Below are 60,948 nucleotides of genomic sequence, written 5' to 3'. Positions count from 1 at the left end.
TTAAATCAGGCAAGGCCCATATTACAAATACCTTGCTAACATACATATGCATTTTATTAGCTTAAAACTAAAATCTATTTATGCGACAAAATGGTGTGGCTCCATTGAATGGGCTGCTCCTGTGTCACATTCCCTTTGGCCTGGAACCTCCGAAACACCACACCCTTCGGGCTGCAACTTTGCGCAGGGGTTTATGTGATACACCAGTGTGACCAGTATCTGTTGGACATTTTTAGTAAACTAGTGAACTTCTCAACAGCTCAGTAAAGATGGAGCAGGTGCTGTATAATGTGGCGCAGACCGTCGAGAAACAGCTGGACAGCGAGCTGGAGAGGTATCTATATCTATTAAGCCCTTTTATTCTGAGTTAGAGTATGTCTCTGAACTCAGTGTGCCGCTTGGCAAAGGCCTTCTCTAGCTCTTGGGGTCATTGGGGTCTGTTGTGGGCCACTCTTCTCCAGTTCGGGCCCACTGTGAGTTTGAGTTCATCCTCCCATCTTGTTCGAGGAGGAGAGGTATACTATTACAATATTTCTGTTGTATATTCCAAACACTAAAATAATGGATTTCTGACTTTTAGTGTTTGGAATCTACAACAGATTTTTTTTATATTAATATGTGTGTGAATCTTGTTTAATCATTTGTAAGTTGTATTGTTATGTATAAGTTTTTTTGTTCCTCCTTTTTATTTACTATCTGTATTTTTGCCACGAATAAACTATTTCTATTTCTATATTAAACCAAAGCCGAGGCTCCACACAAAGCAAGCGGCGTGTATTTGTCTCTACTCATTCTGTGTACAAATGCCCAATAAATTAGGGAAAACAAATCTGTCATTTAAGAATGAATGAAGAAGAATGAATTTGTATTTGTATTTTTGAATGAAATTTAATTACAGATTTTTTTTTTAATTAATTAATCTGAAAATATCTACTTACACTATTTGTTAAAACTTTGCTGTTATACCCTTAAGCTTGAATGTCATTACTGTCATTAGAAAAGATGACCAAAAATGTTACGCTTCAAAATACAATTAAAGCTTTTGTGTCTTTTCTTCTTCACTGATATTGTAGCAATGTAGAATTAATTGTGTATGTGTGTGTGTGTGTGCAGGCTAGATGCCCTGGACAACAGTGACCTGGAGGCGATCAGGCAGCAGCGCCTCGCCGAGATGAAGCAGAGAGCCCAGAAGAAGCAGGAGTGGCTCGCCAATGTGAGACTTTTTTAACTTACTCTGTTACTAAGACTATGCTGTCCGTCTATCTGTCACCAAGCTTTATCTCATGAACCATGATAGCTAGGCAGTTGAAATTTTCACAGATGATGAATTTTTGTTGCCACTATAACAACAAATACTAAAAACAGAATAAAATAAATATTTAAGCGGGGCTCCCATACAACAAACGTGATTGTTTTGCCGTTTTTTGCGTAATGGTACGGAACCCTTCGTGTGCGAGTCCGACTCCGTGTCCGAAATGCCGTGGAAATGGCTTGTAACTACCAAAAAATGGGTGTTTGATAAATTTAAATAAAATCAGGATTTTAAGAGTTATTGTACACTAGAACAACTAACCGTAACTATGGCAACGTATACACTAATAAGTCACCCATGTAGCTCTTGATTGTGTGTGTTGTGCTATAGTAGTTTATGCAACAGTGATATAATAAGGGTTCTTAAAATTCAAGGGTCGAAGTTACAAAACGAGACGTAGTCGAGTTTTGTAAAAAAAGACCCGAGAATTTTAAGAACCAATTATGAGCTGTTGCATACATTACTTTTTCTATGACAGCTGCAGCAAAAAAAAAAAAAAAAAAGAGTTATTATTTAAAAAAAATTGAGTTATTATTTAAAAAAAAAAGAGTTCTTATTGTAAATGAAAACATACCTCTTTCAATCAAGATGATCGGAACTTGTATCTTTAAAAAAAATAAAGCAGTTGTATTATACTCATAAGATGACTGCTAGCAGTCATCTTATGAGCCTATAGACAAATCATTCAAATGACATTGCTTTAGATATCACTGTCAGTCATTTAATTGACACATTTAAGTGCTGGAGTAGAAAAAATATATTTTAAACTTCCAGGGCCACGGCGAATACACGGAGCTGGACGGCGAGAAGGAGTTCTTCGGCGTGTGCAACAAGTCCGAGAACGTCGTGTGCCACTTCTACAAGTCGGACTCGCCGCGCTGTCGCATCGTGGACATGCACCTCAAGATACTGGCGAAGAAACATGTCGAGACGCGGTTTGTGAAGCTGGACGCTGAGCGGGCTCCCTTCCTTGCGGGTGAGCCACTGTGTACAGTCGACGTCAAAGAGATCTTTACGACAAACGTTACAAAAAATTATTTACATGACTTTATTGTCATAGCATTTAGGTCGTGTAAACATTTTTTTGTTACTTTGGCTGTAAATTTCTCTTTGACGTCGACTGTACCATGGTCCACTGTGTCACATCGTCCACTGTGTCACATCGTCGAGATGTAACTCAAGATCTTAGCGAAGAAGCATGTTGAGACGCGGTTCGTGAAGCTGGACGCCGAGCGGGCTCCCTTCCTTGCGGGTGAGTCACTGTGTACCATGGTCCACTGTGTACCATGGTCCACTGTGTACCATGGTCCACTGTGTCACATCGTCCACTGTGTCACATCGTCCACTGTGTCACATCGTCGAGATGTAACTCAAGATCTTAGCGAAGACGCGGTTCGTGAAGCTGGACGCCGAGCGGGCTCCCGTCCTTGCGGGTGAGTCACTGTGTACCATGGTCCACTGTGTCGCATCGTCGACATGTACCTTAATATACTGGTTCAGAAACATGTTGAGACGCGGTTTGTGAAGCTGGACGCTGAGCGGGCTCCCTTCCTTGCGGGTGAGTCACTGTGTACCATGCTCGACATTGTTGTTTCTACTCAAAATACACAGGCTCTTAATTTTTAACAAAGTATATTAATTAAATTAAGGGCTCAAATAGGAGCCGTAAATAAATTTTCCAAATTTCCCACGAATTTCAAAACCTCCCACTTCAACTCCCACGGCTCAAATGTGAGCCATACTGGGAGACAACGACAAAATTAGTTTTCGGGTCGCGGGATCGGACAGGTTAATATTTATTAATATTTTCCAAATTAAAGTATGATAAGGGGGGCTTTATGTAAAATGTTGACCTATACACTTGACTAATTCTGCTTTCGTCTCGCTCTAGGCCGTCTGAAGATCCGCGTGATCCCGACCATCGCGCTGGTTAAGAGCAACAAGACCAAGGACTTCATCGTGGGGTTCACCGACCTCGGCAACCGGGACGACTTCTCCACGGAGACCCTAGAGTGGAGGATAGCCAGGTATGTGTAGTCTGCCCACTGACAATCCAACCTCTAGACTGAGCTTAGGCCAATTCTTTCATGAAACCGATGCTGCCAAAAATACGGGGGTGCGGGGGGACGAGGTGAGCGAATCCCGTGCCGTGATTGGTCCGTTCAAAGACACGGACCAATCACGGCACGGGATTGACTCGAAGATGGAGTAACGCTACCGTATGTGTGGCAGAGGGGGTAGCGCGACTATGCTATGTCTAGAGGTTGGATTGTCTGTGAGTCTGCCAAACCAATTTGGCAGTAGAAGTTGAAATGGACGCGAAATTCGAATTTTGTATGTAATGGACGATCGAATCCTCACGCCTACAATTTTTAAATCTGTTGCCTGTTTCTACTGGCAAAACTGGATTGTCTGATCATATCAAAAATCTATCGCCCTCTCTTTTCGACGGGCTCTAGTCTTCGAGATATTTTTGTGAAATCACCTTTCCCAGCTCAATATTAAATATCATAAACACTTTTCTACAAAGTACGGAAAATTAATTAGTTGTAAACTTTAATCCAGCGGTCGGCAACCTGCGGCCCGTGAACCTGTCACTTGCGGCCCGCGAGCCTCCCTGGCTATTTTGTATGTAATATTGACAAACGACAATGTCTGATAAAGTCATAAATATTAACAAAGTGCGGCCCGCGACAACTTCGTTAACTACTATGTGGCCCTTGGCTGCTAAAAGGTTGCCGACCGCTGGTTTAAACTGTTGGAAGCATTTTTCCGTAAAGGCTAGTGCTTGCTACCCTTCTAAAATTAAACAAATGGAACAACATTTGACTAATGTAACTTCGTACAAAATGATAAACTTTACCTTAGCGCCATGTTGTATACAACAATGACTTCTAGCCTAGCGAGGTTATTTATTTATTTATAACAACAGCACAGCTATCATAACAGTTACCCAATGCGATAGTGTAGCAAATATTAACCTATAGATATATATGTATGTAAAATAAAATATTTCTTAAGCCTTACTTTCTTCTTTACTAGCCCGCATAAGTTAATTTTAGTACAATCACCTGCAATAATATGTTACAGGACGAAGGCCGCAAAAATATCTGACACGTTCTTATTTGTAGAGCCATAAGAGCGTGTCACATATTTTTGCGGCCTTCGAAGTGTAACATATTATTGCAGGTGACTGTACTTAAAAGAAAGGCCTGCTATACACCGTGGTTTTTTTTATTTCCGTTAATTTCAAGGGTGCATTTCTGAGCTTAAATCAAGTAACTTTCTCAAAGACACCGATATTCTAATTAACTCCATTTCGGAGATAACCAATTATTTATTTTTTTCCTATAAGGCTTCCACAAGCGTGTACACTTGCCTTAGGGCCGGTTTACATATTGATTAGTGTTTAGAATGAGTTCATACATTTGCTACTAAACTTAAGTACAATCTCGGTCGATCGATGTTCGAAATGAACTTGATATTGTCACAGATTTCAATTGCTTGGTTGAGTTAAATGTAATGCCCGTGTTAATACAACGCTATATGCTACATTTAATTACTATTTAAACTTTTTTCTTCTAAAATGCGAAAAAAAAATTTTTTTTTTTTAATTAACTACGCCATTTACTTCTCTTAAACTTACTTAACCATACCCCGAATTAACGGAATTCAATAAAAACACGGTGTATATCAGGGATGTTGCGAATATCCGCATCCGCATCCGCAACCGCGGAACTTCCGCATTGTTTTCAACATCCGCATTTGCATCCGCATCCGCATAAAATCGATGCGGATTTAATGCGGATGCGGATGTGGAACAGGTCAGTACAGGAACGTCTTAGCAACGGCGTAAGTGCTAGGCTGCTAGGTAATTTAGTCATTAGCCAAAAAACCTATTAGAAATTAGCAGTCAAGCGTGAGTGGGACTTAATGTACGGAACCCTTGGAACGCGAGTCCGACTCGCACTTGGCCGGTTTTTTGAAATAAAAATTACTAAAGTGTAATATTTGACGTTTTTTATGTACCTATCTTGACATCCGCATCCGCATCCGCATCCGCGGATGTGAGCCTTTAAAAATCCGCATCCGTATCTGCATCCGCGGATGTCAAAAAATCGGCATCCGCAACATCCCTGGTGTATATGACAATATTTTAATGAAAAAATGTGTACATTTCAGGTCAGACCTGATCGAGTACTCTGGTGAGCTGGCGGTGCCGCCGGAGCAGGCGCGGGCGCAGCGCCGGCTGCTCGCGCAGGCCAACAGGACCGTCCGAGGCCGCCAGGACCAGGACTCCGATGACGGACTTAGCGACTGATACACCACAACAACACAATACCTGTAAAGTGTCATTCAATAGAACTTGCTAACTATGTAAACAAATCGCCATACTAAAATTGACACTGAATGTCAATTTACTAGTAACTTTTGTTTACATAGTTAGCAAGTTCTATTGAATGACATTTTAGGAGTCTCTTCTGAGGTGGGGGGTCGAGGCGGAGACGTAGTCAGTGAAACATCCAGTCAGTTCGACGTTGCGTTTAATACTAATCCTAAACTAACACACTACAGCACGCCACACCACACCACCGGGGTTGGCAAAAAAAAGAAAAATAATACACTTTTTTTTTCTTTTAACATAAACAATGTCATAAACACAATTGTAATATGCCACACAATATAGATGTTTCAATTACTAATTTGTTGTTTTTCATTTTAACAAGTATTACTTAAGAACACTTACAATGTGTATGGCATTTTAATAGTTTTACATAATAAAAATATAAGTATGACAGTTAAGACACGTTAAGTGTCCGAAACGAACAACTTAGTTCTATTAATATGTACAGTATCCTCTTTTCCGTTGACAGAAATTACAACATTAGGGTTTTCTAATCTAATCACTTTGTATGGTCCTTTGTATAACGTATCGAGTTTGTTACCGGTTTCACTTTTCACTAAGACGAGATCGTCCTTTTTATAACTCACTGTGTTCACTTTTGTATCGTAAGTACACTTTCTAAGTTGTTTACACTTTATCAAGTTTTCACGCGCGTCTTTGTGTGCCGTTTGTAATCGATACCTTAATTCTAAACTATAATCACTAGGGTTATACAATGGTTCAATTGTACTTCTTACTCTACAAGGTAATTCACATGATTTACCAAAAACAAGTTCAAACGGGGTGTACTTTGTTACTGTATGTACTGAGTTATTATATGTGAAACACCAATATGGAAGCCAATAACTCCACGTTTCTGGATATTTATTACACTGTATTCTTAGATAAGAACCTAAATTTTTGTGACTATTTTCGAGGGAACCTATTGTTTCATGGTGATATGCTGTTGATTGGAGTTTATCTATTTTTAACAGTTTACATACCTCACTCATTGTAGAGGAAATGAACTCGGTGCCCCTGTCCGTAACTATGGCTTTGGGTGGTCCATATCTTAATATAAAATTATTAACTAAACTACGTGCCACACTTACCGTATCTTTACTTCTAAGTGGGTAAGCTTCTACAAATTTGCTCAGCTCGCACTGAATAGTAAGTATATACTTATAATTTTCGTCGTCTTGATCGATCGGTCCCATTAAATCTAGAAATACCTTATCAAATGCCGACGAGGCTGTAGTCGTCACTACCATCGGCTCTACTGTATGTCGAGAGTGTTTGTGCTTTTGACAAGACTCACACCTTCGCACGAATTCCCTGACATCATTTTCTATTGATGGCCAGTAGAATCGTCTCTTAATATTGTTAATCATTTTACGTACCCCCGCGTGGCCACTTGTGGGCAGTAAATGGTAGTCACTGATTATGAATTTTTTTTCGTCATCATCGTATATTCTTTTTACTCCTCTTAATGATTTACGATTATTTATCTCTTGTATTATCCGTTTGATAAAAAGCTCGTTTTCATCATTTTTAATAATACATATCTGTTTGACGTCAATTTCTTTACAGTAATCACTCAATTTAGTTACAAATTCGACTCGCGTAAAGTGTAATCTAAAATCGAGATTTACATATATTATTTTTTTATTTTTATCATAACTGAAACATTCATTCTTTTTTATTATTAATTGTCCTTTCTTTTCTAATTTGTTTACTTCCTCGCCTTTTACTAACATCATTTCTACTGCATTTTCTGGTATTCTTAATATCTCTACAACACGCGGTTGATCAGGCCGCTTGTTTGTGTCGATACTAGGAACATCATTTTGCACACTTTCCGATTGTATTCTTCTAGCCTGTGCTCTCGTCATCACTGTCATAATTTGATTACTCATCTCTTTTAACTCGTTAGAAGTAATTACTATACGTGATAACGCGTCCGCGACTACATTATCTTTTCCTTTCACATAACAGACGTTAAAATCATACTCTTCTAATAGTAGTCGAAATTTTAATAACCTACTTGATGGATCTTTCATTCCGAAAAGGTAAATAAGTGGTTTATGGTCTGTCATAATAGTGAATTTCCTCCCGAATAAATATGGTCTGAAATATTTTATACTCCATACTACGGCTAGTAACTCTTTTTGTATCGTCGGGTAATTTTTCTCAGCTTTATTTAATGGCCGACTGGCGTAAGCCACCGGTCTCAAATCGTAATTACATAATACCGATCCTATCGCTGTACCTGACGCATCTGTTTGCAAAATAAATTGTTTATCTTCGCTAAAATCCGGATATTGTAGTATAGGTGGGGAAATAAGTTTATTTTTTAAATGTTCAAAATTTTCATAACATTCTTGGGTGAAATTGAACGGTACATCCTTTTTACACAGATTAGTTAATGGCAAAGTAATATCAGCAAAGTGTCTTATAAACTTTCTATAATAATTACAAAATGCTACGAATCGTCTAACTTCATCGGCATTTGTTGGTATCGGATAATTTTTTACGATTTTAATTTTTTCGGGATCCGGTAAAACACCTTTTGCTGAAACTACGTGACCCAAGTAAAGAAGTTCAGTTTTTAAGAATTGGCACTTAGTCGGATTTAATTTTAGATTTACTTGTCTTAACCGTTCAAAAACATCCAAAAGGTTTTTATTATGAATCTCTAAATTTCGTCCAAAAATTACAAGGTCGTCAAGGTACACGAAACATTTTTCATAATTTAGTCCAGACATAGCTACTGTCATTACTCTAGAAAAAGTACTAGCACTAGTGCGCAAACCCATTGGTAATCTTTTCATGGAATATTGGCCTGTATTTGTGGTGAAACTTGTGTATTTACGACAATCTGGGGTAAGCTTGACTTGATAATAAGATTGGCTGAGGTCTAAATGCGAAAAGTATATGGCACCAGAAAGTGAATCCAATATTTCCGTAATATTTGGTAACGGGAATTTATCGTCTTCTAATTTCTCATTTAATTTACGGTAATCAATTACTAATCTCCACTCTTTTTTATCTTTATTTATTCCTTTTTTAGGTACTAATAGAATAGGACTAGACCATTCGCTTCGCGTTTCCTCAATTATGTCATCATCGATCATTCGTTTAATTTGTTTTTGTATTTCCTGTTGTTGACTCTTAGGTACCCTATAAGGTTTTACATATACCGGACTACCATTCTCTTTAACCTTAATCGTATGTTCGCATACAGAAGTACTTGTAAGTTTATCACCCGGTAAATGAAATATGTCAGCATACTTAGAACAAATAGCTTCAATGTTTCCACGCTCATTATGTTGCAAGTGGTCAAGTTTCAATAACGATAACAACTCTTTAGCCCGAACGGAACTTGAGTCGCACTTGCTGAATTGACACATGTTGTATTCGCTTAATGCATACAATGTAGGTTGAAATGTAGGTATTGTTATGTTGTTATGGCTAGTGTTAAGAATTTTAATAGGGATTACATTGTTACGTGGTTTTACTATTAATCCTGCTAGAAGCACGTTTTCCTGTAATTCTTGTGGGCATACAACACAATCCTCTAGTATTGTTTCATTTAATCTAATATAATGAATAGATTCGCTGCGAGCGGGAATCGATAAATGATCACGGCTAACTTTTGTTGAACCGTAAATCGGCACAGTCGTCGATAGGTCTTGGTTTCTTAATGTTAATTGAAAGATTTCTAAGTCAATATGAGCTTTATTTATCTTTAAAAAGTCGAACCCGATAATTCCGTCTGATTTTACAGGTAAATTGTCAAAAATATGAAATTTATGTTCGATTGAATAACCATTCGGAGTAAGTAACGAAATGTACGTATATGCGCGGGAATGTAAAGTACCTCCTAAACCGCGTACCGGTATGTCCTGTTTGTATACAATAGCATGTTCCGATAACGCTTTGGATTTAATAGCTGATAACGAAGCTCCAGTGTCGACTAACCATGAACACTCTTTATGTGTTGTGTTTAAAAATACATATCCGATATTATCGTCAAAGGTTAATACATGTTCTTTAGGCACGAAAAAACTCACTGGTATTCGGCTGTGTAAGTTCGTTGTTTACATGAGTCGTAGTAAGTACTTGTCCCCTACCACGAGAAACTCGACCGCGATTCGAACGCGATCTTACATAGCTGCCGCGAGACTGGTATCTGTTATACGTAGGTATGTTATAGTTACCTCTACTTTGGTAATAACCTCGGGTCGATGCATTGTAATTACCTCTATACTGTCCTCGAGTTGGTGTAATAGGGTGACCTCTATAAGGTCTGTACCCGCGATACCCGTAGCCGTAGTGGCTCCTGTTGGACGACTTACCTCTGAAATTTAGTATGGTCTCTGGCTGCGCGGACTCCTCGTCCTGCGCAGCACGTACCGCGTCCTTAAAGTCCGTGTAGTCTCGAGCCGCTATAATGGTACTGAGACGTCTATTCCGTAATCCGTCGGCAAACTTTTTTATTGCTAGTTGCTCGTTTATTGGCTTAAGTACCTCACAAGCCTTTTCGTTCGTGTTGGCTTGTGAGATAGTTAAGTTAACGAAGATATCTTCTATTTCGTTAGCGTATTGCGAAATAGACCTCTCACCCTGTGAAACACTGTTTAGTTTAATGAGCAAAGCGTTAGCTGATTTTTTGGTCAGCAAGTACTTTTTCATATCCGCAATTAAATTTTCGCAAGTGTCATACTCAGATTTAAGTTTTAATTTTGCAGACTTTGTTAACCTTGTGGCTAGAACAAATTTTATTAGTAGTTGTTTGCAACTACTTTCCTTGAGGCATCCCTCATACATACTGACTGCATCAATTAAATTATTTGTTACATCTTCAGAACCATCCATTACAGGCAACAAAGTCGCCGCCGTTTTTAATTCGAACTTGTCCATGGTAGTGGTTATCGTACAGCTATTTTTAGAACAAGCAGGTTGCGTTATGTTACACTGGTATGACAAAATCTTTTTATAAACGGACTCTATGTTATCTATTAAGTTTTCTAGTGTATATTCAGCATATTCTATCGCAAAATCACTCTTATTTAAGTTAACAAGAATCAGATTATATTTTTCATACAGACTAGTGGCATTTTTTATTTTGTTACTCACATTTAATGGATACAATTGCCTTTTCTGACCTAGTTTTCTTAATGCGACTTGAATATCCTTTAAACTTTGAAATACAACATCAAGTTCTTCCATAAAAATAAAGATAAGAGTTTACTATTAGTTTCAAGGCGATGAAGACAATTAAAAAAAACTTACATAACTATAGGGACCGCATAGTTACGCGCACACATTTATGTCGCCGGTATCGGTACCTCCTGGTCCTGGACGTCGCCGCTGGAACGATCACCGCGCCCCGACATCCTTAAGCGAAGTCTCCGGAATGCGTTGTCCCGTAGTTCATGTCTCACCAGCTTTCTATGACAATTGTTATATTGTCTGTAGACGATATATAATACGCCAGCTCCACACAGGGCCAGCACCACCGACAGCAAGATATTGTTCACGCTTGTGTGAGCCCTTATTTCGGCTCCGGCATCGTTTAAGTCGCCGTGCTGGTTCACGATGACCTCCTTATTGTCACACACGCACTTAGAGCATTCTTTGCCCATTTTTATTAAAGTTTTCTCTGAGTGAACGGAACACTGCATACAACACAAGCGCACGAGTCGCGAGTCGCGATTGCGTCATTATTCTCGAGTATTCAAAAAGTCCTTCGTTAGCGAAACGCGCTGGCTAGGATCGCCATCTGAGGTGGGGGGTCGAGGCGGAGACGTAGTCAGTGAAACATCCAGTCAGTTCGACGTTGCGTTTAATACTAATCCTAAACTAACACACTACAGCACGCCACACCACACTCTATTGTTTCACAAAAAGTTTTAAGACTTTTAAGTAATAGGGCGTTTTTAGGGTTCCGTACCCGAAGGGTAAAAACGGGACCCTGTTACTAAGACTCCGCTGTCCGTCCGTCTGTCACCAGGCTGTATCTCACGAACCGTGATACCTAGACAGTTGAAATTTTCACAGATGATGTATGTCTGTTGCCGCTATAACAGCAAATACTAAAAATAAAATAAATATTTACTCCCGCTCCCATACAACAAACACGATTTTTTTGCTCTATTTTGTGTTGATGGTGCGGAACCCTCCGTGCGCGAGTCCGACTCGCACTTGACCGTTTTTTTTTTTAAGTTGTCCCCTACACTTTTTTTTCAAATTTGGGATTGTTTATGTTACTTCTAATCAGAATCACGAGCTCTTTCGATCCTAATAGGAGAAAAAAAGTGTCCCAAAAATTCCATACATTTTTCGATCTTTCCATTCCGCGACCGCCATACATAGTATGAAAAATGGTGACGGAATGGAAATAAAAACTTTAGGACACTTTTTTTCTCCTATTAGGATAGAAAGAGCTCGTGATTCTGAGTAGAAATAACATAAAAAATCCCAAATTTGAAAAAAAGTGTAGGGGACAACATAAAAAAAAAGCGGCCAAGTGCGAGTCGGACTCGCCCATGAAGGGTTCCGTATTTAGGCGATTTATGACGTATAAAAAAAAACTACTTACTAGATCTCGTTCAAACCAATTTTCGGTGGAAGTTTACATGGTAATGTACATCATATATTTTTTTTAGTTTTATCATTCTCTTATTTTAGAAGTTACAGGGGGGGGGGACACATTTTACCACTTTGGAAGTGTCTCTCGCGCAAACTATTCAGTTTAGAAAAAAATGATATTAGAAACCTCAATATCATTTTTGAAGACCTATCCATAGATACCCCACACGTATGGTCTAATAAAACATGGTCTTCTCTTCCCAGAGTGTCACTTGCCTACGTCACAATAACATTGCCACTTTATTTTAACATAACATGTTACATGGGTACATTATATCTATGGTTAATAAGTTAATTTATTTCTTTATAATTTAATAATTTTCATTGATATGTATTTTATCTTAAATTTTACAATAACACGTCATTTTTAATTATTCGTTAGCAATATCTTCCGATTCACGAAAGAAATTTCAGACGTTCGGGTAATTCTGTTTACACTACTGGCAACACAGGATAGCGCTGTCACATATGAGTCATATGACAATCCGCCATTTTGTCCCTAACCGTCATCCTTGTCGAACGCGTGTTAATTGTTATTTCCTTCTCGCTCAGTGTCAGCAGTCGCAGTGTTTTCCAAACTTTTCACGTCGTAAGCTTCGTAATTAATGTTTTGTTACGAAAATGGTTGGCTGCTCTATTCGGAACTGTAAGAGTAGGAGTGAAAAGTGCAGTATAGATTTGTTTTATTTTACTATGTTTCTACATGAATAACTTAAAATTAATGCCGTTAAAATAATTTTCACCGTTGGTTAAAATTCTCCCACATTTTAAAGTTTGAGAACCTGTAAACAGCATGATGACGTAGGCAAGTGACAGTTAGGTCATTCGCAAATCTCGGAAGAGAGTACCAGGCGGAGTATATTATTATACCATGCCCCACACGTATGGGTTTGATGAAAAAAAAAATTTTGAGTTTCAGTTCGAAGTATGGGGAACCCCAAAAATTTATTGTTTTTTTTCTATTTTTGTGTGAAAATCTTAATGCGGTTCACAGAATACATCTACTTACCAAGTTTCAACAGTATAGTTCTTATAGTTTCGGAGAAAAGTGGCTGTGACATACGGACGGACAGACAGACAGACATGACGAATCTATAAGGGTTCCGTTTTTTGCCATTTGGCTACGGAACCCTAAAAACGCCCAATAATGTATTGTTTGCCCGCATTTTCGTTAGTCATAATTCATTTAGTTCAGAAATACTAACAACTCTTCTGGTGTTGCGGGTGTCCATGGGCGGCGGTAATCGCTTACCATCAGGTGATCCGTCTGCTCGTTTGCCTCCAATATCATAAAGAAAAAAAATGCGTCGCTTTTGAGGATTGCCATAAAACAAACCTAACCTAACCCAACGACAATCCTGAAAAGTTAACGGTTTCGGTTTTATGACTAATGATAATATGACAAACAATACATTATTATTACGCTGCACAAACTTCTTCAATGATAATATAACTTGTAGTAGGCGCATCATGCCGCCTTCGGCCATGCTATTTAGAGAGAGAAAGTTTTTCTCAAATTCAGACTTCCGAACGCACGTCACGCAACCCACGCGTGACGCTTCTGTCAAACGTCATTGTCGTTTTCATGCAGCCGACGGCCATTACGTGTCCTAAAATAAAAAGTCTTTTTGTTTATAAAAGGACAAGAAATTCCTTAAAATACGTGGAAAATAGGATAAAAAGTGACCCAATTGTAAATTGGAAGAATAAGAAGATTGGAGAAGAAGATACAAGAACGTACGCGATCAAGGCTGAATGCGACCTCTCGTCGCCATGGGCCGCTATGCGCGGACGCGGTACATATCGAGATCACGATCTTGGGCCTATTCTAGGTCTGTAATTCTATATCATCAAGATTCCTATCTCCGCCAGCGGCGTCGAGAACTAGATCTCGCTCGGTATCCACAGTAAGCCTCGCTCTCTGAATTAGCATCGAATGCCAGCATTCGAATAGTTACTTTTTTAAAACATGTAACATTCCAAAAAGAACATAAATGGTAAGTAATAGAGTGGTAGTACCAAATGCTAATTTGTTATTTCTATTTAGTGTTGGTGATGTGGTTTTGGAGTTTTATAACTAGCCAACTCTGGTTGCTGACTGTACTTGGTGGTTGTGCTGTACACATGCATTCTGGAACGCTATTCTAGGCGTATCTGTTTCTAAATGCATAAAATGGCTGTGCTAATCATTTTGGAGTGTTAATTTAGACATCTCTGTTTGATATTCGCACTTGGCAACCTTGGCGTACTACACTAGGTGCGTTCACTGCCAGTAGCCATGGGATATTGTCACATATTCCTTGCCAACAGCACTGAGACATTGCTCATGTCCTACCTGCAAATAGGTAGTGGACCATAAGCCACCTACAAGTCTTGTTATATAAACTTACCTACTAGGTTTTGTGGCGTGTTACACTCTAGACACAGCTCTTAACCAAATGAGTTAATCATGTGGTATGCCAATACTAGGCCGTCTCTTGATATATACTCATTTTCAAGTAGCTGAATTTAAGTAGGTACTTATTCTAATTCAAGCAAGCGAAGTACTAAGCGAGCGAGCAAATCTTGACCTTGTGGATAAAGGCACCTGAAATTCGAATATTATGGGATTAACCCTTCTAGGACTTTGCTGTTGTTTGTTCGCAGATATATAATTAAGGACATTACAAAATACTCCGCGCTGTAAATAATTATTGGTGCTCCGAGGTGAACCCAGAGAATTACGCTGCGGCTGGCGAGATGCTTGTCAGTAGGGAACAAGGCTAAGTATTGAAATTAAACAAAATCAACCTGTTCTCTAACTGTGATGATTTAGCTCTCAATACAATTGTGCACTGTAACAGAACCATAAGTGACTGCTCATTTTTGTGCGATTGTCATCATTAACAATCTTAGCTAAGGTAGCTGTTCAATAATGAATCCCAATAAATGGCATAAGATGTTTTAAAAAATCTTTTAAACATGCTGTTGACAAGTGATGTATGTGATAAGGTGTGCTAGCAAGAATAACTAATGACTTATAAATTATTGTAAGTCCTAAGAAATTTAATCTTACAGGGCTCAACTACCAATCATATTTTTACAATGTATGTTTTTGATGTTACTTATCTTTGTTTCATACAATAAAGTATTTACTACTTACTAGCAACATACAAAATAGCCTGGTCAAAAGCAGCAATAAGGAAGCGGAGCAACACTATCCTCTCTGCAGGCACAAGGTCGCTCCTAGTCCCAGCGACAGCACGGCCTGGATAAAAGCAGCAATAAGGAAGCGGAGCAACACTATCCTCTCTGCAGGCACAAGGTCGCACCTAGTCCCAGCGACAGCACCAACACAACAGCCTGTGTTCACTTAGAACAATTTTTTATAAAAGCCCTGGTTTAATTAAATTATATACCTTTTTTCATAGCAATGTCATCATACTTGCAAGGATTCTGTCCAGGACATCTCATACAAAACTCCTATCTTATCTGTGCCAGTATTTACAGGTATTCCGAAAAATGGATATTTCTGTAAAATTAACAGTCAAGTACTGGAAAAATATGTGACTTTGATATATGCTGTGTGTACAAAATAATATATGCCTATGATGTTCTTAATGTAGGTACCTACATTTCATACAGCTCAATATTTCGTTAAAATATTTTCTGTACAAAACCCTATGGGAAATAAATACAGATATATTGCTAAGACAAGTAAAATTATTGCATCTAAGCAGTTTTAATACAACAAGAAATTGGAACTGCCATAAAACTAATAACACAAATTGTTACATGGCACTAGCTCCAAGTTGTTTTTACCTGATTCTTGAATTTGGGAAACATCTGTGTTTCATATGGAAATATGAAATTTCAATTTTAATTCCTGTCATTAGACTATTATGTGATTATATATAGATATCTCTCTAGCTATATGTATCGGACCTTTCATGAAGTGTATAAGGTCTAGAGGTCACACTATATCCATTGTTGAAACTCCTTACAATAAATGTTTCTTATACTATGTATGTACCTATACAAGATATATGGAGTCATAATCAAATGGAACTAGCACCTAAATACCTCAGAAAGCTGGCTAATATCTAGATTAATTATTTACCCAATATTTTATAAACTGGTTACATTTTTATAAGTTTATAACTTTGTTCATATAAATGGGTTGTTTGTATAGCTATAAGTTTGGCTAAATGAATATGGCATACACATGTATGTTTAAAGAGCTAAATACTGAATTTAATATATTTTAAAGAAATATAATGCCAATAAATATCACCTAGTGTAATATAAATTGATGGCTAAATATTACGCATTTGAATTTGAAGAATGCAAGAAGAGAAAAATTGCCAAGTTTGACGCAGCTCTAAGAATTGCTTCAGAATAATCGGAGCGCGAACGGAACGTCGCTGTCACTGTCAAATCCATGGGTTGTCATTGTCAACTTATCTCTTCAGTAATATGTCGATTGTCGATCGTCTTTATGTTCAAAGACATTCCTTTCAGATTTATCAGTGTGAGATACTACTGAAAGAAGATAATACAGCTATCTCAACTAATTAAAAACTGACTAGGTGAAATGAAACACAGTATGTTTATGTCTAGGATCATTTAGCATAAGATGAGTGAGAGATGATAAACTATTCGATTTTGCTGATAAAAACCTGCCAAATATGCAAGTGAGAATCCTATAGGTATTAGAAATCAATCTGAGATTGTCATACGAGTTTCAATTCAACAGTGGTTACTCAAATGAGTACGTCTGATTGTCTGTCAAGTTAAACCAGTTTGACAGCACTGGCTTACCTCGAGTATCAAGATCTCGGAGATTTAATATAAATTAAACAATGAATATTTTGAAATGTGTTGCAACATTCTGGAACTCCTCTGATCGAGTTATTAATAGTCGTGCAGATGAAATATGTGAACGCTATACATATACTTACCCTAGTGAAGTAATTAATTAACCCAGATGTTTTTCTACATAGATGCTTTCACATTTTCATGGTTATAAAAAACATTTTATCTGTGCTTTCCTTCCATTTGAAATGAAATTCAAGGTATTAAAGTTCTAGGAAAAGCAGAAGGCACGGTCATTGTACCTACTCAGTTTTACAAAATATTTATATGTTACATACATATAATTATATGGATTTGAGCCCTAGCTTCTCAATTATAAAAACTTATTCCATTAACCGGTTTCACACCGGGTTAACAAGATTCAACATCGTCTTATCCTGGTTACCCCTGTGTTAACCGGGAAGTGTCTTCAGCCATCACTGAAGGAGCGGAGGAGAGAGGAGGAACTTCCGATTGGCGCGACCAACAGTACGGTGGAGTCCCTTGCGCCCAACACCGTCAACACTGGTGTATGTTTTTGTGGAACAATTAAGCATACTTACATTAATTATTTCATAGCAGCTGTTCGAGAAGTGCTTGCTATTTAATAGAATTATGTAATGAGGAAGCTAGGTATAGAAATATTTTTTTATAAATTGCTCTTATGCCTGTATTGCGGCATAGGCTCTCCTCAAATGATAAGGTGGAACGCTTTATGAAAAACGTTTTTTGACTACACCCACCTCAACCTTAAGTGTGAGCTTGTACCTAATCTAAATCAGTATTTAATTATTTATCAATAATTTCACCATCTAATAAAAATCTTTCATTACAAGATTAAGAAATAGTAAAAAATTACTTATTATTCTGGCTATGGTGATTGCACACAGCGCGCTAAAACCCTATCCTTGATTTTAAATTTGAGAAATGTTGCTATCTTTAACATTTTGTAGGGAAAAAACTACTTAATTTGATATTGAATGAGGTTTGTTCTCAGGCCAAAACATTACCTAGCTGTATGTTACTGATATATAAGAACGAAGAATGTTATTCATTAGTTATTATTTATTGCCGGAAAAATACCTCATCACTTCCCAAACGATTCGTAGATGAATTAAGTCGACTCTTAAAGATACTTTAAGTGGTATTGATATTTCTATTTTTCAACAAACATTCAACCTGTTATGCGTTGGTGTCATATTGATGGAAGAAAAACATTACGTTGGAGTAAGACTTCTGACGATTTTGCCCAATTTCATAATAATAGGGCCATAGTTTCATCCAATGATCTTGTTAGATCCTTAGTTATTCTTTCTTCTATCTAGTTAATAAGAGAATAAGGGTTGCTAAAAGCAGCAACACACTGTTAAGAGACAGTTAAGAGTTGCTTATAGCTATTGAATTCTCTAAAACTTTCATTTTATGCCATCTTTAGATTTTTTGATAGTCCTATACTTCAGAATTAAGTTTTTTATTTGGTACTAAGTGGTACTAATAAAATACCCTTTAATAAGGAACAATGTATTATTTGTTTCAACTAGGTATCATATGATAAGCAGTTTGATGAAATGATGATCTCACTAGATCTCTAAATAATGTGTAAGAATTAAAATTATATTCATATTGGAAATAGACAGTTACTCATACCGAACTAAAACGGTAGGTATTTTAAAATGAAATCAAAAATCATTGCTTTCATTGTTCCCATACAAAGCCAAATCAAACTTTGAATACTTATCTCTAAACATCTACAAGTTATATTATCATTGAAGAAGTTTGTGCAGCGTAATAATAATTGGAAATTAAACGAACTTACCTGTAAGTGAAGTTCATTTCAATTATATTAGCTGCACAAACTTCGAAATGATAATCCCTCCCGCCCAGTACCCGCGTTATCCTGCGACAACCAGGGATTCTAATAGTGAAAAATCCCTGTCAAAGTTTTAGACAATTTTGGCTTTGCCGAGTTGGCCAAGCTGTTATATCTGTTGGCATATTCACTGCCAGTGCGAGCTACGAGCGAAGCTGATAATATGTGTTTTTCCGCTTTGTAGCGCCAAGCGCCTAAGAAAAGAGAACCCGCCTAGCGGGTCTCTGGCAGTGAAAGTGTTTTGACTTGGCTTGTTACTCTAAACTAAATGACGTTTGACAGAAGCGTCACGCGTGGGTTGCGTGACGTGCGTTCGGAAGTCTGAATTTGAGAAAAACTTTCTCTCTCTAAATAGCATGGCCGAAGGCGGCATGATGCGCCTACTACAAGTTATATTATCATTTCGAAGTTTGTGCAGCTAATATAATTGAAATGAACTTCACTTACAGGTAAGTTCGTTTAATTTCCAATTATGTCTTAAAACTTTATGGGAAACAACGGGACGCCTAGCTGTAGTTATAAATTTTATGTGAGCTATTTATAAAAAGTTTTAGCTATTTGATATGCCTATGGCAAATATGATATACTCTGGCAAAGCCAATTTGTCAGTAGAAAAAGGCGCGAGATTCAAGTTTTCTATGGGAGGACAACCCTTCGTGCCCAATTTTTTTTCCCGCCTTTTTCTACTGACGGAGATGGCCTGCCAAACTATACTTGCTATCATAAATTCATAGGTCGACAGGCAATGGTTTCAAAATTCTGTAAAACTTATTTTTATTACATAATACATAGGTACAGTCACCTGCAATAATATGTTACTCTTCGAAGGCCGCAAAAATATGTGACACGATCTTGTGGCTCTAGAAATAAGATCGTGTTAGATATTTTTGCGGCCTTCGAAGACTAACATTATTGCTGGTTACTATACAAAAGTGTCCCTTGAAGAACAAAAAGACAGTCCATGATGATAAAAGCTATGATAGTGTCAGCGATTTTATAAGAATTAGTTACACGATAGTTCTAAAATTCCAAATTAATATTTTGTAACATTAAAATTCTAAACTTACAATTCAGTATTCACGTACTGCGCTTGCTTTTTATTATGGTCCCATCCGTTGTAAAAATATAAGGAACTCTATATTTTAATATAAAATTTGAAGTTTAAATGCAGCCGGTATTAATCATATTGTACAGTCCATTCCGTTTAATAACGTGCATTTTACAAAACAATTTTATGTTTTAAAAGTAGGTACCTTTGAACACATTCGTTTAAGTTTTGTGCCTTCATAACAACTTTAAGTTGGGGAGATGATATTTATGTATAAATATAAACGCTCTCCTTCAAAATTAAAGTAATTTACTATTTTATTATTATTTGTATTAAATACCATTTAATATTTTTTCACAATTTTTTATTATTTTTTAAACATCCTTAAATGCCACACCCACACAATACAATAATGAATAAACACAGTACTTGCTTTGTTGTACAGTCGCCATCACATATATCGGAGCGGCTAAGGCGCTCACAAATATCTGAGCACGCCTCTATTGTCAGGGCGTTAGAGTGCGTGTTCAGATATTGTGAACACCTTGGCCGCTCCGATATATATGATGGCGACACTACATGAAAAAGTGTGATTTTATTTTGTCATGAATTACAGTAGGCAAGAGCTAGGTTCAATCGATACGATACCTATATAAAGACAAATTGTATAATAACGTAAAGTCTATTTTTTTATTCGGTAGACTAAAATGACATTTCATAGTATGAAATGACAGATGATGTTCATACCATGAAATGTCATTTCAGTCTATCGAATAAAAAAATAGACTTTAGAAGGATCCTATAGAAGTGGTATACGCGTGCATTTATTTGTTGCCTACCATAGTCCATACTAATTTATGGTGGGGAATAAAATAATGTGAGATTGTGACAAGAACAAACAATAATAGCGCTTTCGCTGCTACTCCTAAGATACATAAGACTATCCCGTTCGGTCAGTTATGCCCACCACTCATGCCCTATCTAGTTTATAATAAATATGCTTTGATTGATTACTGTGTTTTCGTAACAAACCCATAGTCAGAAATTGCAGTTTACAAATACGTTGAGTTTTTCAAATTTTCCCCTTTTTCTACTGACGGAAATGGCTTGCCAGACTATAAGTACCTCAAAAAACCTTAACAGGCTACCGCACCGCGCAATAGATAATTATCTCTTTCTCGCTCTTATGGATGCGGCGCACCAAGGTCGCGGTGCGGTGCGGTAGTCTGTTACAGCTTTAAAACTATACCGTCACCTGTGGCTCAAATATAGTTTCCAGGACTGTTTCATTTTCAACTGACGGATAATCATACTGTCTTTGTCTTACGCAAGTACTAGCACTCAAAAGAAAGCGATGAGTGTCGTTTTCCTGGTTCTTACTGACTGACAAGTTGTGTTTGCCAGACTATGTATACCTAAGCGTAGATAGTTTGCAAACAGTGAGCAAAGTTGATTCCAATTAAAATGGCGGTGATAAATATTCACATGGCAAAACTATAAGGATTGTGTTTTTATTATTTTGGCTACGTAACCCCGAAAAACATTTTCCCTCTTGTATTTTGAAGACTTTTTCTCAGGGTTTTTTTAATATACTGTGGCAAGCCTGCTTAGTAAGTCTCATAATTATACAATTTTTAAATTTCGCGCGGTTTTCAACTGACTAAGTTGGTTTGCCAGACTATAATTTGTTTTTTTTTTACTATGAGGTAGTAAAATTTTAAATCTACCACTGGCAACATTATTGCCCACTGACATGCCACTGAGTCTCGTAACCAGGCCATAAAATCCATAAAAAAAAACATGCCACTGACAGTGACAATGACAATGACAATTGACAGTTAGTGCCAGGGGGGGGACACTAGGAATGTAGTTAACGTCAGTATATGCAGGCGATTTCTATATTTTGCCCCCGACAACATACTATTGCGTAAAGTTGACTTCCGATTACACAAACTACGTCACCAGATGTCACTATAAAATTCATATAATTTTAGTGGCATTAATATTAAAATTAAAATAAGTACGAATTAATATTTTTAATTATTATAATTTTCAATTAATTTTGCGAAAAAATAAGAGTTTTGTTAAAATATGATTTAATTATGCTGTTTGTTTATGCTGGCAACACTTGCATAACCGCCAAGACCATAGAGGTACAATCATAATTTCATAATTATATAGATGAAATGGGCGAGGAGCCAGTTGACCGAACGAGATGGACTTATAGAACTTTTAGTATGGAGTAGCAGAGAAAGCGCTTTTGAAATAACCCGACCAAATTACGTAGGTTATGTTAGGTAGGTTGTCAGAAACGTCAAAAAGTGTTTTTAATTTGGTCGCATCACGTATGTTCTGTCCCTCACGGGCGCACGCGTATAGCTCATCTAAGTATATAATACTAGGTATATGGCCAAGACATGCAATTTTTTAGCTGTCACTGGAAGAGCGTAAATTAAAAATATTTTAGTGATGGTTGAGTTGAGCCATTTTCTTCGTTATGGTTTGGTTATGGTGCTGGAGGAAATTAGATTATAGCCCGAATGAAAACACATGCCTGCCCTGCCCTGCCATGCCCTGTTGTGAAAACCTCCAGAAAGTGCGTTGAGTTCTGTGTTATTTTGTGCAATATGGACGCTATTTTAGAGTAAATTTATTTCGTGGTAGGTATCTAATAAGTACCTACTTTTGATAAGGCACGCCACTATCGATAAATCTGCTACAATGCCTAGACTATGTGCTTGTATTGTGCGTAGTAAATTATTCATATTTTCTTATTAACATGTATTTTCTTGTGTGTGAATGCTTTTTCACCACACTCGCTTTCTTTTCTATTGTTTACCTAAAATTGTACTTTCCTAGCGATAATGTGATGTAAAACATGTATGCAATAAACATATTGAATTTAATATTCTGTTTTTTTCTTTATTCCATTATTGATAACATTAACCTTTTCCACATAATGTTAGGTCTACTTGGGCGGTTTACAAGTACATTTGTTGTTTGATTTCTTGTAAATAAATAAAGGTTTTTGTACAAGAAACCAAACAAAAAATGGACTTGTAAACCGCCCGAGTAGACCTAATATTATGTGGAACGAAAGTACACGTATGGATGCATATGTAGTTGTGCACGCACACAAACATACTTAGTATCGGCGGAGAATCAGAGATGGCTCTTTCAAATGAGTTTCCATAAAATGCTTCAAGAGGGCTCTCTTTACCTATATACTTACTTTACTCTTTGGTTAGTGCCTCTTCGGCAGTGACAGCGCGAACTAGAAATTACGTGATGATTTTATCTTACTTTTCTCGCCGTAGAAAACTTGAATAAACAAAACGATCGATTATAAAAATCTAGACGGTCACGATTTATATTATTGTCACGGCTCAAATAGTTAAAAGTGTAATATTCAGTGATTTTCCTCCGTGTAAAGTTTGTGTTGTCTATTTTTATTCCACGGAAGTTAAAAGTGGAGTTTAGCGTGAGTATAAATGCTTTATTTAATCATAACCTTAATCGTGCGTGTTCTAAATATAGCGCCTGAGTTTTTACTAGTCATTATAGCCTCGATTCTATTAGATCAAGGTCGAGATTTAGACTTTGAACTTTTTACGTATGATTACATTTTTGAAGTCACATACGATTTTCTAAGCGTGTGACGCTAGAGTTAATATATGCTTAAGCGGGCGTTAACCCTGCGACGTGTGTAATCTGATTGGAATTTTATTGAAAGTTCGATGACAAAACTAGTTAGTGGTCAGTGTATCTATAGATTAGATAAGGTTGCTAGGATCCGCTTGTACACGTTGCGAACCGAAAAGATAACAGTTGAACCTCCTAAGGCCCAAGGTCCTACCCATAGTACTTATTACCTTTGTTATTCAGACCCAGCTCCTTCAACAATTGTGAGTCATAGCGTACCACGGTCCTACCAGTAGGACTTAATAGAAAACCCATCATTTTGTTTTCAAATTTCGCGCTTATTGAAATTGGCGTGTACGAACTTCTAAAGGACTGTTTTGTTTTGTCTTTAAGCCCTTTAACAAGTTTGTAAAAAAAAACAAAGTGCTGTACAAGGTGCTGTATAAGTACAATAACATAAAAAAAGTCTTCTAAGTACTTGGGTCTGAATGAGTATAAAACAATAGTACTACTGGTAGGACTAGGGGCCGTACTGACTACATACTCAATTTTTCGTTGGGCCTTAGGAGGTGAAGTAAACGGGTCTCTATTGTTTCCCAAATAGTTTTTAGCCATAATGTATTGTTTGCCCGAATTTTCGTTAGTCATAATTCATTTGGTTTAGAAATGCATCACTTTTCAGGATTGCCATAAAGCAAACCTATCTATATGATAACCTATCGAAAATCCTGAAATGTTAACGGTTTCAGTTTTATGACTAATGATAATATGACAAACAATACATTATGACTTAAAACTTTATGGGAAACAACGGGACCCCGAAGTAAACAGCTAGTAGGTGTAACTTGCATGACTGTTTAAAATTTGTTTTGAGCATATGTTCTGTATGTTAATAACTGTAAATAAACATTGACAGATTATTTGTTTAGGTGTTCTGAAAAAAGGAAAAGAAATAGATTAATATTCATTTTCTAAATTTTAGGCCCTCAACTTTCTGCTTAACTTGTGTGTTATAGGTATTTACTAATATATACAATACACATTAAAATGAACAAAGACACAACATAAAATTTAACACATAAGAGGTAATATAATTAACAACATTATGGATACCATTAAACCTACTGAGCCAATTGTGATAAATAAATAAATATCATAGGATGTTCTTACACAGATTGACTACGTAACACAGTCAGCTGAAGAAGGCTTGTGTTATGGATAAACAATGTCTGTATCATCTTTTCGGCACTTCTTCTTTCTTCTTCTTGTTAGGGGCTATATAAGGCTCCAAAGCCTATGTATCACTGCGACCATCGCTGATCTATTGTGATCGCCACCTACTACAACTCTCGATCCAAACATGCAACTTCAAATAGCTGCAGGATCTTTTTGAACTCGAGAGACTTTACCTCCTCCGGGCGCAATATGTGCCCGCCCAGGATTAAGTCACGAGTACGCATTAGGCAAGGGCACTCTGTGAGGATGTGCAAGGGCGTCTCCTCTGCCTCCATACAGAGTCTGCACCGCCCCATGTCACGTTTCCCCATGGTGTGCATGTGCTTATTTAGGCAACAGTGCCCAGTAAGCACCCTTACCAAGTTGCGCAGTTGGTTCCTAGACAGCGCTAAGGCGTTCGAGGACGCCTTTTTGCTGAAGGCCTTGATAAGCGCTTTGGAATGGTTCAAACCTGTTGTTTCCCTCCAGAGTTGAATTGTTGTGTATTGACAGTAGGTCTTTAGGGTGAGCCGCGTTAGGCTTTTGGGGATACCACAAAACTGTAGGCTCAGGACTGTAGTTTTTCCTCTTAGCCCCTGCACCTCGCGCGAGTTCGTCGGCCTTTTCGTTTCCTACGATACCCGCATGCCCTGGGACCCAACGTAGAACAACTTTGTTCCTGGCTCCAAGGTTGTTCAATAGTTGCCTGCAGTTCTCAACCAGCCTCGATGTGGTGACATCAGAGGTTAGGGCTAAGAGTGCCGCCTGGCTATCCGAATGGATATAGATTGTGTGATTACCGTAGTTGCTTTGCAGATTGATTGACGCACATTCTAGGATGGCGTATACCTCCGCCTGGAATATAGAGCAAAAACGTCCTAGGTTTAAGCTGATGCTTTTCCTAGGCGCTTCACCGTATACTCCGCAGCCTACTTCAGATCCGGATTTGGAGCCATCAGTGTACCACTTTAGGCTTCCTTCTTTCCACTTAATTTGACTGTTTGACCAGTCCTCCCTTTTGGGGAGTTCCACTGAGTAATGTTTGAGTGGACAAAATTTGGGTGCCATAGTGTCGGATGGCATCCCAAGAACAGGGATATCATACACTGATTCCTTAAACAGTCTCAGAGTTTTCGATAACCAATTACCTCTCCTCGCGCCCGCTATTCTAAGCATACTAGATTTCGCCTCCAACTCCAGATGCAGGTGAAGGGGCGGTAGATTTAGTATGGCCTCTAGGGCTGCCGTCGGGGAGGATGACATGGCTCCAGTGACGATGACACAGGCAGTTCTTTGCAGGCTGCCAAGCTTCGCCACTGTTACCTTCTGCGTCGTTTTCCTGTACCATGCTACAGAGGCGTAAGACACTATCGGCCTCACTATAGATGTGTACAGCCATAAGGCAATTTTGGGTTTTAGACCCCATCGGTTGCCTGCTAAACGACAGCATATTGCTAAGGCTGATCTAGCCTTTTGTATAATTCCGTCCACATGCTTGTTCCAGGTCAGTTTCTGGTCCAGTGTTACCCCCAGATATTTGACCTCTGTTGAGAACGGAATACTTTTACCATTCATGACAAGCGGTTTGAGTTTGTCTATTTTCCGCTTGTTCGTGAATGGAACTATAATTGTCTTATCTGCGTTGATAGACAATTCATTCTCTCCACACCATGTATTTATGGTGTTGAGAGCCCTCTGCATAAGGTCTGATAAAGTACTTTGGCAGTTGCCCCTCACCGTCACAACAAGGTCGTCAGCGTACCCCTGTGTGTCGATTCGGAGCTCCGCCATCTTGTGCAGAAGTCCATCCACCGCAAGAGTCCAGAGCAGGGGAGATAAGACACCCCCCTGCGGGCAGCCTCTCACAGTGGCCACTTCGAGTGTGGTGTTAAGCAAGTCCAGCCTAACCATTCTGCTTGAGAGCATGCTTTGCACCCAGCGGATAGTGGTGGAGTCCACCTCTTTGGCCCTAAGCCCTTCCACCAGTGTCCGAATGGGTGTATTATCAAAAGCGCCCTCAATATCTAAGAAGGCCGATAGGGCTATTTCCTTGTCTTCCAAAGCCCTTTCCACTCTGTCAACCAGCTCCAGCAAGGCAGTCTCTGTAGATCTGCCCCTACGGTAAGCATGTTGGCTGTCGTGTATGGGTTTACTCAGAAGACAGCTCTCCCTGATGTACCTATCAATTACCTTTTCCAAGGTCTTAAGGAGGAACGAGGAGAGGCTGATGGGTCTGAAGGACTTGGCTAACGCGTAATCCTTCCTCCCAGCCTTCGGTATAAATAATACCTTGACCTTGTTCCACTGTTCTGGTAGATGTCCCCAGGCATAGCTAGCTCTGAACCAAATGCGGGATTAGGACTTCAGCTCCTCGCTGCATTAGCACAGGGCTTACTCCGTCCAGGCCGCACGTCTTGTAGGGTTTAAACGAGCTTATGGCCCACCTCACTATCCCGGGTCTTATGACGAGGGCAGCCTGCCTCCAGTCCTCCGGGCAGGGCCTATGCAGGCCTCTGACCACCTGGGGCTCGTGTGACTGTCCTGCCCCTGGAAAGTGAGTTTCAGCTAAGAGCTCCAGAGTCTCCGTCTCACTAGCAGTGAAGGAGCCATCATGCCTCCTGAGAAGGCCCACTTGATTACTTCTAGCTTTGGAGAGTATCCTGTGAAGTCTCGCTCCTTGAGGCGTATTTTCAATGTCCTCGCAGAACCTCCTCCATGACGCTCTCTTAGCTTTCCTAATCTCTTTACTGTATTCATTTAGGGCTTTCCGATAGACCTCCCACTCATCTGTCCTCTTAGCCCTATTGAATAACTTGCGTGCTTTGGCCCTGAGCCTCCTGAGGTTGGAGTTCCACCATGGGACCACACGTTTAGTTGATTTGACCTTGGGAGCACAGTTTTCTTCAAAGGCACTTACAATGCCATTTGAGACCACCTCTACCGCAAGTTCTAAACTCTCCCTCGTTTTTATCACCTTCGCTGCGGATTCCAGATTACGTTCTAGGCTGCTCCTGTAGCCCTCCCAGTCCGTCCTCCGGGGATCCCTGAAGGTGACCGTTTGAACACTGAGAGAAAAACATATATTAAAACAGATGTGCTTATGATCTGACAGCGATTCCACATCACTTACCCTCCAGTTCTGTATATGCCTGGCTAGATTTGAGGATGCAAAAGTCAAGTCTAAAACCTCCTTCCTAACCCTAGTGACAAAGGTGGGTGTACATCCTATGTTTAGAATTTGGAAGTTATTGAATAGAAGAAAGTCATGTAGTAACTCACCCCTATCATTGATGTCAGTGCTTCCCCAGTTGGTGTGGTGGGCGTTAGCGTCGCATCCCACCAGAATTTCTGCGTTGTGTCTGCGGGCATAGTCGGCCACGGCTGTGAGTTCCGCAGAGGGGTCATTCCTGTCTCCAGGGAGGTATGCCGAGCAAAGTATAATCCTCTGCCCGCTCCATCCCTTAAGATTTACATACGCTGCTACCAGGTCGTCTGTGCATAACTCTGGAACAGGTAGAAAGTCAATGTTCTTGCCAAAAGCAATGCAAGCCCTAGGCTTAATTCCGTTAGTATTGTATAAAACTTTACCAACCGAGTTCAGTCCTAGTATGGTTGAGTTTCGCACCCAAGGTTCTTGAAGTAATGCGAGGTCGACGTGTCCTGCAAGCCGGCTTTCAACAATGGCCGTGGCAGCTGCCGCATGATGGATGTTCGCTTGCAGGACCCTCGCGGGTGCCATAGGGCCAACGCCTTTTATTTGGCCCTTTTGGTGACCCGTTGTGGCCCTCCCCTGCCTCTCGCACTAGGAGTCCCTTGAGGTCCTCCTGTTGCTGAGGTTGTGGGTCTGGCCCGTCCGGGTACCATGCCCCTCATCGCGCCCCTTGTGCCTCTGGCTGCCGGTTGCCCGCCCCCACGGCCACGGGAGCCCTGGGGTATAGGATTTCGGCTGTCAGGTACCATGGTACTTGGCCCAGGAGTAGGTTCAGCGAGGGGCTGAGGTTGCTGCTTCGTCTGCTGTGCTGGGGGAGCATTTGGCCCCCCTTTTAGCCGGAACAGCACCTTCTTAAAGCCAATGGCTACTTCTCCACCATTGGCCTTAAGGGTCTCGGCAGAAGGCTCATCCAGAGCGAAAGTGACCACCCTGCCACCCTGCTCTGCCTTCTCCCCGAGAACTTTCCAGAGTTCTGTGTTCAGGCCAAAGTTCTGGACCCTGAACAGCGCCAAGGCTTCCTCCACAGAGGCCGCCTCGGACTCCGGAATGAAGGTGATAGCCGTGGCTGGTTTGGGCAATTCACCCTCAGGGATGACCGAGAGTTTCGCCTCCGGCCACGGCTTAAGGTTCGGGACTTCCTTCACAAGCCAGTCCCTGCTAACCTGGTTGACACAGGTCACAAGTATCCAGCCTGTCTTGTGAATGAAGCCCAGAAACTGCGGTGCACCGCCCTTCGCATTCGCCCATTGCTTAACCATGGCGAGATTTAGGTGCCGGTGGACCGACTTCATTTGATCCTCACTCATAGGGTCCGAATTACGGATCCCTACTCGTGAGGACCCCGCTACCTCCCGGAAGCTAGGATGCCGAAGCTCCCCTGAGGTATCAGCGCGGATTTTCGGGGCCTTTTTCGCTGATCCCTGTGGAGAATCGTCCTCAGAGCGGACCCTTTTTACAGGGCCTTTCTCCGTGGCCGGCTTCTCCACAGGGATGTCCGCCCTAGGCTTACGGGCCATTGACAGGGCTTGCTCTTTGGCTACCCCGTCGCCCATAAGCCTGCGGAACCTCTTGCGAGCAGCACCCGACAAGCGTTTGTGTTTACGCGGCTCTTTGGCAGAGGAGCTGTCGCCGGGCGTGCCAGAGACGACGACGTCTCTATCGACCACAGCTTCACTCTCCCCTCCCTGGGAGCAAACCTCGGGCGTACTGGAGCACTTACAAGTATTTTAAATTGAAAATGCTCTTACAGAAAAAAAACAACATAATTATGTTATATAGTTTGCTGTCAGGAAAGCATTGGCTGGCTTGAGTGTCTCCAAGTCTTATCAATTAATAAAATCTGACTAATAAAACTTAATATTTGTAAACTACTCAGGACATAGTTTGTAGGCCTGTCACTGACACATGATAGACTTATATTCTAAATTCTTTTCCATTTTATCATAGCCGGTATGAGAGCTAGAGAAAGACTTCCACATTTTATCTATTTATTTATGTTTTCCATTGTAAGGCAACATTTCCATCAGAGATGTGTGAGGATGCGTAGCGAGAGAGGTGTTTGGTAAGAACCATAGAATCACTTAATTTACTTATCTTGGCTCAGCACAGCTCAAAATGGCAATTTTCTATTGGGTTCTATTAAACACATCCCTCACGACGCATCGTCGCACATATCGGTGGAAACGCAGGCTATATAACTCTGTGTGTTTGTTCCAGAGTGGTCCGTTGACCGTGACATGTGAGCGCGATGACGGCGGCGCCGCTGATGGCGTCCGAGCCGCGCCATGGTCAGTATTCATCTATTTTTCATCACTACATATATAGTTTAAACTACTACGTGCTACTATGTAGTTAATCAATAGCATAAGAACCACTGTACCATGATTATTGCAAATAAATGAAATCTAATCTAAAACAGCGGTTCTCAATCTTTTTTTTTGACGGAACCCCTTTGGAAAGCGAAATACTTGATGGAACCCTACAATACGGTGGCGGCATAGTAAAAATTTTCGAGCGACTAACGCATAGTGTTCTAAGTCCGCGGAACACACTTAGAGTATGGCTGGTATAAAACAAAGTCGCTTCCCTCTGTCTGTCTGTCTGTATGCCTAGATCTTTAAAACTTCGCAACGGATTTAGATGCGGTTTTTTTTAATAGATAGCGTGATCCAAGAGGAAGGTTTACGTATCATTTGTTAACCCGTGTGAAGCCGGCGGGTCGCTAGTATAGTATATTTTGACTTTGACTTTGATTTGACTAGGGATTCCACTTGAATTACTTTCAATTACGATAACAGTTGATCATTGATATGCCCAAGTGGCCTTATCAATTATCATATCTAGAGTCACACGAGCGTTGCTGAACTAATATGGACCTTATACGGCTTAGATATAAAGTCCACATTACAACGTGTTCGTTTGTCACAGCATAAACTATTGAGGTAGGGCCTTGATTAGAAATATTTATTCTTTAATCAATGATATTATAACTCCAGTTAACAGACTGATCAACGTCACGCAGCGGAGACATATGAAACTCCCCATACAGTAACATTTAGCGAACGCTCGGCTCGGAAGAGCTCGGTGGTTCTCCATACCATAGAGAAATATAGTAAGACAAGAGTGCTCACTCCATACATCTGTTCAGACTATTAATTTCAGTGTCTACATCTAGCATCGAGTAGCGGAACTATCAGTACTGCTACTTGACAATAGATGTAGCACCGACCGGAAAGTCTTATGCTGTTGGGATAAGACTTTCCGGTCGGTGCTACATCTATTGTCAAGTAGCAGTACTGATAGTTCCGCTACTCGATGCTAGATGCTAATAGTCTTTTTGGTACTAAAACTGATGTATGGAGTGAGCACTCTATGTATTTTTTTCTCGATCTATGTCCATACAAACGTAGTTACGCTCTCATTTTAAAAGGACTAGCTAGATTGCTCTGAAACTTTGTACTTACAATAGGATAAGGTATATATATGTCTGTATTTAGTTTACGTAGCTTCACATTTCATAGTAAAAAAAATACAGCGATTTTAAATTTTTCGTCAAAACTTGTTTTTGCTCCATTTTATTTTGTTTTATAAACTCGAGCTATATAAACTAATTACAGAGCCCGTACCATGAGTCACTGACAGTGTCAAAACTGACATATACGCTATCGAGAACGTAATTTACTTTCTATACATCTCGTTCGCACTAATATGCGAGTACGAGCGAGATGTGTAGAAAGTTAATTACGTTCTCGATGGCGTTTATGTATCTATGTATGTATGTATAAACTCTTTATTGTACAAAACACAAAACACAAACTAGTTACCAAACTGCCAAACTGATGGTAGCCGTACAGAACTAGATATACCTTCAACACGTATGTTAGTTTTAAAATTAGAACGAAACTCTGTTTGTATGGGAAGGTGAAATTCGGCCGAGCTTGCTGCGGATTCTTAACGGTGACAGACGGTTTGTTGATGTAGATGTTTTTTTAGGAGGGTTTAAATCTTTTCAGGCAGAGGTTAGAGCCGGTGTAGCCTTATTTGACGTTCACATGCGCATTAGGTAGAATATAATAATATCTGGGAGACCGAGCTTTGCTCGGAAAACATGTCAAAACTCAAAAATTCGCCTTTTCCCAGAGATAAGACCTAGCTAGATAGATTTATCGCCCCCGAAAACCCCCATATAGCAAATTTCATCGAAATCGTTAGAGCCGTTTCCGAGATCCCCGAAATATATATATATAAATAAATTTACATATAAATAAATAAATAAACAAGAATTGCTCGTTTAAAGGTATTAGATTAGATAGATAGATAGATAGATAGATAGATACATACATACTTGAAAAATAACTAGGTACTTATCGTTTTATTCAGTTTGAGGGCCAAGGAAGCACAGAGTAGTTTTTATCAATCATCAATTCAATTGCAACATTCCACGCAGACGAAGTCGCGGGCAGATGCTAGTATGTTATACATTTACAAATGGTCCAGTTTACTGGCTAGTTTGTGTCCGTGATCTTTACACAGTTTATTTGTGACGTTATCTATGAAAAGGGACCTTATTGTCGATGGCGCTTACGCCATTATTAACGATGCTCCGATATGGATACAATGCCGCGCGACGCTATGCGGCGTAAGCGCCATCGACAATAAGGTTCCTTTTCATAGATAATGCCCCATTTTTGTATGTTATTATTATTCCATTTAGATAAAGTGTCGTATCGCGCGCGTATTAGTGTTGAACGAGAGGGCAAAGATCACACAAACACGTCATTATAGCGTAGTGTAGTGTAGTATCTAGTGCACAATGCATACTTGCGTGAGGTATATATTATGGATAGTGGGCGCGTCATAACAATGTTATCTTTGCAGACACGCCTCTTTTATGCACTAATGAAAACAGAAAATATAACTTAGAAAACAAGTCTTCTTCTTATCGTGTGAAGCGATCATAACTAGATAATATTTTGCCAATATCTTGCCACCTCTAACCCCCAATATAATATTAAATATTTTGATTCTTCCTTTTTAGGGTTCCGTACCCAAAGGGTAAAAAACGGGACCCTATTACTAAGACATCGCTGTCCGTCCGTCCGTCTGTCACCAGGCTGTATCTCATGAACCGCGATAGCCGATAGCTAGACGGTTGAAATTTTCACAAATGATGTATCTCTGTTGCCGCTGTAACAACAAATGCTAAATATAAAATAAAATAAATATTTAAAGGGGCTCCCATACAACAAACACGATTTTTTTGCTCTATTTTTTGTTGATGGTGCCGAACCCTCCGTGCGCGAGTCCGTCTCGCACTTGGCCGGTTTTTATTTAAGTAGTTATACTACTATAGACAAATGATAAACTGAAATATAAATGTCCGTAGGTTTGACAGCTCGGATCTCTTCTTTCCTCGAATCCATTCAGTGCGTTTTCGACCTCTCTCGAAATAAAAAAGCTATAACCTGAATTTTCACTTTCTACCTCATATTCATCCCGTGTTTCAGAAGCGAAGGCGCGCAACCGCGAGCTGACGCGCACCGCCACGGTGGTGACGTCACTGGCCGCCGGCGCGTGCGCCGGGGCGCTCGCCAAGACCACCATCGCCCCCCTCGACCGCACCAAGATACACTTCCAGAGCTCGTGAGTACACAAGGGTTTGTGCACAAATCACGCGAGGTGTTTTCGGCTACTTTTTTGACAACCCCCCCTTCCCCTTGGTGATATTTGGTGAGGTTTTTGGCTACCCCCCCTCCCCCACATAACCTCACGTGTATTTTTTCGATTTTTTTTCATTCGACCTAATTTTAAGTTACGCGCTCCAAAATTTCGTAAAATAAGATAATAGCGAGCTATTTTGATCCGCACTTCAAAATAGCTCGCTATTATCTTATTTTACGAAATTTTTTGACAACCCCCCCTCCCCCTTGGTGATATTTGGTGAGGGTTTTGGCTACCCCCCTCCCCCACATAACCTCACGTGTATTTTTTAGATTTTTATTCATTCGACCTAATTTTAAGTTACGCGCTCCAAAATTTCGTAAAATAAGATAATAGCGAGCTATTTTGAAGTGCGGAGTGAGATTTATGTTTAACGAGACCGAGAAAAAGTATCTAATCATGATGTGGCAGGTATTTTTTCTTAGTTTCGTTCACAGTAGAAAAATACACGTGAGGTCTTCTTATACCCCCCCTCCCCCAACGTGATCTTTCGTTATTTTTTCGTGACCCCTTAAGTTAAATGCTCAAGTGTAAAAACGTATCACCTTCTGCACACCTTTAAGAACAACAATGACCCTCTTTCAGAGCATGAGTAATGAAAATAACATTTTCTCAAAAATACACGTGTACATGTTTTGACGTGTAAAGTATCCGTGCATATACGAAATAAAGAAATATGAAATATGAAATATACATTTTTTTTAAAGCGGCAAAGCAAATCTTTTTAATGGTTTTACTTTTTTCTGTGAAAATTAGGACGTTGCTTTTGTAAAATATTTATATTTCTTGCACCATTTTTGAGAAAAGCACTATACATATATGATTCGGCTGGAAGGCTACTTGCTGGCTTCGGATTCAATTAAACGGACTCCCAAGGTCGTCCGTTTAAAACGAATCCTCAGCTAGCATGTAGCTACTTCCGAGCCTCGACAATAATGTACTATTACGTCACCTGTATTTTGTTTACAACAGCATAGAGAAATATAGTAAGACAAGAGTGCTCACTCCATACATCATCCAAACTGTTAATTTCAGTGTCTACATCTAGCATCGAGTAGCGGAACTATCAGTACTGATACTTGACAATAGATGTAGCAGTACTGATAGTTCCGCTACTCGATGCTATAGATGCTAATAGTCTTTTTGGTACTAAAACTGATGTATGGAGCAGGGATGTTGCGGATGCCGATTTTTTGACATCCGCGGATGCGGATTTTTAAAGGCTCACATCCGCGGATGCGGATGCGGATGTCAAAATAGGTATATAAAAAACGTCAAATATTACATTTTAGTAATTTTTATTTCAAAAAACCGGTCAAGTGCGAGTCGGACTCGCGTTCCAAGGGTTCCGTACATTAAGTCCCACTCACGCTTGACTGCTAATTTGTAATAGGTTTTTTTGGCTAATTACTAAATTACCTAGCAGTCTAGCACTTACGCCGATGCTAACACGTTCCTGTACCGACCTGTTCCACATCCGCATCCGCATTAAATCCGCATCGATTTTATGCGGATGCGGATGCGGATGTTGAAAACAATGCGGAAGTTCCGCGGTTGCGGATGCGGATGCGGATATTCGCAACATCCCTGGTATGGAGTGAGCAATCTATGATTTTTTTTCTCTATGACAACAGTGAAACGCCGTACTCGGTCCGCGCGGCGTTCGAGTTCCTGAAGCAGAGCGCGCGCGCGGACGGCGTCACGGCGCTGTGGCGCGGCAACAGCGCCACCATGGCGCGCATCATCCCCTACGCCGCCATACAGTTCACCGCGCACGAGCAGTGGAAACGGGCGCTCGGAGTCGACACCCCCGCTATGGCTCAGTGAGTCAATCTAATTATTATAAGCGCCTGCCAAAAAATATGAGCAATGTCACTTCGAGTCGCATTGCTATTCTTTGTGGTCAGGCGTTTAGTCTTTGTACGCAATACCTAGAGACTTTTGTACATATCTACATATACATTATAGAAGTTCAACAAAGTCTAATGGCGTGGCACACAGCGTTATGGCGCGGCACTAGCGCCACTATGGCGCGCATCATACCCTACGTACGCACACGACCAGTGCTTGCTAACGGGCGCTTGGGGTTGACACTCCTGCTATGGCGAAGTGCGTTTAACATGCGACTGGCATTGCTGTATATATTTTTTATATTTCTATATTTATTTTATTGGTTGTATTTAATTTAATTAATTTATTTAATTTAATTAATAGTTTAAATAAATGTGCAATAGTTTATACAAACAAATCCATGGCAGGCATTCAAACGGGCAACCATTGCATCAATCAGGCGGTCTAGCATGAGTTGCGTTCTCGCGCGCGAGTCCATACTTGAAGTCGCGCCAGATGTATGGAGTCGCCGCAACTCATGCTAGACCGCCTGATATGTTTCTAGTTTCTACAGAAAACCTGTTAGAATTGATAGGCTAATTTAATTATACTTTATTGTATAATCAAGACATTGTTTTGTTTACAGACAACACAAAGTCCGTCACCTAGTAGCGGGCTCGCTAGCGGGCGTGACGTCACAATCAGCCACCTACCCTCTCGACCTGGCGCGAGCTCGCATGGCGGTGACCAGTGCCTCCACCTACCCCACCATCGCCGACGTGTTCCGTAAGGTGGCCACTCAGGAGGGGCTGCGGACGCTGTACCGGTGAGTGAGACAGCTACACGTAGAGCGAGACGACACTATCGGCCACCTACCCTCTCGACCTGGCGCGAGCTCGCATGGCGGTGACCAGTGCCTCCACCTACCCCACCATCGCCGACGTGTTCCGTAAGGTGGCCACTCAGGAGGGGCTGCGGACGCTGTACCGGTGAGTGAGACAGCTACACGTAGAGCGAGACGACACTATCGGCCACCTACCCTCTCGACCTGGCGCGAGCTCGCATGGCGGTGACCAGTGCCTCCACCTACCCCACCATCGCCGACGTGTTCCGTAAGGTGGCCACTCAGGAGGGGCTGCGGACGCTGTACCGGTGAGTGAGACAGCTACACGTAGAGCGAGACGACACTATCGGCCACCTACCCTCTCGACCTGGCGCGAGCTCGCATGGCGGTGACCAGCGCCTCCACCTACCCCACCATCGCCGACGTGTTCCGTAAGGTGGCCACTCAGGAGGGGCTGCGGACGCTGTACCGGTGAGTGAGACAGCTACACGTAGAGCGAGACGACACTATCGGCCACCTACCCTCTCGACCTGGCGCGAGCTCGCATGGCGGTGACCAGTGCCTCCACCTACCCCACCATCGCCGACGTGTTCCGTAAGGTGGCCACTCAGGAGGGGCTGCGGACGCTGTACCGGTGAGTGAGACAGCTACACGTAGAGCGAGACGACACTATCGGCCACCTACCCTCTCGACCTGGCGCGAGCTCGCATGGCGGTGACCAGTGCCTCCACCTACCCCACCATCGCCGACGTGTTCCGTAAGGTGGCCACTCAGGAGGGGCTGCGGACGCTGTACCGGTGAGTGAGACAGCTACACGTAGAGCGAGACGACACTATCGGCCACCTACCCTCTCGACCTGGCGCGAGCTCGCATGGCGGTGACCAGCGCCTCCACCTACCCCACCATCGCCGACGTGTTCCGTAAGGTGGCCACTCAGGAGGGGCTGCGGACGCTGTACCGGTGAGTGAAACAGCTACACGTAGAGCGAGACGACACTATCGGCCACCTACCCTCTCGACCTGGCGCGAGCTCGCATGGCGGTGACCAGTGCCTCCACCTACCCCACCATCGCCGACGTGTTCCGTAAGGTGGCCACTCAGGAGGGGCTGCGGACGCTGTACCGGTGAGTGAGACAGCTACACGTAGAGCGAGACGACACTATCGGCCACCTACCCTCTCGACCTGGCGCGAGCTCGCATGGCGGTGACCAGTGCCTCCACCTACCCCACCATCGCCGACGTGTTCCGTAAGGTGGCCACTCAGGAGGGGCTGCGGACGCTGTACCGGTGAGTGAGACAGCTACACGTAGAGCGAGACGACACTATCGGCCACCTACCCTCTCGACCTGGCGCGAGCTCGCATGGCGGTGACCAGTGCCTCCACCTACCCCACCATCGCCGACGTGTTCCGTAAGGTGGCCACTCAGGAGGGGCTGCGGACGCTGTACCGGTGAGTGAGACAGCTACACGTAGAGCGAGACGACACTATCGGCCACCTACCCTCTCGACCTGGCGCGAGCTCGCATGGCGGTGACCAGCGCCTCCACCTACCCCACCATCGCCGACGTGTTCCGTAAGGTGGCCACTCAGGAGGGGCTGCGGACGCTGTACCGGTGAGTGAGACAGCTACACGTAGAGCGAGACGACATTATCAGCCACTCACCCTCTCGACCTGGCGCGAGCTCGCATGGCGGTGACCAGTGCCTCCACCTACCCCACCATCGCCGACGTGTTCCGTAAGGTGGCCACTCAGGAGGGGCTGCGGACGCTGTACCGGTGAGTGAGACAGCTACACGTAGAGTGAGACGACACTATCGGCCACCTACCCTCTTGATTTAGCGCGAGCTCGCATGGCGGTGACCAGTGCCTCCACCTACCCCACCATCGCCGACGTGTTCCGTAAGGTGGCCACTCAGGAGGGGCTGCGGACGCTGTACCGGTGAGTGAGACAGCTACACGTAGAGCGAGACGACATTATCAGCCACTCACCCTCTCGACCTGGCGCGAGCTCGCATGGCGGTGACCAGTGCCTCCACCTACCCCACCATCGCCGACGTGTTCCGTAAGGTGGCCACTCAGGAGGGGCTGCGGACGCTGTACCGGTGAGTGAGACAGCTACACGTAGAGCGAGACGACACTATCGGCCACCTACCCTCTCGACCTGGCGCGAGCTCGCATGGCGGTGACCAGCGCCTCCACCTACCCCACCATCGCCGACGTGTTCCGTAAGGTGGCCACTCAGGAGGGGCTGCGGACGCTGTACCGGTGAGTGAGACAGCTACACGTAGAGCGAGACGACATTATCAGCCACTCACCCTCTCGACCTGGCGCGAGCTCGCATGGCGGTGACCAGTGCCTCCACCTACCCCACCATCGCCGACGTGTTCCGTAAGGTGGCCACTCAGGAGGGGCTGCGGACGCTGTACCGGTGAGTGAGACAGCTACACGTAGAGCGAGACGACATTATCAGCCACTCACCCTCTCGACCTGGCGCGAGCTCGCATGGCGGTGACCAGTGCCTCCACCTACCCCACCATCGCCGACGTGTTCCAGTGGCGGTACTTCCATACAAGCCCAAAAGCCGGGCTTGCCTTAGTTGCCTTACCGAAATTATGTAGTGATAAAATCAATATAGATTATTTAAAAACCGCGCGCCAAAAGAACCCGTATTATAAAATTCAAGCCACAGCTCTCCGACCGCGGCGCGTGTTGCAAATATTTGCCGTGGCGCCACTTCCGCGCGAAAGAAATAAGTCGCAGGTTATGCTCGCTATCCTGCTCGCACTCGTCGGCTTGCTACCGGGCTTGCTTTTTCGTCCCGCTCTTAGGCGCTCCAGCCTACAAACCGCCATATAATGAATGTAACTATTTGTTGGTATATATAGCACTTTTGTACGGCGATTTAAGCCTGGCTTTTGGTGTGAAGTTAGCTGCATAAGTTTGCACGAGCGCGAGTTCATGCGCGTTGACTTCAACTTTCAAGTGTATTATTATTTAGTCAAAACAAAAGTTGAATTAGTGAATGTGGATTTGTTCGTTTGTTGTGGCGTTTATAAGTGTTAAAAATAATAATAATGGATGAAGTTGTTGCTTATGACGATATGAAACGCGTCCACGTATTACTCAACGACGGCAAGGTAAAGTCGTTAAATTAATTTCGTGGATAAATTCTATCTAGTAATAATATGCCGTATGCCCTTAGTGCGTTATGATTAGCTCGCCTCGATACGCTAGCAGAATCCATTTGAGTCCGAAGAGTGAAGATTGGACAGTTATTACGAAAACATATCTTTCGGCTTGCCTTACTCCAAAACCCTAGGCACGCCACTGACGTGTTCCGTAAGGTTGAGTAACGGAACTTCGTTCTGTGTGTAGCTCGGCTACTTGACGCTAGACGACACTATGATCAAAAGAACAACGCGTAATGTAATTTCGACATTATTCCTGTAATGAATCAAAGTCCTTGGTACAATCATTTACTTTTAATTTACTCCGACTAGTTACTTCTACGTACACTCTTAAACAATCTTAAGTTCACAAGCAGTAACCTTCGTGCTAAATTTAGTGTTACTCGTTCCAGCGCCGAGCGAGAATGAATCTTCCACCCCATGGTACATTATATTTATACTCTTTTATTATTACAATCTGCGGGTAGGAGAGAAGGGTCATTTTCGCGACTACCGACAGATTAATTAGCAAATATTCAGGTATACACAGATCATATTTTTAATCACTACCTACTGAATGCCATCATTTTAACCTAACTCACACTAAATAATTATAATTTATTCTCGAAATCTTATGAAATATCACATTCCCTTGACTATAAAACACAAATGATCATGATGGGGTTGCAGGGGCTACCCGGCGACGGTGCTGGGCGTGGTGCCATACGCGGGCGTCTCATTCTTCACCTACGACACGCTCAAGAGGAAATACTTCGGTGAGTTTTATTAATTAACTAGCGACCCGCCCCGGCTTCGCACGGGTTAACAAATTATACATAAACCTTCCTCTTGTATCACTGTATCTACTAAAAAAACTGTATCAAAATCCGTTGCGTAGTTTTAAAGATCTAAGTATGGATGGGAACAGAAAGCAGGAAGCGGCTTTGTTTTATACTATGTAGTGATTTACTATGTAAATAGTTTAATTTTTATTTAAATACTCAGGGTTCGAAATTGTCCAGATAATTATAGTCTTTGACAAATATCCCAGGTATGGATGGTGCCATATTTATTTTCTTGGAATTCTTTGATAGTAAAAACAAAAAACCGGCCAAGTGCGAGTCGGACTCGCGCACGGAGGGTTCCGCACCATCAACAAAAAATAGAGCAAAACCAAAACAAGCAAAAAAACGGTCACCCATCCAAGTACTGACCGCGCCCGACGTTGCTTAACTTCGGTCAAAAATCACGTTTGTTGTATGGGAGCCCCACTTAAATCTTTATTTTATTCTGTTTTTAGTATTTGTTGTTATAGCGGCAACAGAAATACATCATCTGTGAAAATTTCAACTGTCTAGCTATCACGGTTCGTGAGATACAGCCTGGTGACAGACGGACGGACGGACAGCGGAGTCTTAGTAATAGGGTCCCGTTTTTACCCTTTGGGTACGGAACCCTAAAAATATTGGGCGTTTTTTATATTTTAGATTTTATATTTTAAGTTATTATCAAATCGATAATTATCAGGCATAAAAATCACGATAAATATCGCGATAATTATCAAGATAACTATCATTGATAATTATCCCTTCGAACCCTGTAAATACTGGGGACATATGATCACTTTTAACTTATTTTTCTCAAAAATGGACGGCAAAGTCGACGTTGTCGGTTAAAAAATAGGTCGCGAAGTGCGTAGTTTATGGTCATTCAAAAAATTAAAAAGTTAAAAACATTGCAGTCTCGATTTCGGGACTGCAATGTCGCATACAAATTCCATTATTTAACGAGTTCCAAACTTTTTAAAACTTTAAATGGCCATATCAAATGAAGGCATAGGTCCCTTAAACAGCCAAACAGATGATCAGCACTTATTATTATAAAGCCTATAACAGACTATCGCACCGCACCGCGACCTTGGAGCGTCGCACCCATAAGTGAGAGCGAGAAACAGATATCTCTTTCTCGCTCTCACTTATGGGTGCGACGCTCCAAGGTCGCGGTGCGGTGCGATAGTCTGTTACAGGCTTAATGTTGGTACCGCGACTATTTAGGTGTCTCAAATAGGTTGGCGTATTTTCAGCCGAAAAATACACTTCTTTTTTTTTTTAAAGGCGGCAAGCAAATTTTTTTAATGGTTGTATTTTTTTCTGTGAAAATTAGAACGTTGCTTCTGTAAGTTCTGTAAAATATTTCTATTTCTTGCACCATTTTTGAGAAAAGCACTATATATGACTCGGCTGGAAGGCTACTTGCTGGCTTCGGATTCAATTAAACGGACTCCCAAGGTCGTCCGTTTAAAACGAATCCTCAGCCTGCAAGTAGCTACTTCCGAACCTCGACAATAATGTACTATGGCTGTGTCGCTACTCAGGCTGCGGTCGGCATTTCCATCTTATTCATTTTGCTTTCATTGATTAACCCTTTAACCGCCAAAGTCTGATATATAAGACATTACATATCCAGCTCATTTCGCCACAGTCTGATAAATAAGACAAAGATCTGATTTGATTTTTACAGCACATTTATAACTCCCGTAACTATGCCAACCTTACTCTGCGTGGTACAATTACTGTCGGTGGCGACACGAGCACGCTCGATCAGAAATTGCTGGCGGTTAAAAGGTTAATTGTATGATGACTTTGTCTTTCGAAATTAACGTAAATCGATTGATTGTATGTACTTATTGTACTTATATAATATATATCCTCCTAAATAAGGCCCAAGGTCCTACCTATACCTATTCAGTTCGAAGTAATTTAAACCATGTTCAATTGGAGCAGAGTCGCCTTTGCTTTGTTCCGTTCAATTTTCCAACAACGCAAAATCAACTCTATTTCCTACAATCTCGGTTCAAATTACAGTGGCATATTTTGGATGTTTCTTTCGTATGGCTAGGCCTTAGGAGGATATAATGACTGTCTGTCTGTATCCAGAATACTCAGGCAAGCAGCAGAGCAGCGTCCTGAACGTGGCGTTCGGCGGCGCGGCCGGCGCGCTCGGGCAGACCGCCTCGTACCCGCTCGACATCGTGCGCCGGCGCATGCAGACCGCGCCCAGGCGAGCAGACGGCTCCTACCCCTACAGGAACATACCCAGCGCCATCAGAGATGTGTACAGGTGAGCACTACCCGCTAGATACAGCGCTCGGGCAGACCGCCTCGTACCCGCTCGACATCGTGCGCCGGCGCATGCAGACCGCGCCCAGGCGAGCAGACGGCTCCTACCCCTACAGGAACATACCCAGCGCCATCAGAGATGTGTACAGGTGAGCACTACCCGCTAGATACAGCGCTCGGGCAGACCGCCTCGTACCCGCTCGACATCGTGCGCCGGCGCATGCAGACCGCGCCCAGGCGAGCAGACGGCTCCTACCCCTACAGGAACATACCCAGCGCCATCAGAGATGTGTACAGGTGAGCACTACCCGCTAGATACAGCGCTCGGGCAGACCGCCTCGTACCCGCTCGACATCGTGCGCCGGCGCATGCAGACCGCGCCCAGGCGAGCAGACGGCTCCTACCCCTACAGGAACATACCCAGCGCCATCAGAGATGTGTACAGGTGAGCACTACCCGCTAGATACAGCGCTCGGGCAGACCGCCTCGTACCCGCTCGACATCGTGCGCCGGCGCATGCAGACCGCGCCCAGGCGAGCAGACGGCTCCTACCCCTACAGGAACATACCCAGCGCCATCAGAGATGTGTACAGGTGAGCACTACCCGCTAGATACAGCGCTCGGGCAGACCGCCTCGTACCCGCTCGACATCGTGCGCCGGCGCATGCAGACCGCGCCCAGGCGAGCAGACGGCTCCTACCCCTACAGGAACATACCCAGCGCCATCAGAGATGTGTACAGGTGAGCACTACCCGCTAGATACAGCGCTCGGGCAGACCGCCTCGTACCCGCTCGACATCGTGCGCCGGCGCATGCAGACCGCGCCCAGGCGAGCAGACGGCTCCTACCCCTACAGGAACATACCCAGCGCCATCAGAGATGTGTACAGGTGAGCACTACCCGCTAGATACAGCGCTCGGGCAGACCGCCTCGTACCCGCTCGACATCGTGCGCCGGCGCATGCAGACCGCGCCCAGGCGAGCAGACGGCTCCTACCCCTACAGGAACATACCCAGCGCCATCAGAGATGTGTACAGGTGAGCACTACCCGCTAGATACAGCGCTCGGGCAGACCGCCTCGTACCCGCTCGACATCGTGCGCCGGCGCATGCAGACCGCGCCCAGGCGAGCAGACGGCTCCTACCCCTACAGGAACATACCCAGCGCCATCAGAGATGTGTACAGGTGAGCACTACCCGCTAGATACAGCGCTCGGGCAGACCGCCTCGTACCCGCTCGACATCGTGCGCCGGCGCATGCAGACCGCGCCCAGGCGAGCAGACGGCTCCTACCCCTACAGGAACATACCCAGCGCCATCAGAGATGTGTACAGGTGAGCACTACCCGCTAGATACAGCGCTCGGGCAGACCGCCTCGTACCCGCTCGACATCGTGCGCCGGCGCATGCAGACCGCGCCCAGGCGAGCAGACGGCTCCTACCCCTACAGGAACATACCCAGCGCCATCAGAGATGTGTACAGGTGAGCACTACCCGCTAGATACAGCGCTCGGGCAGACCGCCTCGTACCCGCTGACATCGTGCGCCGGCGCATGCAGACCGCGCCCAGGCGAGCAGACGGCTCCTACCCCTACAGGAACATACCCAGCGCCATCAGAGATGTGTACAGGTGAGCACTACCCGCTAGATACAGCGCTCGGGCAGACCGCCTCGTACCCGCTCGACATCGTGCGCCGGCGCATGCAGACCGCGCCCAGGCGAGCAGACGGCTCCTACCCCTACAGGAACATACCCAGCGCCATCAGAGATGTGTACAGGTGAGCACTACCCGCTAGATACAGCGCTCGGGCAGACCGCCTCGTACCCGCTCGACATCGTGCGCCGGCGCATGCAGACCGCGCCCAGGCGAGCAGACGGCTCCTACCCCTACAGGAACATACCCAGCGCCATCAGAGATGTGTACAGGTGAGCACTACCCGCTAGATACAGCGCTCGGGCAGACCGCCTCGTACCCGCTGACATCGTGCGCCGGCGCATGCAGACCGCGCCCAGGCGAGCAGACGGCTCCTACCCCTACAGGAACATACCCAGCGCCATCAGAGATGTGTACAGGTGAGCACTACCCGCTAGATACAGCGCTCGGGCAGACCGCCTCGTACCCGCTCGACATCGTGCGCCGGCGCATGCAGACCGCGCCCAGGCGAGCAGACGGCTCCTACCCCTACAGGAACATACCCAGCGCCATCAGAGATGTGTACAGGTGAGCACTACCCGTTAGATACAGCGCTCGGGCAGACCGCCTCGTACCCGCTGACATCGTGCGCCGGCGCATGCAGACCGCGCCCAGGCGAGCAGACGGCTCCTACCCCTACAGGAACATACCCAGCGCCATCAGAGATGTGTACAGGTGAGCACTACCCGCTAGATACAGCGCTCGGGCAGACCGCCTCGTACCCGCTCGACATCGTGCGCCGGCGCATGCAGACCGCGCCCAGGCGAGCAGACGGCTCCTACCCCTACAGGAACATACCCAGCGCCATCAGAGATGTGTACAGGTGAGCACTACCCGCTAGATACAGCGCTCGGGCAGACCGCCTCGTACCCGCTCGACATCGTGCGCCGGCGCATGCAGACCGCGCCCAGGCGAGCAGACGGCTCCTACCCCTACAGGAACATACCCAGCGCCATCAGAGATGTGTACAGGTGAGCACTACCCGCTAGATACAGCGCTCGGGCAGACCGCCTCGTACCCGCTCGACATCGTGCGCCGGCGCATGCAGACCGCGCCCAGGCGAGCAGACGGCTCCTACCCCTACAGGAACATACCCAGCGCCATCAGAGATGTGTACAGGTGAGCACTACCCGCTAGATACAGCGCTCGGGCAGACCGCCTCGTACCCGCTCGACATCGTGCGCCGGCGCATGCAGACCGCGCCCAGGCGAGCAGACGGCTCCTACCCCTACAGGAACATACCCAGCGCCATCAGAGATGTGTACAGGTGAGCACTACCCGCTAGATACAGCGCTCGGGCAGACCGCCTCGTACCCGCTCGACATCGTGCGCCGGCGCATGCAGACCGCGCCCAGGCGAGCAGACGGCTCCTACCCCTACAGGAACATACCCAGCGCCATCAGAGATGTGTACAGGTGAGCACTACCCGCTAGATACAGCGCTCGGGCAGACCGCCTCGTACCCGCTCGACATCGTGCGCCGGCGCATGCAGACCGCGCCCAGGCGAGCAGACGGCTCCTACCCCTACAGGAACATACCCAGCGCCATCAGAGATGTGTACAGGTGAGCACTACCCGCTAGATACAGCGCTCGGGCAGACCGCCTCGTACCCGCTCGACATCGTGCGCCGGCGCATGCAGACCGCGCCCAGGCGAGCAGACGGCTCCTACCCCTACAGGAACATACCCAGCGCCATCAGAGATGTGTACAGGTGAGCACTACCCGCTAGATACAGCGCTCGGGCAGACCGCCTCGTACCCGCTCGACATCGTGCGCCGGCGCATGCAGACCGCGCCCAGGCGAGCAGACGGCTCCTACCCCTACAGGAACATACCCAGCGCCATCAGAGATGTGTACAGGTGAGCACTACCCGCTAGATACAGCGCTCGGGCAGACCGCCTCGTACCCGCTCGACATCGTGCGCCGGCGCATGCAGACCGCGCCCAGGCGAGCAGACGGCTCCTACCCCTACAGGAACATACCCAGCGCCATCAGAGATGTGTACAGGTGAGCACTACCCGCTAGATACAGCGCTCGGGCAGACCGCCTCGTACCCGCTCGACATCGTGCGCCGGCGCATGCAGACCGCGCCCAGGCGAGCAGACGGCTCCTACCCCTACAGGAACATACCCAGCGCCATCAGAGATGTGTACAGGTGAGCACTACCCGCTAGATACAGCGCTCGGGCAGACCGCCTCGTACCCGCTCGACATCGTGCGCCGGCGCATGCAGACCGCGCCCAGGCGAGCAGACGGCTCCTACCCCTACAGGAACATACCCAGCGCCATCAGAGATGTGTACAGGTGAGCACTACCCGCTAGATACAGCGCTCGGGCAGACCGCCTCGTACCCGCTGACATCGTGCGCCGGCGCATGCAGACCGCGCCCAGGCGAGCAGACGGCTCCTACCCCTACAGGAACATACCCAGCGCCATCAGAGATGTGTACAGGTGAGCACTACCCGCTAGATACAGCGCTCGGGCAGACCGCCTCGTACCCGCTCGACATCGTGCGCCGGCGCATGCAGACCGCGCCCAGGCGAGCAGACGGCTCCTACCCCTACAGGAACATACCCAGCGCCATCAGAGATGTGTACAGGTGAGCACTACCCGCTAGATACAGCGCTCGGGCAGACCGCCTCGTACCCGCTCGACATCGTGCGCCGGCGCATGCAGACCGCGCCCAGGCGAGCAGACGGCTCCTACCCCTACAGGAACATACCCAGCGCCATCAGAGATGTGTACAGGTGAGCACTACCCGCTAGATACAGCGCTCGGGCAGACCGCCTCGTACCCGCTGACATCGTGCGCCGGCGCATGCAGACCGCGCCCAGGCGAGCAGACGGCTCCTACCCCTACAGGAACATACCCAGCGCCATCAGAGATGTGTACAGGTGAGCACTACCCGCTAGATACAGCGCTCGGGCAGACCGCCTCGTACCCGCTCGACATCGTGCGCCGGCGCATGCAGACCGCGCCCAGGCGAGCAGACGGCTCCTACCCCTACAGGAACATACCCAGCGCCATCAGAGATGTGTACAGGTGAGCACTACCCGCTAGATACAGCGCTCGGGCAGACCGCCTCGTACCCGCTCGACATCGTGCGCCGGCGCATGCAGACCGCGCCCAGGCGAGCAGACGGCTCCTACCCCTACAGGAACATACCCAGCGCCATCAGAGATGTGTACAGGTGAGCACTACCCGCTAGATACAGCGCTCGGGCAGACCGCCTCGTACCCGCTCGACATCGTGCGCCGGCGCATGCAGACCGCGCCCAGGCGAGCAGACGGCTCCTACCCCTACAGGAACATACCCAGCGCCATCAGAGATGTGTACAGGTGAGCACTACCCGCTAGATACAGCGCTCGGGCAGACCGCCTCGTACCCGCTCGACATCGTGCGCCGGCGCATGCAGACCGCGCCCAGGCGAGCAGACGGCTCCTACCCCTACAGGAACATACCCAGCGCCATCAGAGATGTGTACAGGTGAGCACTACCCGCTAGATACAGCGCTCGGGCAGACCGCCTCGTACCCGCTCGACATCGTGCGCCGGCGCATGCAGACCGCGCCCAGGCGAGCAGACGGCTCCTACCCCTACAGGAACATACCCAGCGCCATCAGAGATGTGTACAGGTGAGCACTACCCGCTAGATACAGCGCTCGGGCAGACCGCCTCGTACCCGCTCGACATCGTGCGCCGGCGCATGCAGACCGCGCCCAGGCGAGCAGACGGCTCCTACCCCTACAGGAACATACCCAGCGCCATCAGAGATGTGTACAGGTGAGCACTACCCGCTAGATACAGCGCTCGGGCAGACCGCCTCGTACCCGCTCGACATCGTGCGCCGGCGCATGCAGACCGCGCCCAGGCGAGCAGACGGCTCCTACCCCTACAGGAACATACCCAGCGCCATCAGAGATGTGTACAGGTGAGCACTACCCGCTAGATACAGCGCTCGGGCAGACCGCCTCGTACCCGCTCGACATCGTGCGCCGGCGCATGCAGACCGCGCCCAGGCGAGCAGACGGCTCCTACCCCTACAGGAACATACCCAGCGCCATCAGAGATGTGTACAGGTGAGCACTACCCGCTAGATACAGCGCTCGGGCAGACCGCCTCGTACCCGCTCGACATCGTGCGCCGGCGCATGCAGACCGCGCCCAGGCGAGCAGACGGCTCCTACCCCTACAGGAACATACCCAGCGCCATCAGAGATGTGTACAGGTGAGCACTACCCGCTAGATACAGCGCTCGGGCAGACCGCCTCGTACCCGCTCGACATCGTGCGCCGGCGCATGCAGACCGCGCCCAGGCGAGCAGACGGCTCCTACCCCTACAGGAACATACCCAGCGCCATCAGAGATGTGTACAGGTGAGCACTACCCGCTAGATACAGCGCTCGGGCAGACCGCCTCGTACCCGCTCGACATCGTGCGCCGGCGCATGCAGACCGCGCCCAGGCGAGCAGACGGCTCCTACCCCTACAGGAACATACCCAGCGCCATCAGAGATGTGTACAGGTGAGCACTACCCGCTAGATACAGCGCTCGGGCAGACCGCCTCGTACCCGCTCGACATCGTGCGCCGGCGCATGCAGACCGCGCCCAGGCGAGCAGACGGCTCCTACCCCTACAGGAACATACCCAGCGCCATCAGAGATGTGTACAGGTGAGAAAAGTATTTTACTTTCAAATTCCTTTAAAAGTAAACCCCAGCGTGCTATCTTGGGGCACGAATACTGAAATTAGATAAGATAAGATAAAAGATTTTTATTCTTGACGATTACGTAACATGACATGTACGAACATATACAGACAACAACAACAGCAAGAAAGGAAGAAATCAATAATTGTGCGTCACGGAATGGACCCAACTCAGCATAATGCTAGCTATAACTATAAAGCCAGCGCTGGTTTTCCGTAGGGCCCATTCAGTGATGCCACGACAGATGCCATAACACATAAAGATACACATAATACATTACAAAGATACACAAAAAATTATATACAAGAAAAATAATTAAGAAAACAAACATAACAAAAAACATAAACATAGACATAAACACACAAAAATTTTAAGTAAAATTATGCAACAAAATATTTAAAGACAAAAATTTTTATCAATGTACTTACATCATGCTGTATAAATACATATCGACATACTATATATGAATGTGTTGTTTGCAGAGCGGAGGGCTGGCGCGGGTTCTTCAAGGGCCTCAGCATGAACTGGGTGAAGGGCCCCGTCGCCGTCGGCATCTCCTTCGCCACCTACGACCAGATCAAGACCACCCTGCGGGAGCTGGCGCTCACGCTGCAATAGCGCCCCGTCGCCACCCCCGCCACCCCCGACCAGATCAAGACCACCCTGCGGGAGCTGGCGCTCACGCTGCAATAGCGCCCCGTCGCCACCCCCGCCACCCCCGACCAGATCAAGACCACCCTGCGGGAGCTGGCGCTCACGCTGCAATAGCGCCCCGTCGCCACCCCCGCCACCCCCGACCAGATCAAGACCACCCTGCGAGAGCTGGCGCTCACGCTGCAATAGCGCCCCGTCGCCACCCCCGCCACCCCCGACCAGATCAAGACCACCCTGCGAGAGCTGGCGCTCACGCTGCAATAGCGCCCCGTCGCCACCTCCGCCACCCCCGACCAGATCAAGACCACCCTGCGAGAGCTGGCGCTCACGCTGCAATAGCGCCCCGTCGCCACCCCCGCCACCCCCGACCAGATCAAGACCACCCTGCGAGAGCTGGCGCTCACGCTGCAAAGCGCCCCGTCGCCACCCCCGCCACCCCCGACCAGATCAAGACCACCCTGCGAGAGCTGGCGCTCACGCTGCAATAGCGCCCCGTCGCCACCTCCGCCACCCCCGACCAGATCAAGACCACCCTGCGAGAGCTGGCGCTCACGCTGCAATAGCGCCCCGTCGCCACCCCCGCCACCCCCGACCAGATCAAGACCACCCTGCGAGAGCTGGCGCTCACGCTGCAAAGCGCCCCGTCGCCACCCCCGCCACCCCCGACCAGATCAAGACCACCCTGCGAGAGCTGGCGCTCACGCTGCAATAGCGCCCCGTCGCCACCCCCGCCACCCCCGACCAGATCAAGACCACCCTGCGAGAGCTGGCGCTCACGCTGCAATAGCGCCCCGTCGCCACCTCCGCCACCCCCGACCAGATCAAGACCACCCTGCGAGAGCTGGCGCTCACGCTGCAATAGCGCCCCGTCGCCACCTCCGCCACCCCCGACCAGATCAAGACCACCCTGCGAGAGCTGGCGCTCACGCTGCAATAGCGCCCCGTCGCCACCCCCGCCACCCCCGACCAGATCAAGACCACCCTGCGAGAGCTGGCGCTCACGCTGCAATAGCGCCCCGTCGCCACCTCCGCCACCCCCGACCAGATCAAGACCACCCTGCGAGAGCTGGCGCTCACGCTGCAATAGCGCCCCGTCGCCACCCCCGCCACCCCCGACCAGATCAAGACCACCCTGCGAGAGCTGGCGCTCACGCTGCAATAGCGCCCCGTCGCCACCCCCGCCACCCCCGACCAGATCAAGACCACCCTGCGAGAGCTGGCGCTCACGCTGCAATAGCGCCCCGTCGCCACCCCCGCCACCCCCGACCAGATCAAGACCACCCTGCGAGAGCTGGCGCTCACGCTGCAATAGCGCCCCGTCGCCACCTCCGCCACCTCCGACCAGATCAAGACCACCCTGCGAGGCATCTGCAATAGCCCCCATACGGTATAATCTGTCGGCATCATGACGGATTAATTGGCCAATTTGCTATCCAGCCATAATCTAAGTGTGTTCCGCGGAACCCTAGGGTTCCGCGACACCCCTGCAGGGGTTCCGCAAGAATTTAGAACACTATGCTTTAGTCGCCTCGAAAAATTGTACTATGCCGCCACCGCATTGTAGGGTTCCATCAAGTATTTCGCTTTCCAAAAGGGTTCTGTCAAAAAAAAAAGATTGAGAACCGCTGTGCTATCCAATACAAATTTGTACTAAAGAAACCTGGACTTAGAGTCTGTGCGGAAAGAGAAGCGTCGTGGAATGTATTGGGCTCCATACATTTCACAACTCTTCTCTTTCCGCACGGACTACCATGGTTACCAATCCAATATGACAATGGGTTAACGTTTTAATCGATTAACCCCGGGTTAATGGGATGGTGCAAGTGGTGCTAAGTCAATTTCACTAGTATAATGAAATTAATGAAGCAGTCAGACTTACCATATTTGACCTCACCTAAGTATATCTTGTCTGTTAATGATATTTTAGTGTTTTAACTGTTGGCTGTTATGTTTAAATACTCTAAAAGTTAATTGTTAGTTGTTTTTTAAAGAGCTTTAGCGCACATCACACCAGGGTTCGAAAGGATAATTATCAATGATATTGATCTTGATAATTATCGCGTTAAATATCGTTATTTTTATGCCTGATAATTATCGATTTGATAATAACCTAAAATTTTAAACCTAAAATATAAAAAACGCCCCAATCATTATTTTTTACTATCAAAGAATTCAAAGAAAATAAATATAGCACCATCCACACCTGGGATAATTATCCGATATTTATCGAATAATTATCCCAGGTGTGGATGGTGCTATATCCGATAAAATTATCAAAGACTAATTATCTGGATAATTTCGAACCCTGCATCACACTCATGCATCAAATAATGTTTTCACAGTCAAGGTCACAAATATGAATACGGGCAAAGTCACAATAATATATGTCCAAGTCAGATAGTATGCCAAAAATATGTATACATGACTTAAAAGCCATAATTGTCTTGACTTTTACGTCATGTATACATATTTTGGGACTCTATCCGACTCGATATCTTTGATATTGACTGTATTCAGAAATAAGGGCCCTAGTGTTTGTTATATGGACTGAAGGTGACAATAAAATATCACAAATATAAGGGATAAATATTTTATGGACTTTTTATACAGGTTGTCTGATTATCGGATCGATAACATAAAGTCTATTAAATCTTTTAATTTTCGACATACTGACAATAAATACCAAAACGCACGTGTATGAATGTAATATTTTTTAATTAGGCCAATTTTATGACTTACATTTTTGACATCCTGTATAACGTTAAAAACGGTAAATGTATGTCTTTTTACAAGAGTAAGCGATTATTGTGTAAGAATGATGTACCTACATGTATAGTTGTATGTGTCAATTTATGAAATGTTATTTTAAATCGACATCGTCTTAGTTTAAGTGATTATCTAATAGGCTATTGTAATTAATTAATATTTATAAGGGCTCATTTAGACGGTGTGAAAACTCGCATGGGAGTTTCATTACATTGCGTCATTTGATCGATCGGCTGAATTGTTGTCACCTGAATCGTCCACAATGTAACTAAAATTGTATACGAGTTCGCGCGCCGTCTAAATCAGCCCTAAGGTATGATTTTGCGCTAACTTTGCCCATACTCAATTTACACAAAATTATATAATAAAAAATATATAATGATAAAATTGATAAATAATAAGATTTTGCGGAAAAAAAGTGTAATTTTTTTTATGAAATATTTAAGTGGGCAAAGTTGCATGACACAAAATAAACTCAATTAAGACTATGTCGAAGGCCTGCGGTGCAATACTGATATTACACAAATTTTATATTGTTTTTGAGAGATTTATCCATGTTAATAAAAATAAATAAATAATATTTAAAGGTATTCTTTCTAGTTTAAATTTAGTTTTTTGCCATATAATTTTTCATTTCTCCACTACCTAAAGGTTGTCTGGAAGAGATCGCTCTTTAGCGATAAGACCGCCTGTTGTTTACCTCTGTCTTCATGTATTATTTGTGTTTCCGTGTACATTTATTCTGAGGTTGTGCAATAAAGAGGATTTGTATTGTATTGTTGTGTGTTTTGACACGTCTACTTAAGCAAGCTTGTTTCAACCGTTGTAGCATGAACTTTGTTGCTACCCTCCCAATGATTGGCACTTTAAAGGGGCCCACTGATTAACAGTCCGCCGGACGGTATCGGCCTGTCAGTTAGAACAACATTTTGACAGTTCCGAACAACTGACAGGCCGATTCCGTCCGGCGGACTGTTAATCAGTGGGCCCCTTAAATCTTATTCTAAGGCAGTATTGTATTGGTGACTTTTCTACTTTACTTTTTAGTGTCAATCGTAGGGTAGTAATTCCCTATTGTGATGTATTTTAATGTGAGGGTTATTGAATAAGTACGATCACATATGCGTATGCCTTGAAGTATTAAGTGAACCTCAGTTAGCGTATTGAACGAGACTGCACAGTACTGAGTGTACTGTAGGCCATTATGGATCGCTTTATCCACGTGATAAAATAACTGTCACCTTTTAACTCCACGGGATAGAAAGTGACGGACACCGTTTTATCACGCTGTCACGTAAAGTGTCATTCAATAGAACTTGCTAACTATGTAAACAAAAGTTACCTACTAGTAAATAAACAGTCAGTGTCCATTTTAGTATGGCGGTTTGTTTACATAGTTAGTAAGGTCTATTGAATGACACTTTAGACAAAAACAGCCATCATATACGTACTGAGCAATAGTAGCGGATGAGACTACAAACCTTTATTCAAAAAACTAAACTAAAATAGGGTTTTAACTTTGCCCAAGTATATAACTTTGCCCAGTGTATTGTTACAATGCTATATTGTTTGTACATGTTTTAAAATGTAATGTATTTTAAAATGGCGAATGTAAAAATGTAGGCAAAGTTAAACCTTAGTTTTAACCAAACGTGTGGTGCAAAAAATCGTGAAGTTATAATGTTGTTTTGTAGAATACATTATTTGTATGTTACATGGACGTTTAAGTTTTGTACATAAGCGAGTATCCGTAAATATAAATATAAGTATTGTTGTGTTTATTATGTTTTACAAGCTTTTATTTACTTTCACCTGTCCCAGTGTCTGTCTGTCTGTAATCAAATCTTGCAAGTTAAGTTTGATCCACTTCCCGGTTTCCGATTGAGCTGAAATTTTGCATGCACATGTAAGTCGGGTGACAATGCAATATTATGGTACCATCGAGCTGATCTGATGATGGAGACATGAGGTGGCCATAGGAACTCTGTGATGAAACAACGCAACCTAATTGTGTTACATTACGGGTTTTTAGAATTGTCTCGATCATCGATGTGTATTAGTTGTCTGTCGTAAGAAAAGTACAGTCAGCTATAAAAGCTTGTACCAAAAATGAAATTTTTGCCAAAAACTTTTTTATTTGTCCATTTTACCCTACCAATATCAATCTTCGTGCATTCTTAAAATGGGGGCTTAAAATATTATTGGTAACTCTCAGATAACCCGGGTCTAAACTTCGTATTATGTTTCAGAGCCCACTCAATTAATATTCGGCCCACCCACCAATAAGAAATGTTTTATCTCAGCACCTACAGGCAGATAATGAAACCAGCTGTGAATTTGGTATTGTATTTATTTACGAGATTGCTTTTCTTGCTTATATTCTAAAGCATATTGTCACTACTTTGAAAAATCTCGCTTCTCGCACTGCTACTCAAAGTTAAAACGCTGTAACACTGTATACGTCCCATACATAGTTACCACATTTTTCTTTTGATTGACAGAATTAAATACGAGTTTTTTTTTCAAAGTAGTCACGATATATTACCAATTTAACAATACTAAGGTTCGGATATGGACACTTGTCTTCTACACTCATAAGTAGAAGTGTCAAAATCTAGAAATTGGTCACTTAGCATAAATAAGTATAATTTACAAACAATTAAAAAAATCTTTTTCAACGCTCTTGAGTGTTTATGTGAAACAGTGGCTTCAAAACATTTATTCTGATATTTAACTTGTCAGATTTCCGATTATGCGATTTTCTTTTCAAATCAAGGGTGAACAGGCACCTTCCGGGCAGGCTCGCTCCATCGTAGGCCACGTCTTCGCCTTGGCTAGTCTGTGGCCATGAGTAAACCCATTTATAAAAAAAAACGTATTTTCAGAAGGATCACTAATCTAACCTAATGGCTTCACATGATGATGATGATGCCTTTTTTTAATGTGAAGGTTAATGGTTTTTGAACAAAATATAGGTGGAGTGAAAATATTGCTTAATATGCTACATGACTAATTTTCATTTATGGTATCAATCGATCGGATTTGGTTTAAGGATCAAATGTCTATATGGGACCCATTGCATTAAAGTAACACAAAAGTCAGAAATTGTAGTCAAAGGCCGACAGTCGCACTTCACTCGCGAAACGCCCTATACAAAACGGCCAGAGGCCGTGACGTCAAGGTCTCTGGGAGCCCATCTTGTAGTATGGACAAAACAAGAAAATTGCGTTTTTGTCGGTGAAATATTGCGTTTATGTATATAGTTGCTATACAATATTTTTTTGGATGAAATGTAAGGAATCGAATGGTACCCTTACTTTTATCGTTTTTGGAAGTTAAAAAAAAACTTAAATTTTGAAACTTTCAGGTCCTGTATTTTTGTAATTTTTCAATATTTTATTTTAATATCCACATTATTGTGATAAATTGCTCGTTTGCTATCTATTTTACTAGATTTTGTTATAAAATTCAACATGTGTCATCATCCCTATTAAGACCGGGGAACAATTACGATACCAGAAATGTTGGGAATAAAACTTTACAAAACATCTTAAATCTAAAAATAAGATTTTTTGGAAAGACCTGCTTATAGCTATAACTAAGTATATTGTTACTACAATTTACAATGACATTATAACTAAGTATGTACTTACAGTTATGCTTACATCAGATTTGAGATCAATTCTTACTCTTACAGTACTGACTAGCGTATAATACATTTTGCGTCTTGGAGACGAGCGAAAATAGAGATACGTAAAAATATGTTTTATGTATATATACAAAAATCTCATGAAATAAAGTACATATCTAAACTAAAACTAATTTTACGGTTTGATACAGGTATTTTAAGTCACTCGCGTAACGTGTTTCAGAAAGCCTAGGTCTCCTTTTCTCAAGCTCTAATAGTTCACGTTGCCACGCGTTGCGTACTTTTACAATAATGGCAACACGTAATTCGAAGTATTAAAAGTTAAGTCGCTTGGTTTTAAAAACAATGCACTATTGGCAAGGTGCGAAGTCGGTGGAGGGGGAAGTGGCGCTGATCGTCACAAACACAGGTAATCTTATGGAATGTCCGCCATTAGTACTAGCGGCAGCCGCTTGAACTAATTTTACTCCATAAGATTTAACGTAGAAAGTCCGCCAAAATGAGGGCAGCACCAGTCGTGCACCTAGCGAATACTCGTAGTTTCTTACACCATGGAAGAAGACCTTTATACAGTGTGTGACCTGTAACACGGGCGAAAAATTAAAACGTAGATTCTACTCCTCAAACTAGACAATGTTTGTTCAGCGACTTTTAAAAGTAACTTGTGGTTTGGATTTTATAACACTTTAAAATTTATTCGAACACGCAATGTATTACGAAATTAATTATGCCTGTACGGTGACAATGACAAGACTGACGGGCAATGTCAATTAGACGGAATTTAAAGTACATTGAAAATATTATTTAGTTTGTTTGAAAAAGGGACAATTTTAAGACTACATAATTTCAAAAAGTTGTTGAACAAAAGTTTTATTGTTTGAGGAGTAGAATCTACGTTTTAATTATTCGCCCGTGTTACAGGCCACACACTGTATACTATAAACTTATAATCTGCTATACTTAACACTTTACACTCTTCTTCTTCTTCTTGTTAGGGGCTATATAAGGCTCCAAAGCCTATGTATCACTGCGACCATCGCTGATCTATTGTGATCGAACTTAACACTTTACACTCTTACACTACCATTAATTTATTATTTAATTTATTTATTTAATTTATTATTTAGGTATTGACTAGGTTTCAATATAATAAATTTACACCTGTTACAAGATATTAATAATGAGTAAAATTGATTTAATAGTAAAAAAAATGATTTAGATTTTTTTAGCACGTTCACGTAGCTGATTAAAGTAGCTTTGAAATGTCAAATACACGAATATTTTATATATAGGTAGATATACTGTAATTATCTAATCAACAACCATCACGTTTCTGACCCTATTGCAACGTTACGAAGGTTCAAAATAGATTGAGCTTTTCATCATTGCGTCGTTTAGTTAAAGTCAACAATATCAGGGGCAATCAGGTAAAAGCGGGAGGGATAGTAATACCGATATGATTAGCTGTTTTAGGTTAGGTTAGGGTCGAGACATACTGAAGCAGGCTGGGTAACATTTATTATTTATTTAACTAATTTAACTTGTTAGTGATGCTGGTATGTTTTCCATACAAGGTCATCTTGGGTTATTTACAGGTAGGTACTTACATATATATTATTGATTAATCTTATAAATTAATTTGTTTGAATAATTAGTATAATTTGAATGGAGATTTTAATGGACTTCAGTGAAAGTTAGAATTAAAAAAATCCTTCTCAAGTTTTTATAAGTATCAATTAGAAAATGTCAAAATAAAACAAATTTCAACACAATTTAATAACCATCGTTCTCTACTAATAATGTTATAAATTTAAAATTTGTAAGTTTGGCGCGTAGAAATGCCTAAAAAATTAAGTACATTTATAAATAATTTATTGACCGAGCGAAAGATTTCCGTTTTAGCAGACATGCATGACATTTAGTGAGCGTTACATAATGAAATAATTATACATATATACATGTTTTAGTCGATTTCATATATGGGTCAAAATGACAAAGCCGTGGGAGTTCGCAAAGTCTACAGAAGGCCTACCGCGAACCACGTTCCACGTGTTGCCTCCCTGTCACACTTACGTACGAAATTACAAGTGCGACAGAGATGCTAACACGTCGGACGTGGTTCGCGGTAGCCCCTCAGTACTGCCCACAGATGCACTAGATGACTAGATTAAGATTAAAAGGTTCGGGAAAATCGCTGTCTCTTCTATGGGCATTACAAAAGTTAACGGTTTGGATAGATTTTTGCGTAGGCCTCTTTCCTTTTAATATGATGACGATTAGCGCCCCGGTGTGGCGCTGCCCTAACGCTTGCACTATACAAATATGTAATGGGTCGACGTGTCATGTAACAAAACGTGTCGATGTTATAAATGACTGTACCGTGAGTTACACAAATACCAATTAAGGTAATAAGTGAATGAGTTTACAAATAGGTAGAACAGGGTGCGTAGCCAACATGCCAATCGTTCGAATAGCAACTGTCACTGTCACTAATATGGAAAGCGATAGAGAGACACAAAACGTTTCGTTGTCGTAGCGCAAGCGATTGTCACCTTTGATAGGCATCCAGCCCAAATCCAGGCCCCGTAGACAACATGCCAATCGCTAACGCTCCGTAGCAAACGAAACGCAACTGTCATTGTCACACTAATATGGAAGAGTGATAGAGATAGAGAGACACAAAGCGATTCGATAGCGATTGTCACCTTTTCTAGGCTCCCCGTTCTGTGAGTTAGAGACCAACAAAAACTTATGGATAGGTAATGTTATAATGTACTTACATATATGTATTAAATATAACCTTTTAAATCTCCGACAGTTATTAAACTTATTATGTTTGTTTTGTCAATTTCTGGTTGTTTAATTTTTGAAGTTCGCAGTCGAGCGTCGACGTAATCAGCTATTACGAGAAAATCAATAAAAAGTTCGATAATTTATGTCGTAAAGTATATAAGCTATACGAGTATGTATGTACAAGAGTGGCGTCCTATTGCCGGCTGTTGAGCTTCTTTAATCATTAGGTTAGGCCTAACACTAATTAATACACAATAAGTAATTGATAAACCATATGTGACGTCCCCGTCCCACGGGTAAAGGTACCTACCTTATGGAGGTTGGCGCTTACGCTATTATTAACGCGGCTCCAACATTATTGCAGTGCTATGTGACGAAATCGTCAGCTGCCATAAGGTGCCTTTTCCCATGGAACGTCACATTTACTTTACAATAGACATGTTATATAGTGTACGTAGGTATTAGGTACTGAGCAACCAAATGAACATGAACTAAAATGTACGCTTAAAAGTCACTGATCACCGTACATCATAGAAAACGAAGTGTCGGCCGCCTCGGCCCGGACCGTTCTAGGGTGAGTCAACCGTAATTCTATGTATTGATGTACATTATGGCAGATAGACCGATTCAAGATTCAGTGGGACACAGTTCACTGGTCGTAGCACTCGTGCGGACAGAGCCTGTAGTCGGGCGCGTGCGGCGCGTGCGTGGCGTGCGGGGCGTGCGTCGCGTGCGGACCCCACTGCGGGTACACGCCGTATAGCTGCGTTAGGACGTCGTATGTGCCTGCAATATAATTAAAAACTTTCATACAAATGATACAAACTCTGTGACATTATTGTTTGCTAATAATATTTGACCTATTAATTTAAAAAGTTTTGAAAAGAAAATCGACATTATTTTTTGATTTTTAACTTGCAGAAACGTCTGCAAACGATGCTATTAAGCTTAGAACAAATTTTAAAGTGGAAAAAATATTGTATTGGGTGAGACTTGAACTCACGGCCTCTGGATCGATACTCCAGCGCTCTGCCATCTGAGCCACCAAGACCATAAAAGAAGTTGGATGAGGTCTTGGTGGCTCAGATGGCAGAGCGCTGGAGTACTTATCGACATTATTTTGTCTTATTCTAGGATAAATTCAAGCACTACCCTAGCTGCTTCTCTGAAGTAAATTAATTGCTCACTAAGAAGTCAATTATGTACCACCCGAGTCAAAGAGGACCCCAGATTTCTCTGGAATGTTATTATCCCTTTAAAACAAAAAGAGAATTTTCAAAATTGATCCAGTCCTTGAGACAAAGAAGAAAAAGAAACTGACCAATGGAGAACCATTTCCATTTAAAAGTGGGTTAAAAAGGGCGTTACCTGGCGGCGCGGGCGGCGGCGGGCTGCGCGCGCGCGGCGCCGCCATGCTGAATAGCGCCTCCGGGTCGCACACGAACTTGTACACGTAGCGCTCGCCTGCCAACACACACACAACACGAGCTTGTTGTTAACATCGAGCAATGTGTTTTAATTTAATAATATCTGGGAAAACATATAAAAACTCAAAAATGCGCGTTTTTCTAGAGAAAAAACTAAGCTAGATCGAATTTTATAGTATAGTAAATTTCATCGAAATCGTTAGAACCGACCCCGAGATCCCCGAAATATAAATAAATAAATATACAAGAATTGCTCGTTTAAAGTTATAAGATAAGATACGCAGCTAGCTGCATTGCAATACTGCTGCAATATTGCTGCCACAAATGCCAAACATGCGGGCGAATTACGACAGCAATGCAGCCGGCTGCAGTATACAGCGTGACATTACTGCACCATGTAACGTTAGTACAGAT

The 60,948-nt window shown here is 43.6% G+C and overlaps 5 protein-coding genes across 5 annotated transcripts in view; 2 read left to right on the top strand and 3 right to left on the bottom strand.

The window, feature by feature from the left end:
• Positions 1 to 250: 250 nt before the first annotated feature.
• On the top strand, positions 251 to 5,635 carry LOC134659921 (thioredoxin domain-containing protein 9). Its single transcript, XM_063515613.1, has 5 exons — positions 251 to 334; positions 1,114 to 1,213; positions 2,087 to 2,288; positions 3,204 to 3,339; positions 5,495 to 5,635. The coding sequence occupies exons 1-5, from the start codon at positions 270 to 272 to the stop codon at positions 5,631 to 5,633; spliced, it is 642 nt and encodes a 213-aa protein (XP_063371683.1). The 5' UTR covers positions 251 to 269; the 3' UTR covers positions 5,634 to 5,635.
• Positions 5,636 to 23,350: 17,715 nt separating this feature from the next.
• LOC134660307 (mitochondrial coenzyme A transporter SLC25A42) lies at positions 23,351 to 49,863 on the top strand. The gene is made up of 8 exons (XM_063516053.1): positions 23,351 to 23,582; positions 30,387 to 30,457; positions 33,677 to 33,812; positions 35,525 to 35,713; positions 36,367 to 36,546; positions 40,421 to 40,506; positions 42,667 to 42,850; positions 49,728 to 49,863. Exons 2-8 carry the CDS (start codon positions 30,418 to 30,420, stop codon positions 49,861 to 49,863), a joined length of 951 nt encoding a protein of 316 aa, XP_063372123.1. The 5' UTR covers positions 23,351 to 23,582; positions 30,387 to 30,417.
• Positions 26,605 to 30,148, bottom strand: LOC134659972 (uncharacterized). Its single transcript, XM_063515669.1, has 3 exons — positions 30,069 to 30,148; positions 27,827 to 29,876; positions 26,605 to 27,122 (listed from the first exon to the last, which is right to left on the bottom strand). Exons 1-2 carry the CDS (start codon positions 30,146 to 30,148, stop codon positions 28,712 to 28,714), a joined length of 1,245 nt encoding a protein of 414 aa, XP_063371739.1. The 3' UTR covers positions 26,605 to 27,122; positions 27,827 to 28,711.
• A 436-nt stretch (positions 49,864 to 50,299) lies between the features above and the next one.
• Positions 50,300 to 51,283, bottom strand: LOC134659971 (uncharacterized PE-PGRS family protein PE_PGRS36-like). The gene has a single exon (XM_063515668.1). The coding sequence runs from the start codon at positions 51,281 to 51,283 to the stop codon at positions 50,300 to 50,302; it is 984 nt and encodes a 327-aa protein (XP_063371738.1).
• An 8,473-nt stretch (positions 51,284 to 59,756) lies between these two features.
• LOC134659970 (DNA-binding protein D-ETS-6-like) overlaps positions 59,757 to 60,948 on the bottom strand; it is a 6,562-nt gene continuing 5,370 nt past the window's right edge. Inside the window, exons 8-9 of the mRNA XM_063515667.1 lie at positions 60,476 to 60,571; positions 59,757 to 59,893 (exon numbers count right to left, since the gene is read on the bottom strand). Of these exons, the coding sequence (XP_063371737.1) occupies positions 59,757 to 59,893; positions 60,476 to 60,571 (233 nt within the window). The remainder of the gene's footprint in view (positions 59,894 to 60,475; positions 60,572 to 60,948) is intronic.

This window comes from Cydia amplana, chromosome 26 (assembly GCF_948474715.1).
Source record: "Cydia amplana chromosome 26, ilCydAmpl1.1, whole genome shotgun sequence".
Lineage (NCBI taxonomy): Eukaryota > Metazoa > Arthropoda > Insecta > Lepidoptera > Tortricidae > Cydia > Cydia amplana.
The sequence above is the reverse complement of the archived record's forward strand: the minus strand, read 5'-3'. Positions and strand labels throughout refer to the sequence as shown.

Bases quoted from the DNA above. Each gene is read 5' to 3' on its own strand.
- LOC134659921 (XM_063515613.1), top strand. From the start codon at position 270: ATGGAGCAGGTGCTGTATAATGTGGCGCAGACCGTCGAGAAACAGCTG. The intron at 1,214-2,086 runs GTGAGACTTTTT...TTAAACTTCCAG, and splicing joins AGCAGGAGTGGCTCGCCAAT to GGCCACGGCGAATACACGGA. The intron at 3,340-5,494 runs GTATGTGTAGTC...TGTACATTTCAG, and splicing joins CTAGAGTGGAGGATAGCCAG to GTCAGACCTGATCGAGTACT.
- LOC134659972 (XM_063515669.1), bottom strand. From the start codon at position 30,148: ATGTGGAAGTCTTTCTCTAGCTCTCATACCGGCTATGATAAAATGGAA. The intron at 29,877-30,068 runs GTGACAGGCCTA...TAAGTGCTCCAG, and splicing joins TATAAGTCTATCATGTGTCA to TACGCCCGAGGTTTGCTCCC.
- LOC134659971 (XM_063515668.1), bottom strand. From the start codon at position 51,283: ATGGGGGCTATTGCAGATGCCTCGCAGGGTGGTCTTGATCTGGTCGGA.
- LOC134660307 (XM_063516053.1), top strand. From the start codon at position 30,418: ATGACGGCGGCGCCGCTGATGGCGTCCGAGCCGCGCCATG. The intron at 30,458-33,676 runs GTCAGTATTCAT...CCCGTGTTTCAG, and splicing joins GGCGTCCGAGCCGCGCCATG to AAGCGAAGGCGCGCAACCGC. The intron at 36,547-40,420 runs GTGAGTGAGACA...ATGGGGTTGCAG, and splicing joins GGGCTGCGGACGCTGTACCG to GGGCTACCCGGCGACGGTGC.